This window comes from Brassica napus, chromosome C1, assembly GCF_020379485.1.
Source record: "Brassica napus cultivar Da-Ae chromosome C1, Da-Ae, whole genome shotgun sequence".
NCBI lineage: Eukaryota > Viridiplantae > Streptophyta > Magnoliopsida > Brassicales > Brassicaceae > Brassica > Brassica napus.
This window is the reverse complement of record NC_063444.1, coordinates 32440673-32512761: the sequence shown is the minus strand read 5'-3', so window position 1 is coordinate 32512761 and position 72089 is coordinate 32440673. Positions and strand designations below refer to the sequence as shown.

At 37.6% G+C, this 72089-nt stretch overlaps 4 protein-coding genes and 2 pseudogenes across 4 annotated transcripts in view; 5 read left to right on the top strand and 1 right to left on the bottom strand.

The window, feature by feature from the left end:
* LOC125579946 overlaps window positions 1-850 on the top strand; it is a 2275-nt gene extending 1425 nt beyond the window's left edge. The window contains exons 2-3 of the mRNA XM_048743858.1: window positions 1-346; window positions 417-850. The exon at window positions 1-346 is cut by the window's left edge and continues 425 nt beyond it. Coding sequence (XP_048599815.1) covers window positions 1-346; window positions 417-850 — 780 coding nt within the window. The remainder of the gene's footprint in view (window positions 347-416) is intronic.
* A 7230-nt stretch (window positions 851-8080) lies between these two features.
* Window positions 8081-9400, top strand: LOC106347059 (uncharacterized protein At2g29880-like). The gene is made up of 2 exons (XM_048743576.1): window positions 8081-8716; window positions 8805-9400. Exons 1-2 carry the CDS (start codon window positions 8378-8380, stop codon window positions 9315-9317), a joined length of 852 nt encoding a protein of 283 aa, XP_048599533.1. The 5' UTR covers window positions 8081-8377; the 3' UTR covers window positions 9318-9400.
* Window positions 9401-52606: 43206 nt separating this feature from the next.
* LOC106352508 lies at window positions 52607-55287 on the top strand (annotated as a pseudogene).
* Window positions 55288-56857: 1570 nt separating this feature from the next.
* On the bottom strand, window positions 56858-59007 carry LOC106349978 (annotated as a pseudogene).
* Window positions 59008-61523: 2516 nt separating this feature from the next.
* Window positions 61524-62413, top strand: LOC125579945 (glutathione S-transferase T3-like). Its single transcript, XM_048743857.1, has 2 exons — window positions 61524-61926; window positions 61995-62413. The coding sequence occupies exons 1-2, from the start codon at window positions 61524-61526 to the stop codon at window positions 62411-62413; spliced, it is 822 nt and encodes a 273-aa protein (XP_048599814.1).
* A 673-nt stretch (window positions 62414-63086) lies between these two features.
* On the top strand, window positions 63087-63575 carry LOC125579944. Its single transcript, XM_048743856.1, has one exon. The coding sequence runs from the start codon at window positions 63087-63089 to the stop codon at window positions 63573-63575; it is 489 nt and encodes a 162-aa protein (XP_048599813.1).
* Window positions 63576-72089: the final 8514 nt, after the last annotated feature.

Below are 72089 nucleotides of genomic sequence, written 5' to 3'. Positions count from 1 at the left end.
ATCAACACGGTGCTTAATGTTCCTGGGAAGACTAAAGATAATGCAAAGTCGAGGATGGATCTACCTGATTTGTGCAGAAGGCAAGAGTTACATATCAAAGATGATGGAAAGATGCCGGTCCCGATATTTCGGTTGTCAAAGGAAGAAAAAAAAGAATTCTTGCGATGGTTGAAGGAAGATATAAAATTTCCAGATGGGTATGCTTCAAAGTTTAGTAGATGTATAGACGAGACGAATTCGAAGCTTTCAGGCCTAAAAAGTCATGATTGCCATGTCATCATGCAACGGCTTCTCCCATTTGCGTTTAAGGAGTTACTTCCAAAAAATGTCCACATCGCAATTTCAGGTTAGTTTTTTTTTTTAATATTATAAGTTTTACTATTATTGCCTGCACTAACTCAAAATATTTTGTGTAGAAATCGCACTCTTCTTTCGGGATATCTCTTCAAAAGTACTAAAAGAAGAAGATGTCGCCATTTTAAAAGAAAACATTGCGGTGAAGCTTTGTAATTTGGAAAAGATTTTCCCACCTTCGTTTTTTGATGTTATGGAGCATCTCGTTATGCATTTGCCAGATGAAGCTGCTCTAGGTGGTCCAGTGCAATATAGATGGATGTATCTTTTCGAGAGATACATGTACCATCTGAAGAAAAAGGTTAGAAATAAGGCACATATTACAGGTTCCATTATTTCCCAATGTCTTACCGAGGAGATTTCTAGAGCTTCTGCACATCACTTTGGAAATCCAGAAGTGCCTGCTACCATTTTGCAACCTGGAGATATTCGTTTTACATATCATGATCCAGATGTGCCAAATATGTTTTACCATGAAGGTCGAGTTAGTGGTTAACGAAGCGAGTAAGATAGGTTATGTGAATTTATCATTAACATAATTTTAATTAATAGGTTAACGAAGCGAGTAAGATATATCAGTTTCCATTGTGGATGTTGGATTTCGTACAAGGCCCGAAACAAAATTATAAAGCCTGGCCGATATATTTTTCGCGAGGATACTGCTTCCACACACATAGCCATGGCCAAGATAAAAGAACCCAACATTATGGTGTCCAAGTCCGGGGTACGACAGACACTGACTATTACGGCTTGATTGAGGAGATAATGATGGTTGAGTATTCTGGTTCTGTTGGGCTTAAAGCCATGGTTTTTAAATGTAAGTGGTTTGATACAATTGTGGGTCGGGGGATTCGAAAACATAAATCGGGAATCGTTGATGTGTCTCCGCACTGGAAGTACGAGAAATATGATCCATTTATCTTATCTAGTAATTGTGATCAAGTTTGTTTCATTCCTTATCCGCGGGTTCGAGGCACATCAGGAAACGATTGGTGGGCATGTACGAAAGTTGTGCCTAGAGGGGTTCGAGAAACTTCTGAAGATGCTCTTACTGCGCTACAAGATGATACACACGACCAAGTTGTTGCACCAAGTGAAATGTTACGATTTGAAACTTATGTTGTGGAAGATGATTTAGATTATGATTCTACGCCGGTTGTTCCGCCCAATGACGAATATGTTTCTGAAGATGAGTTAGAACCGGCATGTACCGATTCTGATTCAGGGTCTGATTCAAGTTCTTAGTGTTTTATTATGATTGTATAATATCATTAAGTTCTTAATGTTTTGTAAGATATATGAATGTATAATATAATTAAGTTCTTAAAGATTTGTAAAATATATGAATGTATAATATAAGTTTTTAGTGTTTTGTAAGATATATGAATGTGCAATATAAACCCTATTTAATCTTATATTTTTTCCGGAAAACACTAAACTCTATCTATAAACTCTAATTTTTCTAATCAAAATATTAACTTTATCTAAACCTTTTATATAAAACCTAATTATTTTCTAATCAAAATCTAAACCCTATTTATAAACCTAATTAAACCTATATTTTTTTTATCAAAACGTAAACCTTACCTATAAACCCTATCTAAACCCTAATTAACCCCTAAATTTCTAAACCTTCGATTCCCTCCAAATCCCTCTAAATTTCTAAACCCAAAATTAATTCCCTCTAAAATTCTAAACCCAAATTCAATTCCCTCTAAAAATTTAAGCCCAAACCAATTTTCTATACTTAGACAAAATATCCCTAATTTCCTAAAGACAAACCTTTCTTCTCTCTCTCCCGTGTCTCGACTCTTCGAGCTCTCATCTCTCTCGATCTCTCTAATCCCTCGATCTCATCTCTCTCTTGATCTCTCTAATCCCTCGATCTCTCTTATAGCTCTCTCGTTCTCTCTCAATCTCTCGTCTTCCACGCCTAATTCCTCCGCAAACGCATCCAACAACCGTCGTCGTTCTCGCCCTCCAGGCTTGAATCTTGAAGGTAAGGTCTTGATTTCTCTTTTTATTGATTAGGGTTTCGATTTAGGATTCTCTTTCGGTTTTGATTAGGGTTTTGATTTGGGTTTCAAATTAGGGTTTAGGTTTGGGATTCGCTTTCAATTTGGGTTGCGGTTTCAGTTAGAGTTTGTATTGCAATTTCGGGTTTCAAATTAGGGTTACGATTTAGGTTTCAAATAAGGGTTTCGATTTGGGTTTAGGTTGGGTTTCAAATAAGGGTTTCGATTTGGGATTCGCTTTCAATTTGTTCTGCGGTTTAAATTTGGGTTTCTATTTGGGTTTTGAATTGGGTTTCGTTTTGGGGTTTGGTGTTGCTGTTGATTTCGAGTAGGGTTTTGATTTAGTGTTTTCTTTTCGGTTACAAGTTAGGCTTTTCAGTTTTTCAATCTTAACGCTTCTTCTGTTTCTCTTTCTGCAGATGTAAGAAACGTGAGACCGCAAATGAGAGCCGCTTCAATGCCTCCTGGTAGGACTCCTGCTTCTTCTCAACCAACAAGACCTCCTGGAGTGGTCGGCTCTTCAACTTCATCTGCGGCTCCTCCTCCTCCTCCTCCTCCAACCTATGCGACGAGAACAGAAGAGGCGCTGCTACGTGCTCCAACCCGAATTAATCAGCCACACCTCCATCCTGATAAGATCAATGGAGCATTGTGGTAAGTAAATGGGTGTTGTTACAAATCTCGTGTTATGTAATATGTACCGTGAGCTTAACCTTTAAGTATCAATTTTTACAAGCGATTAAGTCTTTATTATTTGAACAGACAAGACACTACTTTCGGTTAAGGTTTTTGTATTGTCTTTGCAGGATCGGAGTTGATCCTGAAGTCCATGAGTTTATAAGAGCAACATGGCAGGGAAACTTCTGGGGGCCGTGGCAAATCTGGTTAAAGGTTCCAGTGGAGAAGAGAACAAGTTGGTGGCACTCTTTCATTGTAAGTGATCGTGAACTTCTATTCCCAATTCTCATTTTCATTATTAATTACTCAATTCTCATTTTCATTATTAATTACTCAATGTCTTTGCTATTCTAATTACTTCTCTTTTTTTTGTAGCAACAATACTACTGGGAAGACCAATTTCATGATGAAATCTACTACAAATGGAAGCTTCAGACTCAAGTGACTATCTGCGGACGCATCAGCCAGAAAAGACAAAAGAACAAGCAGCCAAGTTACATCAGCGCTACTGACTGGGAAACAATCCTTGCGAATTGGTCCACAGCTGAAGCAAAAGCCAAGAGCCAATCAGCAGCTGAATCTCGTTGTGCTGCTCCTCCAGGGCTGAAGATGCACGTCCATGGCGCAGGACCACGCACCTTCGCAAATATTGCGTATAACATGGTCAGCTTACCATCTTGTACGAAATCCAACATCCACAATGGAAACTGATATATCTTACTCGCTTCGTTAACCTATTAATTAAAATTATGTTAATGATAAATTCACATAACCTATCTTACTCGCTTCGTTAACCACTAACTCGACCTTCATGGTAAAACATATTTGGCACATCTGGATCATGATATGTAAAACGAATATCTCCAGGTTGCAAAATGGTAGCAGGCACTTCTGGATTTCCAAAGTGATGTGCAGAAGCTCTAGAAATCTCCTCGGTAAGACATTGAGAAATAATGGAACCTGCAATATGTGCCTTATTTCTAACCTTTTTCTTCAGATGGTACATGTATCTCTCGAAAAGATACATCCATCTATATTGCACTGGACCACCTAGAGCAGCTTCATCTGGCAAATGCATAACGAGATGCTCCATAACATCAAAAAACGAAGGTGGGAAAATCTTTTCCAAATTACAAAGCTTCACCGCAATGTTTTCTTTTAAAATGGCGACATCTTCTTCTTTTAGTACTTTTGCAGAGATATCCCGAAAGAAGAGTGTGATTTCTACACAAAATATTTTGAGTTAGTGCAGGCAATAATAGTAAAACTTATAATATTACAAAAAAAACTAACCTGAAATTGCGATGTGGACATTTTTTGGAAGTAACTCCTTAAACGCAAATGGGAGAAGCCGTTGCATGATGACATGGCAATCATGAATTTTTAGGCCTGAAAGCTTCGAATTCGTCTCGTCTATACATCTACTAAACTTTGAAGCATACCCATCTGGAAATTTTATATCTTCCTTCAACCATCGCAAGAATTCTTTTTTTTTCTTCCTTTGACAACCGAAATATCGGGACCGGCATCTTTCCATCATCTTTGATATGTAACTCTTGCCTTCTGCACAAATCAGGTAGATCCATCCTCGACTTTGCATTATCTTTAGTCTTCCCAGGAACATTAAGCACCGTGTTGATAAGATTATCAAAGAAATTCTTCTCAACGTGCATGAAGTCAACGTTGTGGCGAAGAAGAAGGTTTTCCCAATACGGTAATTCCCAAAAGATACTCTTCTTCACCCAATTATGATCTTTTCCGTAGCCTTCTATGTTACTTCCAGGTTTCTCGTGTCCGTTACCTCCACATTCAACCGTTTTCTTCAGCCCAACGATTTTGTTGATTCTTTCATAGCGAATTTCTTCTCCCGTCAACCATGGTGGAGGATCATCACTTATTGTCTTCCCCCTTCAAAACGCTTGAACATTTCTCCTGTAAGGATGCTCTTTAGGTAGAAACATTCGATGACAATCAAACCAGCTGTGCTTCCTTCCATGTTTCAACCAAAATGACTTTGTATCATCGAGACAATATAGACAAGCTAAACGAGATGAGTCATCCAACCTGACATCATGCCATAAGCAGGAAATTCATTAATTGTCCACATTAATGCGGCTCGCATCGTGAATGTTTTCTTTCTCGAGATATCGTATGTTTCTGCCCCGTGACTCCATAAACTTTGCAATTCTTCAATTAGCGGCTGCAGATATATATCAATGCTCTTCTTTGGATGTCTTGGCCCGGGAACTAGGACGGATAAAAAGAAATATTCTCTTTTCATACACATCCCAGGAGGTAAGTTATACGGAGTAACAATTACTGGCCAGACCGAATGTGCTTCACCACTCATACCAACTGGGTTAAATCCATCTGTTGCTAAGCCTATATATATATTCCGACTTTCTTCAGTGAAATCAGGATATACCTTGTTAAAATGCTTCCAAGATGCTCCATCAGAAGGGTGATGCATTTCTCCTTCCGGCGACTCATGTTCTGCGTGCCATAGCATTTGTGCTGCAGTTTCTTCAAGTTGGTACAATCGCTTCAACCTCTCCGTAATAGGCATGTAAAACATTCTTTGTTTGGGCCGCTTTTTCCCCATTCCATGGTTCTGGTGATATCTATCTTTCCCGCAAAATCGACACACCACCAAATCTTTATCTTCCTTCCAAAATAACATGCAGTTATCTTCACAAACATAAATCTTCAGAACAGGAAGACCAAGCGCCTTTGTCAACTTCTTCATCTCATAATATGATTCAGGAGCTTTGTTTGGTTGTGGCAGAACATCTCTAAACGTTTGTGATATCTCATCCAAACACGACTCCGGTAAATTATGATCGGTTTTTATTTTCATTAAACGTGACGCCAAGTATAACTGAGAAATACCTTCCACACATCCTTCGTATAATGGTTCATTAGCGGCTTCGAATGCTTGAAACACGCCATCTCCATATTGCTCTTCATTGGGTGCTTCCATCACATCCTCCAATACTCCTTCCATAACATTCAGATAGTTTTCCTGGTATGGTTCTTCTTCCGTATGCAGTGTGCCTTCTCCCATAAATTGACCTCCCGTGGATGATTCGCCAACGTCATAGTAATTTTCTCCATGGCTTGACCATAAATAATAATTACTTTTGAACCCGACTCGGTAAAGATGGCGAGATACGGTTCTCGAGTCCCGTTGTTTTCGGTTTTGACATCTTGCACAAGGACATAACATGGTTTTCCCCTCAATAAAAGAAGTTTGATTGGAAGCAAATGCGATAAAAACATCAACACCTTCCTTAAACTCACGAGAAACACAATTATTGACCGGATCAAAGTGTCGATCCATCCACTCTCTCGAATAAAAATAATCAGACATTGTACTCACGATTTCAACACCAACACATTTGAAAGAAAGCGTTTTATGTTTGATATCTCACTCGTTGTTATGAGAGTGGAGTGCTTGGTTGTTTTTATATAAAACACCTTGCTACGAAATCTGCCACGAAATGCTACGAAAAATGCAACGAAAATTTTTCGTAGCTTGCTCAAAATATCTTGAATTATTTTGCCTGCACATTGTCGGACCGAGGGGACGTTGCATTCAGAAAAAAACCACGATCTTTTCTACGAAAAGGTCTCGTGGCTTATTACGTTTTGTATTTTTCTCCCGACACTTGCGCACGATGGATGATGGGACGTTTCTTTCGGTGGGTTGCTACGAATTTGCTACGATTTTGGTAACCGTAGCTACGTTTTCTTTTTTAAAATAAATTAAAACTAAACTTACGATAGAATCGAAACAATTCGTAGCTAGGTTAAACACGAAATGACACGTTAGTGAAACGTAGTAAATTGCTACGTTATTTTTAGTAGCAAAATCGTAGCAACCACTAGCTACGATTTTTGTACGTAGCACATTCGTAGCAAATTAGCTACTATTTTGTTACGATTTGCTACGTTTATGTTTTCGTAGCTAAAACGTAGCAAATCCGTAGCTTTTCTATTGCTAGCTACGATTGTACCGTAGCAACTTCGTTGCTATTTGAGTTTTTTTTACTAGTGTATACCATAGGGACAACTATGTTGTTTTTTTGTTCTCTTTTGGCAATTTCCCAGTTTAATATGCATTCTAAAATTCCAACAAAGTCATATATGAATGTCTGATTTGTAAAAAAGACAAAAAAATATTTAGTTAATATGTTCTTTTAAGAGGATGTTCAATCTTTGGTTGGAAATCTATTTTCTAGGTTTTGTGATCTTAGGAGATTTGAAATTTAATATATACTTTTGAAAATCTATGTTCTTTAAAAAATGACTTTATATAAAAAATTTTAAAATCACAGTGTTTTAAATAACACTAAGGTTTGATAAATTATTTTAAATATTAATTGAATAACATCAGATCTAAAATTTACTATACATGATTACAAATTCAAAATCTAATCACTAAAATGTTTATTTTAAGTGATTAATTCAATAACACTAAAATATTATTTTAAATGATAAATTTAATAGCATTATATTATATTTGGATTCTTCTAAAATCCATGATTGAATAACACCCTTCTAATAAACTATGATAGATTTTTAAAATACACACAAATGTATAAAGCAGATGGATAGCCGATTCCTAAAACTTCTTAAATACTAGGTCACACCGATCTAACAGTACAATCTTTCGAGAGCCCATAACCGCCGATCTATATTCCTGTTTCACTGCCAAGTTTAGATCTCTCAACTCATCATATTATCTCCGCTTTTCCTGTTTTTCTCAAAATTAACTGCTGATGATAATCATTTTATGTAACGTCTTTGGCGAAAATAGTAGTTTGATCAAAACACGTTTAGTTTTAGGTATAAAGTAAGTCAAAACCGTCTTAAAATTCTCTATCTGGTTTAATACCTCTCAATTCATGTCATTGTCTTCATCTCTTGCTTGTTTTATGAAATTAGATCATGTCCATCTTATAAAAGGGTATAGACAAAAGGAAACTCAATTTCTGGATTGTGTTTTGGTTTATGTATTAATGGTTTAATCACAAGTTTTTAATAAGTTTTATGTGGTTCGGTTTTTAGTTATCTAGTCATGAATAATTGTCTCAAGTTTGTATATGACCAATGGTACATCTTTCTCTATTTTTGTCAAACTATTCTTTCTTGAGGAATTTTATATTTTCATTTTCTTGTTTAATGAATCTTACAAGCTAGAAACAAAACCAGTTGCATCTATATGTCTGAACTAAGTGCATACCAACTTATTCGAAACACGTTTTATATTGACTTTCTTTGTTTTTCAAACACGTTAGTTATAGGTATTGGTGACTGTAACAATCATCATGATGGTAGATCAAAGACAAGGAAAAGGTGAATACATTCAGTGGAGACCAGAAGAGAGCAAATTGTTGATTGAGCTAGTAGCAAGCTGCTTCAAGGAGGGATGGGTTGATCCCAATGGAAAAATGTTCAAGAAAACCGTTGAGACAAAGATACTTTCAGTTCTTAACGAAAAATTTAATAGCAGGAAGACTTATAAGAATTTTATTAACCGAATGAAGATATTGAAGAACCAATACCGAGATTTTGTCAACCTTCTGCATTTTGATTCTAAGGTTCAATGGAATCCAATCACAAAGAAGTTCACTGCTCCTGATGAAGTGTGGACTGCTTACCTTAGAGTAAGTTTCTTTTTCCTTTTTTGTTCTACTTCTTCGTGTAGTTATTCTATTATACATTGTTGCTAACACACATCCTTGTTTCGACTAGGATTTTCCTAATCAAAGACATGTACGTAACGAGACATATGAAGAATATGAGAATATGAAGCTAGTATTTGGGGGAATGAGAAGATTTGAGAGATTACATTCTCAACCATCGAAAGTGAGAACGAACGAGATAATGAAACAAGAAGTGGATCTAACTAATGATGATGACGACGTTCATGAAATCCGTGAAACCGAAACTGATGTATTTGGTGATTCATCAGACTATGCATCCGTCAAAGACAAGAATCTTTTGGCAAAGATTTGCACAGAGCTAAGATCAGTTGAGTCGGCCACTAAACAGATGATTCACATAATGCAAGGAAGATCAATGGTTGACGAAAACAAGAAGATCAATGTTTGGGAGGCTATCAAAGAGATTCCTAATTTATCCAACCATGTCCAATACAAAGCTCTTTCCATGATTCAAAAGCTTGAAATGAGAGACATATTTGTTAGTATGTCTGTTGAAGATCGTCTTGGTTGGATTCAGTGGAATACCCAACCAAAAACTTAACTCCAAGCTACATGCATCAATTTGGTTTCTGTATTTCCATCGTTGAATATGATTAGTATTTTTTTCAATAAACTGGTTAGATTTTATTGAATGAATTTTTATTTTGCTAAAACATTTGTAGCGTTTTTATAACTATTGAAAATATTGAAAAATACTGAAAGTTAACTTAATATATTCAAAATACATAAATTATTCAAAAAGGCAGATTAAAAACTAATAAAACTACCTAAAATGGCTAAAATTATTTGAAATACCTAAAAATCCGGTATAAATAACCAATCTTCGAAATTGCACTAGGCGCGAGTCGAGCGGCGAAGGTGGGCCTAGCGAATTATAAAAAAATGGTGATTAATCGGACTCTCATACCTAGCCTGATGGTAGGTTCTAGTTAGGGAAACTCTATTTGTTCCTGTTTCGAAGATTAATCGGAAGTAATTTTAATTCATAAAAGATATTATAAATTTATAACACAAAGCTTATGCTCCAAAATATATTGAAATTTCTTTTAATACACATCTAGTTAAAAAAAAAAAAAGCTAATCTCTATACACAGGATACACCAAAAAGATATTGTCTTGATCTTAAAAAGATACAAAAAGTAAGTTCTGATCTTCAAAGATCAAGTTACCCTGTAGAAAGATGTGTTAGAAGTTATATCTTATACATTACACCTGCAAAGAAAAAGAAAAACATTCGATTTGCTCTTAGGTTGAAATTGAGAGCTCGTGATATAGAGTTTGTTCCACAAATAAAATCCCAAATTCAACTAAGTATAGTTAAAGAAAAGATCATAGCACTTTGGAATAGGAAAAAAGGGTTTGGGCTTCGTGTTGTTGTTACAAAGAAATATGGATAATTGGCCTATTGGGCCTACTCAGATCAAACAATTATACGGCGATTTTCTTATTATTCGGTCACACGCGGTGTTGTAGGAACAGGGGGTAACCCACAAATTGATAGGTGGTTCACTGGCTGGTCGATCCTAGATATGATCTAGTGATCTATATGAGCCGAATGAAGGCTGATCAAGCAAGATGTACCTGAAACGAATGCAAATGGATAAAAATGAATTAAACTAAGAACAAAACAGAGAATAAGAATATGATGGAAAGATAGAAAGGATGGTCAAAATGGTGGATGCAATGGAACTAAGTTTGCTGGTCGTATGACACTCTCAAACTAAGCCGGTGGATGGAATGGATCGATGAATACGGATTGATTCTCTCAATCAATGGACGAACAGGTTGACTTGAATCACACAAGACTCTGTGGACGTGGCTTCAGTAGCACCAAGTGAATTTTACACACCTAGAGCTAAAGAACTAACAAAGAATTCTCAACTTTGTAAACAAAACAATTTCTTATTACTTTCAAAATGATCAAGGGTGTTTTACAAAGACAAACTAATTGAGCTTTATAGGCTCGACTACTGGGACTCTCCAACAGTCATAAAATGACATAAGGAAAGAAACAAAATCGAAATAATAAACTTGGAAGCAAAGGGATTGATGGCTCCATGAAAACTAGCCGTTAGGCTGATTTGTTGCCTTTGGATAAGACTGATCTTGTATCTTGATATCTTGGAGAAATATCCACGAAACAGGAGTCTCTGGCTTATGATTAAACTCCCAAGGATCTTGGTTTCTTCTGGTTCAAGGGAATAGAGCCGTTGGTCCTTGCTCATTAAGTGGTGAAGACTTTCCTTGAATGCATATGGTGTGGCCGGATATGGAAAGTAGATGGTAAGGAGAATCCACCTGATCCTCTGGGTGCTGGTGCATCTATGGCAGTCTTATTTGTATTCTGGTTGGCTTAGAGTATCTCCTGGCTTCCATAGAAAGGTTTGGTTCGAGCCAAATTGAAGAGGTTGGCAACTTTCCATAATTGATGTCGGTTTGTCCGGTTTTGGGAAATTGACTGCATCTTGGTTTTCCCTTGACCAATTCTTCTGATTTCGGGCTTTCTGGAAAGCTAAGATATTCATCTTGAAGCCCATGATTTATTCTGGAGAAGGACGCTTCATGGTTGAGCTGAAATCCACTTCTGAGAGCTGATACTCGCTACTGGACGGGCTGGGAAACCTCCAGTTTGTAAAATCTATAACTTCTTCCTCCGTGAAGTTTTTTCTTGTAACTCAAAGCCGCAGTGATGAATGGTTGAGTTGGCCTTCTGTGAAAATTGGTTTCGTGTCAAAATTACTCCTGGTTGTTGAGATGCACTCTTTGGAAAGAACCTCTGTCGCCGGTACCTCCTAGATGGCCGGTTTGGAAGGATCGGTGAGATTCTGGTTGGACCTCGGATTTCATGACTATAACATCCCCTTCCTCTTGAAAAGGTTTCGACCTTGAAACTTTATAACCTGCACCAAGATAGAGCAAGTTAGCTTTCATCCTCTTTTGGGAGTCTAAGGTCTTACCTTGGTAGGATTTTGGTTTAGTGATGCATGGTGCATCTGGTGGTTCTTCTTTGAACAGATGGGATGGAATAATCCCTCTGGCCCGGTCTGGTATTATCTTTTCCTTGGACATATCTCCTCTAAAATCTTCAGCTTTTGTTCCTGTCATAAACTCAACATCTTTGGCAAAAGACAAGTGTGTTATGGCAGTCATGGAATAATCAACATATAAATCCGTTTGATGAATCCCAATTTCAGTAGATGGAAAATTTTCTTGCTTTTTCTCTAAGTATGATCTAAGACAAGGATTATGGTCTACATAATTTTCTAAACATCCTATTCTTTCTTCAAACTTATCTGGGCATAATAAATCAGTAGGCATAATATCCAAATCATTTATTATCAAACAAGGGATAGTTGCACTTACCTGATTTTGAAGCTTGATTGGTGCATCCAATGGCACGGCCTGTCTGTTTGTTGACTGGTCTGGGGGTTCTTCCTGAAGTAAGATGCTACTGGTCGTAGTGCCATCACTACAAGAAAACAGCAGTATTCTAACGGACATTCCGACGGAAAATGAAATCCTCGGAATATCCCGAGGAATTTCCGAGGATATTCAGAGGAAACACAAAATTTGGTTTCCTCGGAATTTCCTCGGAATATACCGACAGAATTCCGAGGAAATATTAATCCGTCGGAATATTCTTATGGAATACCGAGGAAAACTGTATTCCTCGGAAAAAAACCGACGAATTCCGAGGATATATTATAGCCGTTAGAGAGCCGTTGGGGGATTTTAAAAATTCTGAGAAAATTCCGACGAACTAGCCGTTGGCGTCGGAATTCCGTCGGAATTTCCTCGGTCTATCGGCAGGATTTCAACTATAAATACAAGCACCTCTCTTCCTCTTCATTCACTCCATATCTTCATCCTCCCTCTTACTCTCTTTACACACAAATTTGATTCATAAAAAACATGTCTTCTTCAAATTATTTTCGTTCTTGGATCGATCGACCTCATTTTGATCTGAACACGAGATTGCTTATGGAAGAATACCAACGAGGTATAACCGAATTCATGGGGTTAGTTCACCAACAACCGGAAGCAAAAACAGGTATGTTAAGATGTCCTTTCTCTAATTGTAAAAATAGAAAGGTTATTAAAGAGTGGGATGTTTGGACTCATCTATATTTGAGTGGGTTTACACGAAGTTACAAAATTTGGTATCATCATGGGGAAACTGATTATGAACATGGTAGTAGTAGCGAACCTCAGCCAGCTGTTAGATTAGAAGAACCAATTAGAACGGATGTATATTATGGTGTAGGTACTGAGCAAATGGTAAATGATCATTTTAGAGGGGAAGATTTACCCAATGCAGAAGCTAGGAGATTTTATGATATGTTGGATGCTGGAAAGCAACCATTGTACGAAGGTTGCAGAGATGGTCATTCAGCTTTATCATCTGCTACAAGATTGATGGGCATTAAAACAGATTATAATTTGGCTGAAGACTGTGTGGATGCGATTGCTGATTTTGTAAAAGGTATTCTACCCGAGAATAATGTAGCTCTTGGTTCATACTACGAGGTTCAGAAACTCGTAGCTGGTCGTGGTTTATCGTATCAGGTAATAGATGTATGCAGCGACAACTGCATCATTTATTGGAGGGCGGATGAACAGCGGGTTACATGCAAATTTTGTGGGAAGCCTCGTTATAAAGATACGAGTGGAAGAGTTTCAGTGCCATATAAAAGAATGTGGTATTTGCCTTTGACGGAAAGGTTGCAGAGGTTGTATCTGTCTGAACGCACAGCGCAACCAATGAGATGGCATGCAGAGCACTCAACAGATGGTGAGATCAGACATCCTTCAGATGCAAAAGCGTGGAAGCATTTCCAATCAAAGTATCCCGACTTTGCGTATGAGAGAAGAAATGTCTACCTTGGATTATGTACTGATGGTTTCAGCCCGTATGGCAAGAGTGGAAGACAGTATTTCTCTCGATTCTCGTTCCCGGACCAGAGCATCCTAATAGATCACTTGATGTGTTTCTTCAGCCACTAATATATGAGTTGCAACAACTATGGGCTCAAGGTGCTGAAACATACGATGTTTCGTGTAAAGAAAACTTTCAAATGCGGGCAGTACTAATGTGGACAATAAGTGATTTTCCAGCATATGGTATGTTATCTGGATGGACAACGCATGGAAGGCTATCATGTCCATATTGTCAAGATAACACTGATGCTTTCCAACTAAAACACGGAAGGAAAACGTGTTGGTTTGACTGTCACAGGAGATTCCTACCACCTGATCATCCATATCGTAGGAGTAGGATTTTGTTTACGAAGAACAAGAGGGTGTTTGACAGTCCACCTCCGGAAATTTGTGGGAAAGATTTGAAGACACAACTAAGAGATTTTGGTGCAGAAAGGACGCCAGACGTCGGTGGACATGAGCGTTTTCCAGTAGATGCTGTTGGAGACCTACATAACTGGCACAAAAAAAATATTTTCTGGGATCTGCCATACTGGGAGGATCATCTGCTAAGACATAATTTAGATGTCATGCATATTGAGAAGAACTTTTTTGACAATCTCATGAACACGATCCTTAATGTTCAAGGTAAAACAAAGGATAATTTGAAGTCAAGACTGGATTTAGTCGATATATGTGCTTGTTCAGAACTTCATGTTGATGAGAATGGTAGGGCTCCTTTTCCCATATACCGACTTGATGCAGAGGGAAAAGATGCGTTCTTTGATTGGATTTCAAACGATGTGGAATTTCCAGACGGTTACGCATCTAATTTGCGTAACTGTATCGACAGAAAGGAAGGAAAGTTTACTGGCTTGAAAAGCCACGATTGCCATGTAATGATGCAGCGCCTCCTTCCGTTTGCCTTCAAGGAACTATTACCACGAAATGTTCATGAAGCAATTGCAGGGATAAGTGGTTTCTTCCGCGATTTATGCACGAGATCAGTGACTCTTGAAGGTATTGAAAATTTGAAGACTAACATAGTCGTGATTCAGTGCAACCTTGAGAAGATATTTCCTCCCTCATTTTTTGATGTTATGGAGCATCTTGTTATTCACCTGGCAAGAGAATTGGAACTTGGTGGTCCTGTGCAGTATAGATGGATGTATCTGTATGAGCGGTATATGTTCCATTTGAAGAAGATGGTAAAAAATTTAAGTAGGGTGGAAGGTTCTATAGTCGCACAGATGATCAATGAAGAAACTTCAAACTTTGCTGAGTACTACTTTCCAGCAGAAGTTCAGACCAAAAACAGAAGACCTGGTCGGCATGATGATAGAGGCGAACGGGCAACATATCATGTTACGGTTCCAGACATTTTCACAGACGTTGGACGACTTAGCGGAAAACCAAAGGACCGTCGACTTACTGAGCAGGAGCGCAGTCATTTGCAAACATATTTGCTCACCAACTGCGAAGATGTTCTTCAATATGAGAGGTAAATAAATTAGCTTACAAATTTTTATTTTAACAAGTTGAAATTTAAATCTTAATTAATTACATTATTGTCATCATATGTACATGATTTTCATGGCAGAAAAGCGGTTCGAATATAGATATGCCACAGAGGACGAACTAGAAGAAATGAAGCAGAGAGAATTTGCTGGATGGATGTTTACTTATGTGAGTGCTTTAAACAAATTAAAATATCATTTATCACATATTTATACTAATTCACATTTATTGATATAACATATATATGTGTCACATATTTATCACATATTTATACTAATTCACATTCATTAATAGGTGTCTGCTGGTTTGGCCAGAGGTGAAACATTTGACGATTGGATACGCGAGATGGTCGTTGGACCAAACTTTGTTGTGAAGTCATATCCGAGATTTTGTACTCGAGGATATGCATTCACAACTCAGAAGAGGAGACGTTCGAGTACGACTTATGATGCTGGCGTTTGTTCTGCATCAGGAGATGATGTATACTACGGACACATACATGAGATTTTGGAAATCAAGTATCTGGGCATGGTTGGATTGCGCTGTACTGTTTTCTATTGTGATTGGCACGACAACACTCTAGATCGAGGTGTGAGAACAGATGCATTTGGTGTTACATCAGTAAATTCGAGGCGAAAGCTGCAATATTATGATCCTTTCATTCTTGCTTCTCAGGCCGATCAGGTAATTAAATGTTAATAATTCAGAATGATTCATCATCATGTGTATTAATTTAAAATTTTACTAATAAAAAATGTTACAGGTTTGTTATATCAAGTACCCCCGGGTAAGGAACAGAGATGATCCATGGGTTACTGTTACAAGACTCAACCCGAGAGGCCGAGTTCAGGGAAGTTCTGAGCTAGAAGACCCACTAAAACCAAGCACATCCGGCAACTTAAGTGCATCAGAAGATTTAGCTGGAGTTGGCCTTGTAGTCGATTTAACCGACTTCGGAGAGGAAGCCGTCGTTCACGTAGAAGATGAACCAGTGATTGGAGAGTTTCACCAAGATCCAGATTCAGATTCATCTGGTGATGATGACTCGGAAACAGACTAGCATCGACTTTTTTTTTAAAAAAAAAATAGAAATACCGAGGAAATTCCGAGGGAAGATAGGTTTTCCTCGGAATTTTCTCGGAATAGACTAGCATTTTTTTTTCATTTAAATACCGAGGAAATACCGAGGGAAGTTAGGTTTTCCTCGGTATTTCCTCGGAATACACCTTGATTTAGGGATTTGATTATAGAGTCTATTTCCTTGGAATTTCCTCGGAATATTCCGACGGAATTCCGAGGAAGATAAGGGTTTCCTCGGAATCTCCTCGGTATATTCCGAGGAAATTACGAGGAACTAGGGGTTCTTAACCGAAAAAAACGTTTTGCGGATTGAATAACACGTATATAACCTTCATTAAGTGTCTTAACCAGATTATGAAGTCAAACTTTGGTGTTTTACCCAATAACAAACACTTTTACGATTGCATGAACGAAAACCACACAACATAAGAGAAACACTTATACACTTTAATAAACGGTAAAAGGAATACATACAATTATTTTTGAAATTTTGTTATTTCATGGTTTATGATCATCTATACAAAGAATCCAGCAATGGTATGCAAATCAATTGTATAAGAAATGAAATACGGCAAAAAAATCGATGTTTTGAAACCACAAACCCTTTTTCGTCGGAATTTCCTCGGAATATTCCGATGGAATTCTGAGGAAGATAAGGGTTTCCTCGGAATTCCTTCGGAAGATTCTGAGGAAGTTGTTTCCTCGAAATTCCCTCGGAATATTCCGAGGAAATTCCGAGGAACTAAGGGTTTTTCACTGGGTAAACCAAGCCGCCAAATATTTCGCGAAAATTGAATTAATTGTTTCCGAGGAAGTTTCGACGGAAATTTTCCGTCGGACGCCTCATTTTATTAGGTCGAACCAGATCTTCTTCCCCATTTCTCTCTTCCTCTCTCTCTGCCGACCAGCTCCGCCTCACGCTCTCTCTCTCTCGCGATTCCTCTCCGACTAACGCTCTCTCTCCGCCGAATCCAGCTCCGCCTCACGCTCTCTCTCCGCCTCACGCTCTCTCTCCGCCGAATCCAGCTCCGTCTCCGCCCGAGCGCCTCCTCTCTCTCCGCCCGAGCGCCTCCTCTCTCGCCTCACGCCGACCGCCGCCTCTCCGCCTCACGCCGAGCGCCGCCTCTCCGCATCCTCCCCATTTTAATCACTTATCATGTATGAACCCTATCCCACTCTCTTAGGTTAGATTATGGAATGATATTGATAGATTTTTGTTAGGGTGAATGATAGGATTGTGTAAAATCGAGTTTGATTATGGTATTCACTTGATTTGGAATTTTTTTTTAGTTTTTATTAATTTTGTGGTTATAAAAATCTAATTGATAATTATGTATATATAATATGAAAACCTTTTTTGTATATAAAATCTATTTTTTAGTTATTAAAACTATTTGTAATTATTAAACTATTTTTTATTGATTAAAACTATTTTTTGTAATTATTAAACATTTTTAATATTATTAAAACTATTTTTTGTAATTATTAAACTATTTTTTATTTTTTAATAACTATTTTTTGTAATTATTAAACTATTTTTTATTTATTAAATCTATTTTTTGTAATTATTAAACTATTTTTTATTTATTAAAACTATTTTTTGTAATTACTAAACTATTTTTAATTTATTAAAAACTACTTTTTGTAATTATTAAACTATTTTTTATTTATTAAAACTATTTTTTGTAACTATTAAACTATTTTTAATTATGTTTTTTTAATTTATTAAAATTATTAGAACTAATTTTTAAATATGTTTTTTTTAATTTACAGGTCTACTGATGGTCAGACCCGGCCTCGACACCGTCGTGGTCGTGGTGGTACGGGGAGCCAGTCTCGGGATTCCACCCACATTCAGGATTCCGCTTCGCCCCACAGCTCCTACCATACATCTCCCTCTCCATTTCCCGCTTCTGCTCCTCTCGCTCCCGCTGCTGCTCCTCCGGGTCCTCCGGGAGTGATGAGTGTTGCGGAGTTGGTTCGACAGCCCGGTCGTGACCATCTTCCCTATCTCACTCCGTATTCACATGGACGGGGTCAAACATGGTAATTAAACGTATTTTTTTATTAAAATTTGATTCATTATTAATAATTTGTTCTTTTTATTAGGTTCAACCGATCCGGGAACGGGATCAGCGCATGGATCAACCGTATGATGTACTCGGCCCTCGACAAGGGACATCCTACTTTCACTGACTTCCCTTCCAAGAAGCAGCATCTGTGGTTTCGTCAGTTTGCGGTAACTATTCTAATTTTTTACTTATATTTTTAATCTTTAATATAAATTTTCTACTAATTCTGTTTTTTTTTCAGCAAGAAAATTCAACTGGAATTCCGATGAGACGCTCTTTATCTATCACCACTTCGTCCATAAAGTTATGGACAACTATGGGAAGCAGATCCACGAGTGGAAGAAGAAGTGGGAGATCAACAAGGTTGTTTTTAATTTATTAAACAATTTTTTAATTCATTAAACTATTTTTTAATTTATTAAACTTTTTTTTTTTATTAAAAGGTCCCAAAGTCGATAAACAACACGGTCTGGACGGAGTTGTGTGCGCATTGGGATAAGGAAGAGACGAAAGAAACTTCTTCCACCAACTCCACCAACCGCAGGAGCGACCGTAAAGGGAATGGCATCTTCAGGCATAACTTGGGTGCTCAATCTATTGCCACTCTAGGGGATCGCATGGTAAGTTCAGCCGCTTTTTCTTCAATTATTTAAGTTTTAAAATTTTATTTTTTGTGCATTTCTTGTAATTTCTAATGTTTGTTTAATTTATGTTTTTTTCAAGGCGGAAGAAAATTAAGGCGAGCCGGTTGATGATCTCGCCCTAATGAAGAGGGCGTATACCAACAAGAAGACCGGCCAGATTGATGACGGTCTTGTGAGGGAAGTGGTCACCCTGGTCCAAACTCAGGTGCAAGTCGAAGTGTCTCAGCTTCAAACCGAGGATGACGATTCGACGGCTTCCACCAACTTGTCCCGATTTCGAATCAACGAAATTGTTGAATCGGTAAGTTCTTTTTTTAAAGTTCAATTCATTTAAATCTTGATTTTTATTTTATTATCTTTTTATATTATTTAAATTTGGCTATTTTCTATTTCAGTCGGTTCCAAAGAAGAAGGGACGTTTGGTCGGTTTGGGTCGTCGCACCCGGTCGGTTCCTTCTTCTTCTGCACCACCGCCCTTTATTGATCCAGAAGTACTTACGGCTCAGTTGAAGGACAAAGATGATCGCATATCTTTGTTGGAGACCCAGATGGCGGCTCAGCAGGCGGGGTATGAGGCACAAAAGAGGCTGAACCAGCAAATGATGGAGATGATGCAGAGGATGTACCCGAACGAGGTGTTCCCGAACGTGGAAGACCCGTAGTTTTTTTTTTTTTCAAAAACTCGGAATGTTTAATTTTTATTTGTACCAACTTTGAATATTATCTAATATGTTTTTTTCTATTTTAATTTTAATTTTATATTTTTGAATTTAAATTTCAAAAATTTTATTTATTTAAAAAAATTATTTATTTTTGAAATTCCGAGGAAATGAACCCTCGAAAATTTCCGACGAATGTTTCCTCGGAATATTCCGAGGGACACATTCCTCGGAATATACCGACGGACACGTTCCTCGGAATTTTCCGAGGGCTCCTTTCCTCGGAATTTACCGATGAAGATTCCGAGGAACGTTTCGTCGGAACTTCCGAGGAACGTTTCGTCGGAACTTCCGAGGACTGTACCATCGGAAAATCCATCGAAATATCCCGATGAAGTTCTCCCTCGGTATATTCCGAGGACCTTTCCGACGAACTGGTGGTCCTCGGAGTTTCCTCGGAAATTCATTTCCTCGGAATTCCGTCAGAAATTTCCGAGGGATTTCCGAGGAAAAATGAATTTCCGAGGAATTTTTTCCGAGGACTTGTTTCGTCGGTATGTCGTCGGAATAACGTTATTCCGATGACATACCGACGAATTTTTCCCTCGGTATGCCGCTGTTTTCTTGTATCTAGTGCATCTTCTCCAGAGAGGTGTTTAAGCAAAGATGGCTCCTTTGGTGGTGCCTTCTTAACCTTTCGGTTTGGCCTTGTTGCCAATATCAGCCACCTTGGTTCAGGATTAGTGTAGACCCGTATCTGATTCCAGATCTCATCTCCAGCTCCTTTCACATATTCTTCATACAAGAGCTCCTTCATTTCTTCCCATGTAGCCTCTGGTTCATCATGGTCAAGTCGCCACTAAGCATCTCGCTCCCACTGCCTAAAGGCATCTTCAGTGAGAGTGTCTTCAGCAATGGCTGTCTTCTCCTCTTCATGGACTTTATTAGAATCAAACCAATGTCCCATATCTTTCTCCCAACACAAGTATGCTTCTGGTCCTTGATGATGGCCTGCAAAGTGGATGTATCCAGGCTGATCATCATATCTTCCGGCTTCGTTTAAGGGATCTTCTTCTTCAGCAATGTCTTGTTGAGGATCTGGTCTGTCTCCATAGTCTTCTACACTTATTTGGGAACTTGTTTCGCCTTGGGGATCATCTTCTTGATCAGAATAATAACACCATGCTCTCTCTTCAGCATTAAAATCTTCTTCATTTTCTGTTTCACCAGATTGGGAACATGCTTCTCCTCCATCAACATCTTCAGTTTTAGAGAAATGTTCGTCATGCTCATTGGTCTCTTCTAAACTAATTTCAGAATCAGCTTCCTCTTGCCATGAGTCTTCCTGGTCAGCTTCAGGATCATTACGTTCTATCTCTTCTCCATGGCATTCATCTCCTTCATTGAAACTGATATTTGATTCAGTTTCTCCCTCATACTCTCCTTGGTGGCTGGTATCTTCATGTGAGTAGTCAGGTGGTTCTGGCTCAGGATATGCTTCACCAGGTTCGTCTCCATACTCTGAAATAGAGTAGTTGTTGGGAAAATTATCGGATAATAATTTCTTTGAGAGGTTGAGATGGAATGTGGACGGTTAGTGTTTAAGATAACCTTCTTATTTTTGGGAAAGAGATTTTCACTAAGGCTTGTGTTTGGAGATTTCTTAAAGACTCTTAGAACTCTTTATGAAATGTTTTCTCCCTATTGCTTTGCTTGATGTGGGATGATTACAAATGGTGCTAAGCACCCCTATTTATACTAGTTAGTGGAGACTACAAGTTAGTTCTACTCACTTCATCTTCTACACACTTCATCTTCTACACACTTCCTTTTTCTACACACTTCTTCATCTTTCTCCATTTTTCTTTAGATATTTCTTCTTCTTGGGCTTCTTGGTTATGGATCATAATTTTGGGTTTTGGGCTAATGGAGGAAAAAACCAACAAATCTCCCCCTTTCCGACTTAGCCCGAAACCGTTGTCATGCCGGTGCCTTTGCAGCAATCTTCAAACTTCTTAATCGGTAATACCTTGGTCATAAAGTCTGACCAGTTTTCGTCGGTGTGTACCTTTGTGAGATGTATGAGCTTCTCTTCCAGAACTTCTCGGATCCAGTGATGTCGGATATCGATGTGCTTTGAGCGAGAGTGAAACGTTGGATTTTTTGCTAAGTGAATAGCACTTTGGTTGTCACATAGCATGTTGTACTTTTCTTGCTTTACTCCCAACTCAAGCAAGAAGTTCTTCATCCATAGCATCTCCTTGCACGCTTCTGTTGCTGCAATGTACTCCGCTTCAGTAGTGGATAAGGCAACACACTTTTGTAGCTTCGATTGCCAAGAAACAGCTCCCCCTGCAAAGGTAGTCACGAATCCTGATGTCGATTTCCTTGAATCTTTATCACCAGCCCAATCTGCATCGGTGTAACCGTTCAACTCCAATTTTTCATTTTCAAAACATAAACACTTCTTCGTTGTGCCTCGTAGATAGCGTAGGATCCACTTAACTCCTTTCCAATGTTCTTTTCCTGGATTGGCGAGAAAACGACTCACAACTCCTACAGCAAAGGCAATGTCGGGTCTGGTGCACACCATAGCATACATGAGACTGCCCACTGCTGATGCATATGGGGTAGTCTTCATTTCCTCTTTATCCTTCTCGCTTGTTGGACTTTGCTTCGAACTTAGCTTGAAATGTCCACCAAGTGGAGTGCTCACCGGCTTTGCTTTGTGCATGTTGAATCTCTCCAACACCCTTTCAACATATCATTCTTGGGACAACCATAAAAGCTTCTTTGGTCTATCCCGAGTGATCTTCATTCCAAGAATCTGTCTCGCTTGCCCCAGATCTTTCATCGCAAAACACCTTCCCAAATCTTTCTTCAATGCAGCTATCTTGTTGCGATCTTGGCCCATAATTAACATATCGTCAACATAGAGCAATAATATGAGAAAGTCGCCGCTTTCATACCTCTTTATGAAAACGCAGTGATCATTCTTGGTTTTCTTAAAGTTATGATCCACCATGAAAGAGTCAAACTTCTTGTACCATTGTCTTGGGGCTTGCTTGAGGCCGTAAAGACTTTTCTTTAATCGGCAAACCAAGTCTTCTTTTCCTGGAATCTTGAATCCTTCAGGTTGCTCCATATAGATCTCCTCCTCGAGTTCACCATGTAGAAAGGCCGTCTTGACATCGAGTTGTTCAATCTCCAAGTCTAGAACTGCTGCTAGACCAAGAACCACTCGGATAGAGGACATCTTCACCACTGGAGAGAATATTTCTTCAAAATCTATGCCTTTCTTCTGGTTGAATCCTTTCACAACCAAACGAGCTTTGTATCTTGGATTTGAGCTTCTCTCTTCATACTTCAACCTGTACACCCACTTGTTCTTCGAGGCTCTCTTTCCTTTTGGTAGCTTCATCAGCTCATAAGTGTGATTATCATGCAAGGATTGCATTTCATCTTGCATAGCTTCAACCCACTCATCTCTATGGGTGTCTCCTATGGCCTCCTCATAGCTTTGAGGCTCCCCCTCATCTGTAAGATTAACGTACTCATCTCGATATTATCTTACAGATGGTCTTGTCTTTCTTCCAGACCTTCTTGGCTCATGTTCTTCCTCTGGCTCCACTTGAACTTCTTCTTCACCTTCATCACCATTCAGATCCATGATAGGATCCCCTTCGCCATCATCTCCAATCACTTGTTCATGATCGTGAGGCTTATGAGAATCTTCATTCCTTACAACCCTTAGCTTTGGTTTCTTTGATTTGTTGATGTCTTCGATTGTTTGATCTTCGAAGAAAGCAACATCTCTGCTACGGATAATTTTTCTGTTAACCGGATCCCAAAGCCGATAGCCGAAATCTTCTCTTGGTGACCCAAGATAGATGCACTCTTTAGTCTTGGAGTCTAGCTTGGCTCGTTCATCCTAGGTATATGGACGAACGCTCTGCAACCGAACACCTTCAAATGGTTGTAAGAGACCTTCTTACCCGACCAAACTTCCTCCGGGACATCGCCTTCCAAAGGAACTGATGGTGTAAGATTTATGACGTCCACTGCAGTCTTTATGGCTTCTCCCCAAAATGGCTTGGGTAGTTTAGCGTGAGAGAGCATGCACCGAACTCTTTCTGTGATCGTTCGATTCATTCTTTCTGCTAGCCCGTTCAATTATGGCGTCTTTGGTGGTGTCTTCTCCATTCTGATTCCATGAGCTTTGAAAAACACTTCAAAGGGACCTCGGTACTCTCCACCATTGTCAGATCGAACACACTTGAGTTTTTGACCCGTACTTCGCTCTGCTTGGGCTACAAATTCCTTGAAAGCATCAAGAACTTGATCTTTTGACTTCAAAAGGTATACCCATACCTTCCTTGAATGGTCATCAATAAAGGTGACGAAATATGATGCCCCTCCATTGGATTTCTCGGACATGGAGCATACGTCAGTATGCACAAGATCAAGAATATGTTTTCTTCTCATAGACGTAGATGATCTTCGGAAAGCGACCCTATGTTGTTTTCTGGCTAAGCAATCATGACATGGTGAGAGAGAAATACCTTTCATATCAGGAAGAAGTTTCTTGCGAGAAAGTATATTTAAACCTTTCTCACTCATATGCCCGAGTCTTCGGTGCCATATATCGATGTCATCACTTGCGACATTTACTTCTTCCTTGCAAAGCTTGGCCTTGTGTTACATATAAAGAGCCTTCTTTTCTTCCTCGAGCCATGATCAAACTCCCCTTGGTTAGCTTCCATTTTCCACTGCCAAAGTGGCTATCCAAACCGTCATCATCAAGCTTCCCGGTTGATATGAGATTGAGTCGCATGTCGGGAACATGTCTCACATCCTTGAGAACTATCTTACACCCTGTGTTTGATGTAAGAATAACATCCCCCTTTCCAACAATCTTGCTTCTTCCTTGATTTCCCATTTGAACATTACCAAAGTCACCACTTTGGTAGGTTGTGAAAAAGCTTCCATGGGGGGTGACGTGAAAAGAAGCACCAGAATCAACGATCCATGAGCTATCATCTGAGCTAAGATTACATTCTCCAACGAGATATAATTCTTCACTCTGGTCTTCCAAAATGGTGGTAGTCTTGTCTTCATGCTTCTTTGTAGGATTGAGCCGGTCTGGTTTGATATTACCTGCTTGTTTGTCTTTCTTAAAAAACCGACATTCCGACTTCATGTGACCCGGTTTGCCACAGTAATAGCAAGTAACTCTCGGACGTGACTTAGATCTTCCTCGAGATTGGTCTCGTCCTCTGCTTCTGTTTTGACCACGAGTCTCTTCTCTACCACGTCTATCAACAATGTTAGCTTCTGAATAAGAACTCGAACCTCGCTCCTTCCTGCGAACTTCTTCGTTTAGAAGGCTGTCAGTGACGGTGTCCATGGTAAGCTTTCCCTCCGGTGCTGAATTGCTTAGAGTGACAACTAGTGTGTCCCAACTCTCCGGTAGTGAACTAAGGAGTAAAAGGGCTTGCATTTTGTCTTCAACCTTCATATCAACTTTGTTAAGCTGATTTACAATGCCCTTGAAATTGTTCAAGTGCTCCATCATGCTCTGGCCATCCTTGTACTCCAACTTTACCAACCGTCGAACAAGAAGAGCTTTGTTTTGAGGTGTTTTCTTTTGAATCATGGATTCAAGTTTTGTCCATAATTCAAAAGCATTTGTGTAGGTAGAGACATGTTCAAAGAGAGATCGATCGACATACTTACGTATTACGGCAACCGCCTTTCTATTAAGAATCTCCCATGCTTTATCATCCTTTCCTTCCGGCTTATCCTTCATGATGATGGGCTCATGCAAATCCTTACAATAAAGGTGATCTTCCATCATCGGTTTCCAATAAGAGAAGTTGTCCGTCGTGAGCTTGAACATGTCACCTTCAACGGTAACGGTTGCCTCCATCTTCACTTCTTCAAAGATAACGGTAACCTTGCTCTGATACCAGCTGTTGGGAAAGATAGCGGATAATAATTTCTTTGAGAGGTTGAGATGGAATGTGGACGGTTAGTGTTTAAGATAACCTTCTTATTTTTGGGAAAGAGATTTTCACTAAGGCTTGTGTTTGGAGATTTCTTAAAGACTTTTAGAACTCTTTATGAAATGTTTTCTCTCTATTGCTTTGCTTGATGTGGGATGATTACAAATGGTGCTAAGCACCCCTATTTATACTAGTAAGTGGAGCCTACAAGTTAGTTCTACACACTTCATCTTCTACACACTTCCTTTTTCTACACACTTCTTCATCTTTCTCCATTTTTTTTAGATATTTCTTCTTCTTGGGCTTCTTGGTTATGGATCATAATTTTGGGTTTTGGGCTAATGGAGGAAAAAACCAACAGTAGTCATCATCAGAACATGACCCATCACAGCCATCCTCTTCACTGGACCATGCTTGGTCGGTTTCATCAAGATCTGAGCCTTGGATTGAATCATACGAGTTTTCATCTTCTGAGTAATTTCCCATGGCGTCTCTTCTTTTCTTACTGGTACCTTGCACAAAGAGAAACAAGGAGAATCAATGCGTGCCTTAACAAAAGAAAGAAAGAAGAAAAAGCAAAATCGAAAACTTGATTATTTATATATATATATATTTTTGAAAATACGAAAAACAAATGGAAAATTAACTATTTTTTTTATAATGAAATCACGAAATCTATAAAATAAAACAAAGGAAATAAATATTTATTTTGGTTTTCAATTTAAAAAGAATCAAAACAAGAATTTAAAACAGATTTTATGCTTGATGCAAGTAAACCGAATAAGAAAGTGGAGCTATGCAAGTAAATGCAAACGGATATGTGTTTTTTTTTTTTGAGTTTTCTAAATGAAATAATATGGAATGAGACTATTACTAGTCTGAAATCTTTTTTTTTTGATTTGGTATGCAATGCAAAATAGAAAAGAGAACAACCTAAATGCAGATTTGTTTTTTTTTTGAAATGAATGCACGAATCTAAAAATGGCAAGTGGAGCTGGGGAATGAATGCAAACAAGCTAATGAAAAAAATTTGAATCCTAGATGATCTACACAAAAATAAACTTGTCTTCCCTTTTTATATTTTCTGAGTTTATGAATGCAACAAGAACACAAAAATGCAAAAACAGTTTCTTATGGAGTTTTCGATTTATAAAATGCAAGCAAATGAAATATGATGCAAGGATAGATATCACCTGATTCAGGAACTTCAGCTCTGATACTAAAATTTTGTAGGCACAGAGGGGGGGGGGGGGGGGGGGGGGGGGGGTAACCCACAAATTGATAGGTGGTTCGCTGGCTGGTCGATCCTAGATATGATCTAGTGATCTATATGAGCCGAATGAAGGCTGATCAAGCAAGATATACCTGAAAAGAATGCAAATGGATTAAAATGAATTAAGCTAAGTACAAAACAGAGAATAAGAATATGATGGAAAGATAGAAATGATGGTCAAAATGGTGGATACAATGGAGCTAAGCTTGCTGGTCGTATGACACTCTCAAACTAAGCCGGTGGATGGAATGGACCGATGGATAGGGATTGATTCTCTCAATCAATGGACGAACAGGTTGACATCACACAAGACTCTCTGGACGTGGTTTCAGTAACACCAAGTGAATCACACACCTAGAGCTAAAGAACTAACAAAGAATTCTCAACTTTGTAAACAAAACAATTACTTTCAAAATGATCAAGAGTGTTTTACAAAGACAAACTAATTGAGATTTATAGGCTCGACTACTGGGACTCTCTAACAGTCATAAAATGACATAAAGAAAGAAAGAAAATCAAAATAATAAACTTGGAAGCAAAGGGATTGATGGCTCCATGAAAACTAGCCGTTAGGCTGATTTGTTGCCTTTGGATAAGACTGATCTTGTATCTTGATATCTTGGAGAAATATCCATGAAATAGGAGTCTCTGGCTTCTGATTAAACTCCTAAGGATCTTCGTTTCTTCTGGTTCAAGGGAATTAGCCGTTGGTCCTTGCTCATTAAGTGGTGAAGACTTTCCTTGAATGCATATGGTGTGGCCGGATATGGAAAGTAGATGGTAAGGAGAATCCGCCTGATCCTCTGGGTGCTGGTGCATTAATGGAAGTCTTCCTTGTCTTCTCGTTGTCTTAGAGTGTCTCCTGGCTTCCATAGAAAGGTTTGGTTCGAGCCAAATTGAAGAGGTTGGTAACTTTCCATAATTGATGTCGGTTTGGTCGGTTTTGGAAAATTGACTGCATCTTTGTTTTCCCTTGACCAATTCTTCTGATTTCGGGCTTTCTGGAAATCTAAGACATTCATCTTGAAGCCCATGATTGATTCTGGAGAAGGACGCTTTATGGTTGGGCTGAAATCCACTTATGAGAGCTGATACTCGCTACTGGACGGGCTGGGAAACCTCCAGTTTGTAAAATCCATAATTTCTTCCTCCGTGAAGTTTTTCTTGTAACTCCAAGCCTCAGTGATGAATGGTTGAGTTGGCCTTCTGTGAAAATTGGTTTCATGCCAAAATTCCTCCTGGTTGTTGAGATGCACTCTTTGGAATGAACCTCTGTCGCCGGTACCTCCTAGATGGCCGGTTTGGAAGGATCAGTGAGATTCTGGTTGGACCTCGGATTTCATGACTATAACACGCGGGAATAACTCGTTGACCGCCTAGACTGGCCGAATTGGGTGTTTTCGCCACGACAAGGTAACGTCTAGCGAATACTCGGCCGAGTAATCAGCAACTCGGCCGGGTTTTTGAACATGGAAAAGTAACTAACAAAGTCTCCAAAATACTCTAAAATATTTTAATAACCTTAAGTTATATATAAGAGATTAAAAAAGTGTAATTAACTTTGGATATTGTTTGATATGTTTAGTGTTTCAGCTAGCGGGTTTGGGAAGTGGTGCAGAGAAATCTTACGGACCAGCTACACTACAAGAAAATTTGTGATTCCCAACAAATATGTACGTCTAGAATGGTATTATCAACCAGTTTCCGACGAATACAATTTTTCGAAAAAAAAATCATGTCAGGATTTATCTAGACACACCCATGAATTCTCGACGGATCCCCAATGAAACCTTCCTTCGTAATTCATCGATGAAATTTTTTTTTGACGAATCAGAGTGTTGGGAAAATTTTCAATGACCATGGTCCATCAGGAAATATTGTCGACGACCATTTTTCTATCGGAATCTAGTAATGATGATGACCCTCGCCCAATGGTAATAATTAAATGACCGTGGTCCGCCAAAAATATTTTCTACGACTTAGCTTTCATCAGGAAATTTGCTGACGAAAGGATTTTCAAAATAAAGTCTCTTTAAAGTTTTGTCAAAATTAATATTTAGAATTAACTAATTTATAAAGATGAAATTAATTAAATTTCATAACTAAAATTGTAAAAACAGGAGAAACACTATATCCTATTGGTTAAGGTTTAAAGGATTCTACATCCAGGTCTGGGGTTCGAATCCCAGACTATGCAATTTCTTGCATATTGCACATTATAGAAGATCCATGTTTCAATTCCCATAGAAAACAATTTATTAAACAATTATGCAGAATACAAAAAAAATGCTTACAAAAGATCTTCAACATGGTGTAAGTAAATCCGGTCATGCGTGGATCTTCATAGGACGGCTCTTATGATGCAGTTAGACGTAGATTCTCATAAGACAAGTAGTATTGTCGGTTGTTGAATCGTCTATGTAATTTTTCTCATAATTGTAATATCTTAATAAATCAACCTTAAAAAAAAACTGTAGATACATAAAATAATGATGAAACCAATGGATGACCCCCTATAGCCTTGGACCTTTCAATGTCACTGACGCTGCAGATGATTGATGAGATAAAGCAGTTGTTGCAGTTTAGCGGAACAGATGATATCAGCAACATAGTCAATGATTTGGCGGTGAAATAGGGTCGTAAGAAAGGCAGAACAACCGTAGGCATTCCTGCTTCTATTGCTGCGTTGACAAAGAGAAAGAGTCAGAAACGGAAGCGAAAGAGATGAGATGATAAGTGATTGTGTAGATCACTTGTTTTTGGTCATTTGGATCACCGGAAGAGTTTTGGGTAGCCTACTCTTTCCGTATCACTTAACTTTAAATGGTGTTTTAAAAGAAAATTTTGTTTCATTTTAAATGATTTTTTTAAGTTTCCATGTAAAAAGTAAATGCAATTTTATGTTTTTGATTATTTGTATTCTGTAGTACGATTTTTATTGGTTGAATTATATGTACTTATTGTTGTTTTTATAAAAACGAGACAGATTGAATAAAATTTTGTAATTTCTTAATCGGTACGCAAAAACCTTAAAACCCACTTATTTTGATACATAGAGAGAGTAATACTTTGATAGGTTCTGACACCAACCACTGGTGTCACTTTGTTTTTTTTTCCTTGTGTTGTGCAAGTGTAAATCTTTCTCTCACTTGATACCTATCATACATACCTAATTTACCTTTGTAATTTAACAAACTCAAATTACTCGAACGATAAGAAATATTCATGTCGTAATTTCCGTTAATAAAACTGAACTTCTCAGACCTAAAGTCGAAGCAAACTATCATAGAGGTTCGGCTGGGCGCAGATCTGATATACAAAACACCATTTATGCATATATCACCAATCACCATGTATTCCAAAGTTCTCCTCAGAACTGAATTTGCTTTCGATCCTTCTCCATAAACGTTTTCCAGTTTCTAGTGTCAAAACATGATGAGTATTGGAGGTGGTCTTACACAACATTTTGAACTGTCTGCCAATTGGATCATAGCCAAAATAAAACATTTCAGTCTTCGTGGGATTGCTCTTAGGCTCTTTCACTTTGGGTAAGTTTTTTTTCTTTTAGAGGTACTTTGGGTAAGTTTAGGAACTCTCCCGTCACTGGGTTGCAAATCACATGCACCTTTCTTCTCCATTTAGATGTAAGAAATACTAATCCACATACCGGAGTATGGTAACCACTTACCGGGTGGCTACAACAGAAGAGTTCTCATTTGGATTTTGAGACTGAGCTGTAGTGATAAGATCATGGCCAAAATGGGACAGGGATATGACACGTTGGTTCATGTATTTGTGGGAAGTCTCCCACTTGTTCAACATGTTCTCTAGTTGTTTAGTTGGAAGTTATATAGTTGATACTTTTATTTGTGTATTTAAGTAAGAAGAGAAAATTGTAGTAACTTGTGTTTTGTTTTATTAGTTTGTTTTTCACAAACTCTCTTAGCTTTGAGGAGGGGCCTTAATTGGCATCAAAGCAACTTGTGTTCTAAAGTATCAAAGGGGTGATTAGGTTCACTCCTAATAATTGGTATCAGAGCACTTCTATCATGCGGCTTCGCTTCACCGATTTGATCCGGACCACTTAACTGTGGTATCAAGTCAAAACACATTCCACCAAAAAAAAAAATCTTGTTGTGATCTATGTTATGGGAATCAATGGAGAGTGCATTGAAGATTTAAAGACCACCCTCCTCAGCAAAGTGCATGATGAGATCCGAAAGATGAAGATTGATATGATGAAGCAATTCATCAATCTTGGAGAAACCATAAACCATCTAGCGGAGATAGTAAGAGAGATGAAAGCTGGTGATGGAAGAGTCAATGGTGGTACTGCATCTCAACCAGATACACAGATCATGAAGTTTGCAGCGAATCTGCAGGTTCCGGAAGAAACCATGGAGCTGTACGACCGAATCTATGGAGCTCCTACCTTTGATGTCTATGATGACGAAGAGCCAAGCTGCGATGTCTACGGTGATGCGGCTCTGATCTTTGACATGTATGGTGTTGAAGACCGTTTCTAGGCTTTAAGTATTTTGAAAAATATATTAACGCCATGGATTCAAAGATCGCTGAAGACATCTGTTGGTTCAGTTGTGTTATGGATAACTCAAGCTTTGCTCCTTTACCAAGGAACAATGAGTTATTCAAAGAATTCATTGATGTGTCCCATATTAAAGCTGCTATCACACGGCTTTGGATCCGAAGTGTTGCACACAAAACATATGGGCTTTCCATTTCTTCTCCAACGCATTCAATCCACAGCCATGAACTACTGACCGCAATACCAAAGAAGCTCAACGAAACAAATCCAGTTTCTGGTAAACCACCACCATTACGTGACAAGAACCTTGAGGACAAGGTTCTTTGGAGGGTGGAGTATTGATAAGATCATGGCCTACAATGGGATAGGGATAACTACAAGAAAACATAAGTTTAACGACGGCGGTTTTCCTCGTGAGTTCGTCGTAAAAGAGGGTTTACGAGGAATTAGCGAGGAAATGGGTTTCGTCGTTATACGTTCGTTGTAACGCGTATTTCCTCGCTAATTCATCGTAAAATAGCGAGGAAATCATTTCGTCGTAAAGAAGAAGAAAACAAATCGTCGTAAAGACCACGTAGATAGTCCACGTAAGAATGTCGCTAGCGTTCCTCGTAAATACCACGAAAGCATTTCCTCGTAAACGACACGTACATATCTCGAAAGTATTTCCTTGTAAAATTCACGTAATTACCTTGAAATTCATTCCTCGTAATTTTCACGTAAATACAATGAAAGACTTTCCTCGTAAAATATTCGTTTAACATTTCTCGTGATTTCCTCGTAAATGTTCAACGTAAATAAGTCGTAGATTAGCTACGAATCTGCTTCGTTTTATTATTTAACAAAGTTAAAAATATAATTAAAAAATATTTAATTTATTAATAAAATTAAAATTTAAAAAATAAACAAATACGCAAATATTTTATATATAAATAAGTTTTGAATTTATAATACAACCACAACAAAAAAAAGAAAAACTAATAGTCGTGCATTGCCCGGAGGAATTCATCACTCCTCCTGTGTACATCCTCCTCGGCATGTGTATCGTCGGATGGTCCCTCGCCTGGAATGGAATTTTGTCGTCGCATGTTCCTCAACATGGTCTCCCATTCCAGATTTGTGGCCGCTATAAAGTCTAAGAAGCCCTCGAGTCCACCCACACGAGCTGTGAACGCAGCTTTTGTCGAGGACAACTCGTTACGCAGCTGAGTGACTTCATCATCCCGTCGCTGACCATAAGACGATGTCGCTCCCGGAACATCGTTGACGGAACCAATCCCCAACGTCCGTCCCTTTTTTTAGGGACAACCTTAAAAACAAAAAATAAATATTGTTAGTAAAAATTTAAAGCTAAATAAAATGAATAATAAAAAATTAAAATTTTAGAAAATTTGTCTCCTCGTAAATCTTATCCACTTCAAGTGTGGATAAGGTGACGGGTAATCCATCAGTAGACTGCTGGGTCAGCTGGGTCTGGCGGTCTTCAACCCGAGCAACCACGTCGTTGTAGATTTTCTCGGACTTGCCATCTACAAATACGCCCGCCTTGTTCTTGTGGGTCCTCTCGTAAAGTTCCATAAGAGACAGGAGCTGTCCCATCTCTTTGGCCTAAAAAACATTTTAAAAAGTTAGAATAAAATTAAATATATATATTAAAAAATTTATTTAATAAAATATTTAATTACCATTTCCATACGGACACCGGCGTGGGATTTTTGACCCGTAGTGTGAAGCATAGGCCCGTTCCCGTGCTCATCGACCGTGTTACGAGAGTTAGAGCAAGACTGAGCAATTCTAATGGAATCAGGAAGACGCCAATAACGGATGAGACCATCCCACACATCCGTGGTGAGCTCAGCGGGTTTGCCAAGCTCATACCCCTTCACGATCCAGTCACCCTTCCAGTTGGAGACCGTGTCCAACAAGCGAACTTTCGCCTTCGCGTTAAACGCTTTCCTCACCTTCTCAGTGACCCCCAAGGCCCAATGATATTTTTGTTGTGGAAAAAATTAAATAAATAATTAGTTTTTAAAAAGAAATATATATAAATCATGAAAAAATTAAAGTACATATAATTAATTAATAAAAACTTACAGCGTAAATTTTGAACCACGTCTTTCTGACGTAGTGAGACGTCTTACGCCAGTTCGGATGTGTCATGGAGAAGTAACCTTTGATCGTGTCGGTTACGTCCGATGCAAGACATCCGTCAACCCCAAACCTGGAAAAAACCAAATTTAAAATATAAATTATTTTTTAATGTTATAAAAGAATTTTAAACGAATTACAAAAAAATAATGTAACATACCACAAAGTTCCGTCCGGTCGGTCGGGGTCGATGACTGGTAAACCTTCTCTGCCTGGCAGACGGAGAATGTCCTCTACAGTGTACTGCGAGTAAGGAGCACTCGGAGGCACCATCAAATCGGGATGAATCTCGGCGGGCATCGGAGGTGCCATCGGAGGAGGCACAGGAGGAGGCATCGTCGGATGAGCCATCTGGGAAGGCACATGAGGAGCCGATGGTGCACTAGAAGAAGGAGACCCAGAGACTCTCTGAGTGTACTGAGTCTCGGGGACAGTCTCCTGACCCGAAGAACCGGGAGCTGAAGAAGACGGGTCTAAACGACTACCCGGCTCACCGAACATCTCTCTGTAATGGGCAGTAAGTCTTCCTTTTCGAACCTGGGAAAAAAATTTAATTTTTAAAATTAACATCAACAGTATATTTCCCAACATTATCCACCTAATCAACACTAAATAACATAAAATCCGTAAACCTATTAAATTCCCTATACTAACCACCTAATCTATCATAAACTAACCAAATTAGATAGGAATTAGAGAGGCTTACCATTGCTACGAAATGGAGAGGAGGTGGAGAGGAAGTAGAGAGGAAAGAAAGAGTGAGCGCTCGGGGGTATATATAAGAGTACATATCGTCGCAAATTCCTCGTAAGATTACGACGAAATAGCTAGCAATTACAAAGGCCCGTGTTTTATGGTACGAGGAAATAGCGAGGAATTACAAAGGCCTGTGTTTTTACATACGAGGTACTAACGACAATTTTGCTTACGTGGAATTGACGAGCCGCGCTTTCCTGTAAATATACCCACAACTCTAATTCTCAAACCACACACAAACTCCCAAATCACACCCTATCTCAAATCACACTCCTCAGCAAAATCCTATTCAAATTATAAATATTTGTTAAAAAAAGGAAAAGAAGAAGATATTAGAATTCATGTGGGCGAGGCTTACGTATTATAATTGCTGGAAGTCTTGCCACATGTGAATCTGGTTTCTTTCTCCTTTTTTTTTTTTTCTAGTTTTTACACTACGAGGTATTTACGACGATTCCGTCCTACGTGGTGTCTACGACGATTACATCATACGTGGTGTTTACGACGATTCCGTCCTACGTGGTGCTTATGACGATTCCGTCCTACGTGGATTTAACGGGGATCGCTTTCTTTATATTTTGTTACATCGTTATTTTCTCGTACTCTTACGAGTCCTTTACGACGATTCTGTCTTACGTGGAATTAACAAGGCCAGCGTCGTAAGTTCGACGTCGCTTTACAAGGAATTAACGAGTAATATGTTTAAATCCCTAAAATCCGAAACCCCAAATCCCAAACCCCATATTCCTTATTTTCTACTTCATATATTCCAAACTCCATCTTTATTTCCTTTCCGAACCACAATTTCCACATTACCTTATTCATAAAACAAACTCCCACATCTTATTCATTAAACACCCTACACAAAATCAAATACATCAATCGGATACATCGACATTCTCGTCATCACTAGAAACATCATCATTTTTATTAAACTCGTCTTCAACAGCTTCGTCTGTGGCATCATCGGTAAGATCTTCGTACTCGTGATTATGCGGATCAATGAGAAGGATGTCATCAATTTCTTGTTCAGGTTCCTCGACTTCATTTATCTGTTCTTCTTGCAATGGTGGTTCTTCTCCACTGATGATTCGTCCTCGAGGTATAACTTTGATCACTGCTAACCAATTTATACCCGAATCTCTCATCCGAGGGTATGGAAGGAAGCTAACTTGGTATGCTTGTGAAGCTAAGATGAAAGGCTCGACGGGGTCGAACACCTCTGTTGACGACGGGGTCGAACCATTCACATTTGAAGATGACGCATTTCAGCTTCAGTATCCCTGGAAATTCGACTTCAATAATTTCCTTCAAGATCCCGTAGAAATTTGTTTCCCCTTTCACACATATTCCATAGTTACTGGTCGCCCGCTGTCTACCATACTCATATGTGTGAATAGTATAGCCTCGTGTGAAATACATCTGTGATGTGGTGACCTTTACAAGTGGAGATTGAATTACTTTGTGTAACCACTTAGGATATTCTGCATCGTCGTCATAATCAACCTGCAAAAAAAAAGAGAATGTTGAAATACAGATCATGTATGAAAAAAGAGTTTGAGTTAACACCTGATTCCGCAACCACTTAATGAAGTGTTGATCTTTCCTTTTCTCTACGTCACTTGTGGATATACCAGGAAATGTTTCTTTGACTTGAGAAACAAATAGGCTGTAAAATCACATTTTATAGGAATAAATCTCTCGCAATTATATAATTAATTATACTTATATGTGTTTCGAAGTGTCCATATATGTTACCTTTCAAAATAACGCATCAATGGATCCTCGCAATTAAGTAGAATATAGGTGTGTGCACTATGAGTGTCTTGTTCACTCGACCACCAATCCTCTTTAGACTTCCCACCGAGTCGCCCAATCTGGCTAAAGATGTCTGGAACACCAGCAACTGCATATGTTGGCGTAACACCACCATCATCATATATTCTTGGAGCTCTTCTCCGGGTACGTACTTTTGACGCAAAGTAGTACGATGTGAAGTGAGAAACTTCTTCCGTCAAACTTCCAGCAATTTAAGAACCTTCAACTTTGGCGAGGTTCTTTGCTTTTCCCTTCAAATATTTCATGGCTCGCTCATACTGATACATCCATCCGTAATGTATAGGTCCACGAAGCAATGCCTCATATCGGGGGTGGACAGCTAGATGCTCCATGACGTCAAAAAATCTGGGAGGAAATATCTTCTCCAAGTTGCACAATAAGATGGGAATGTTCTCCTGAAGCTGTTCCACAACTTCTTCTTTAAGAGTGCGTGTGCTCAGATCCCTGAAAAATGCTCCAATGCCTTTTATATTCAAAAAAAAATTAAACACATTGTTAGTCATATATTATTTTGCAAATTAGACCATTATAAAATTATTGTGATATAATACACTACGTACCTGCAAGTGATTCATGTACGTTTGTTGGAAGTAGCTCCGCAAATGCAAAGGGCAGTAGTCGTTGTATAAAGACATGACAATCATGACTCTTCATCCCGGAGAACTTTTGACCCTTTTCAACACATCTAGAGAGATTCGAAACGTACCCATCGGGGAACTTCACTTCTGATGCCACCCAGTTGAACAACACCGACTTTTTTCTGAAGATAATCTGAATATCGGAACGGGAACTTGTCCATTGCTTTTAATATGTAACTCGCTTCTTGAGCAAATATCCGGCAAGTCCAACCTCGATTTTATGTTGTCTTTTGTCTTCCCTGGGACATTCAATATTGTATTCATGATGTTCTCAAAGAAATATTTCTCTATATGCATCACATCGAGGTTGTGGCGCAGAAGAAGATCCTTCCAATATAGAAACTCCCAAAATATACTCTTCTTGTGCCAGTTGTGATGAACACCGTAAGAATCAGGCATATTACGAGGGACATGCCAATTACCACCCCAACGAATTGTTTCGTTAGCTCCGTAGTAGTCGATTTGCGCTTCAATTTGTTCTCCAGTTAGATATGGAGGAGGAGTGTCTCTCACAACCTTTTTGTGCCTAAACAAATTCTTGTTTCTTCGGTAAGGATGACCAATGGGAAGAAATCGACGGTGACAATCAAACCTACTTGTCTTCCTACCTTTGTTCAGTTGAAACGCATTTTTCATTCCATTAAAATATGGACAAGCTAATCTCCCATGAGTAGTCCATCCAGACAACATCCCATAGGCAGGAAAATCACTTATGGTCCACAAAAGCATCGCTCGCATCGTAAAATTCGTCTTCGTTGAACAGTCATACGTCCTCACCCCTGTTGACCACAAATCCTTCAACTCTTTTATCAGTGGTTGTAGGAAAACATCCAGGGACCTTTTTGGATGGTTCGGACCAGGTATTAATATGGTCAAGAATAGCAACTCTCGTTGCATGCTCATCTCCGGTGGCAGGTTGTATGGTGTAAGAAAGACTGGCCACAATGAATATTGTCTCCCTGACATTCCGAACGGATTAAATCCATCTGTGCATAGTCCGAGATACACATTCCGGCTATTGCTAGCGAGATCCGGATGTACTTTGTTGAAATGTTTCCAGGCTCTTGCATCTGATGGATGAGTCATCTCACCATCCGTCTGAGTATACTCGGCATGCCATCTCATCTTTCCAGCAGTCTGCTCTGATTGATACAATCTTTTCAATCTGTCTGTAATTGGTAGGTACCATATCCTTTGGTACGGTATCCTATTATGTCCCCGTCCTTGCGGCTTGAATCGTGGCTTCTTGCAGAATCGACATTCTTCTAGCTTCTCATCATCTCCCCAATAGATCATGCAGTTGTCGATGTAAACATCTATCATCTCCGAAGGCAACCCAAGACTATAAACCAGTTTCTGAATCTCATAATAAGAATCAGCAGACACATTGTCTTCCGGCAAATACTTTTTAAACAAGTCCGTCTATTCGTTCATGCAACTTTCAGGTAGATTGTGATCAGTTTTAATATTCATCATTCTAGCAGCCAACGACAATTTAGAGAGACCTTCTCTGCAACCACTGTAAAGTGGTTGATTTGCTGTGTTTAACATTTCGTAAAACTTTTTTGCATCTATATTAGGTTCTTCATCTTCATCATGAGCTACGAATGCATCAGCTACCATATCATGAACCCTATCATAATCTACCATCTCCTCCTGATGGTAACTATGTTCATTATGCAAATGATGATCAACCGGTTCTTTTTCCTGAAAATTGTTATTACTACTACTAGCTTCATTCTGATCATAATTAAAACCTTCTCCATGTTGAAACCAGATATAGTAATTTGGCGTGAAACCTCTGTTTATTAAATGCTTCCAAACATTTTCACGGTTTGCCAGTTTTGAATTGTTGCATTTCCGACAAGGACAGAACATCTTACCACTTTCTTGGGCGAGCGGTGTTGAATCTGCTTGATGCATAAATGTCTCCAGCCCAGCAAGGTATTCTTTCGTCACTCTCCCGTTAGCATATCTATGCATATACATCCACTTCCGCAACTCGTAAATAGTCCCGGAGCCAGCCATTTTTTTTCTTTCACATTTTTTGTTGTTGGTGTGTTTAAAATGATGTTCAAACATCCATATTTATAGGAAATTTCGAATCTGGTAGTCGTAATTTTCCTATGAATTTACGACAAAAATTAATTAGGTGGGAAAAAAAACGTGTAACACCTACAAAGTTGGTGGATTCAAAATTTCCTCGCTAAATACACGTAAATTATTTCCTCGTAAATAACACGCGAAGTTTACGTCATATTTACAAGGAAATAGTATTTCCTCGTAAAAGGCACGTCAATTTACATCGATTTTACGACGAAATGCTTTTGTCGTTACTTTACGAGGAAATAACGATGACACTATTTTTCCACGTAAATTTACGAGGATTCTTTTTCCTCGTTAAGTTTCCTCGTTAAGCTTGTGTTTTCTTGTAGTGAATATGGCACGTTGGCTCATGTATTAGTGGGAAGTCTCCCACTTGTTCAACATGTTCTCTAGTTGCTTAGTTGGAAGTTATTTAGTTGATACTTTTATTTGTGTATTTAAGAAACGAGTTGTCTCATGGAATGAAGAAGAGAAAATTGTAGTAACTTGTGTTTTGTTTTATTAGTTTGTTTTTCACAAACTCTCTTAGCTTTGAAAAGAGGCCTTAATTGGCATAAAAGCAATTTGTGTTCTAAGGTATCAAAGGGGTGATTAGGTTCACTCCCGAACACGTAGAGTAGAAAAATAACTTGTCATCATCATAAGAATCTATGGCAAAAAAGAGCCTTGGACGAGTGAAAGACTCGGTCAGAAACAACTCTTTGAATTCAGGAAGACGAAGTATGGATGCCCAAACTTTTGCTACACAGCGAAACCTAGCTGTAGACTTTCCTGGGACTAAAGAGAATATGGCGATAAGTATATCCACTGGGATTGGGTCTGAAGAATCTCTTCGAAGATTGTGTTCCATGTGTGGAGAACTGATGATCCAGCTGTTTCATGGCAGATTTTACAAACCCTAGAAACGCGTCAACTCGCGTCAACTTCAGTAGGAACAAAACGCAGACATCGTCTCTTTCTTCTTTTCTGGATTTCTAAATATGCTCATAAAGAAGAACCTTATATGGGCTAAATCTGGCCCAAGATATGTATATGCGACAATCCTAAATGGGCTCTACTGAAAATGAATGACAATGAAGACCCAAGAAAAACATAGCATCGGATATCATCAGCTGTAGGCTAGGCCTGGACTTTCGGATATCCGCTCGGGTTTGGATCGGGTCTTTCAGATTTCGCGGTTCTTTCGATTTTCCTATCTAGAAACTCAATCGGGTATATACAAATTCCGGGTCGGGTTCGGGTGGATTCGGTTTTAGAACCGTAAAATAACCAAATACTCAATGTACTTGAACTTATTGTGGTTACACTTACCCGAAGTAACTGTTCGGTTCCAAATATTAACCGATATAACCAATAAAAAGTAATTGAAACGAATACTTGAACATAAGAATTCCATTTCAAAAAGGGGCAAACCATCGACTAACATCAACAGAAAAAGAACAATCCACTAACAACAAAAATCTAGTTCTCAAGATCACGTTCTCCATTGCTCTCATAGTTAAATCACTTTAATTCAATCTTGGTGTGTTGCTTGATATCATGATCTGAAATAATTTAAAAACTAAACATGGAGCAAGTTGCAAACAAAAAACATAGATAGCAAACATAGATTAACAAGTTATAAAAATACATAGATAATCAAACATGTCACCACTTATACTCTTCGCATGCTATGAACTGTTTGCAGGTTTGAAGATGTTTATGCAGGTTGGAAGTACCAAATTTAGGCAGATAAGCAAAAGTCTTCTTGCAATAGTGACATATACATTTGTTTTGGTTGTCTTCGGTTCTTGCGTAGTTCTCCAACTAGCTCCGTGAGCTACGTATCATCTAACAAAGAACATTAACTTGAATCAGAAACATGAAATTAGACATCATATGAAAGCTAAAGAACAAGCGACTGATAGAAAACTGAAATTAGGGTTTCAGATTGCAAACCTTAGGATCGACTTCTTGAGTTCTTGTTGTGAATAGAGAAAGAACTGAATCGAATGGTTTTTAATTTATAGAGAATCGCAAACTAAGGTTTCGGTTTGGATTGTGGAACTCGAGAGACGACAAAGGACCGAAGGTTAAGAGACCAAAGAACAAAGGTTATAGAGCTTTTAGGTTTTGGAAATAACATTAATAATGAGAGAAACACATAGGGAGACAGGACGCCATTCAAAGCTTCGGGTAATAGTTGGTACTCAATTGGATACCAGTTATTAACCGACCGAAACCCGACCCAAGGTGAGGTCAAAACCCAATCGAGTATTTTGACATAACCGAATACATCCGAACCCGGGTTTTTCGGGTCGGATTGGGTCGGGTCCTCGGGTCCGGCTAATGTACACAATATAAATGACTGGATATTACCCATATGGAAGAATTTTAACGATGTAATAACTTTTTTTTTTAACATTACAGTTTAACATGAGCCAAAAGTAATGAATATTATGGCGGACAAGCTTGCACGTGATATTCGAAATTTACCTTCAGCTATGGTGTATGTTAATTATGTACCACCGATTTGCTATTCGAATCTGGGTCTTTTTAATGTAGAATAAACTATATTGTTGTCTAAAAAGCTCATATGAATGTATCACAATATCCAGTTTTAAGGTTACTAGAGGTGAGACTGAAGTCTATGCCAGTAAATTTTGTTACCCTTAAGTGCATCTATAACTGCTCACATTAAAATAGAAGAAATCAAATCCATATAGATCAAAGTTATAGTACAATTCTTCGATAGTATAGTAAAGCTACGACAAAACAGTTGTATTAAAATGGTTTAATGCATACATGAGACTATATACAATGGTGTAAAAGATTCAACACCCTCTATTCTAGTTTTTACACTCTGCATGATCTTCTCTTTTTTCCACCTAACAATTCAATAGCCATCCATTTTTTTTGTTTAATAAAATTCAACACCCTAGCCCATCTTTTTATATTAATAAAAATTCTCAATTAGTTTAATTTAAATCTTTTTTAAAAAATATTAATTATATTTTTACGAATAATATAAATAGAAAATATGCATAGTCATTAGATATTTTTTCTTAAAATAGTTAAGGATATAATCAAGATTTTAAGAGTAGAATTATAGAAAATTATAAGTTTTTTTTATCCAAATCAAATGAAATAAGTCTTTATTTATAGAGTAGAAAAAATTACGAATTTTGATATATATAAAAAATAAATTAAAAAATTAATTTAATTATAAATAATTATAGTTGAATAATTGAGATAAACAAAATTCCATACATTGTCCAATAGAAAAGAAACACATGTCAAAAGTGGGCTCTACTTTTTGGTTATTCAACAGTTGAAAAAATTCAACCTGTTGAATCCCACCCAGCATTCAACATCCACATTCCTTTTGCATTTATTGTTTTCAACCTTGAAAATAATCTTTCGAGAGCCTCATTGTACATGGTCTAATAACAAAAATATACTTAATGTATCTACAGTAGTGTAGTAAGTCTCTTTTTTTCTCTCCCGACTCTCTCTAAAAGACGAACCTCAAGGTGATCTCCGGTGCACCGGCATTGGGCCTCTCAGGCCGTCGCCAGCTTCTTCTCGCTTTCCCTCCTCTCGTTTTCTCTCTATTTTGTCTCCTCTCATCCTTGTCGGCATCGATATGTTCTGAATCTCTGATGGAAGCCTTCCGCCGTAGCCCTAGATCTTCCTTGGGAGATTTAGATCCATCGTTCTGAGGTCCCCCCCTCTGGTTATTTAATGTCGCAGGCTGGGCAAGAGGCAGAGTCGGATTTTAGGGTTTTTAACAATAGCTGATCTACTTTTTCTTTTCAAGTGTGTATGTTGCGGCTTTGTCCGTCGTGGAGAAGAGCGTTAGGTCTCTATGGGTTGTGACTTGGTGTCTTGTCTCGGCCTCCGGTGTTCTCTTGTGCTCAAAGGAGACTTCAGTTTTACCGACTGTGTGTGCTCAGTCATCCTAGTGGTCGTGTGGCTGCGGATTGCCTGATATTCCTGGTGTGTAGCTCCTGAGCAGCGGTGATGCGCCTCAGATCGTACAACCCATGCTCCTTACCGCCATGGACCAGACTGGTTCGGATGAACCTGGACAGTAGGCAAAGGGTCATCTTGACCATATCGCATGGGAAATGGAGTCTTTGACTATCTTTAATACCAGATCGCATGGAAAATGGAGTCTTTGACTATCTTTAATAGTTTCAGTCAATCTTTATATTTCCTAGGCATGTTTTTCCTAAATATCCTTATGTCTTTCTTTGACTCATTGTAGTATAAATATGTAACACATCTCATGGAATAAAATTATCCATTTTCCCCTTTATTTTGTGAGTTTATCTCCTTTGTTCTTTGTAGAACACTTATTGTTTCTTAGTGAGGTTATCTCCAAGTAAACATTCTCTTTTTCGTTGGACTTGTGCGTCATATCAAGCAACGTTTAGAAACCCTTCTTTTGTTGGACTTGTGCGTCATATCAAGCAACAACTGAAGTCTTGTAGTATCAAGAGACTTTCCGCCCCTCTTGTGTCACCATTCAATCCATCAGTTCTCCCTTTTGGCGAGTTCATATCCCCTTAGTCCAGCTGAGTGATCCTTTCCCTAATTTAGAGCGTATCAAGTGGTATCAGAGCCACTCAACCAGTACTATCTATTCATCTTCTCATCTATCCATCTATCCTTCATCTTTTCAACAACATGTCATTCAAAAGGCAGAATGATACAATCACTGTTCAAGAATTTATAAGTGAATTTAAGAAGATGATCAAGGCTAAGTTTGCTCCGATCCACAAAAGAAATGATCAGTTGGAGACACGACAAAAGCGATCTGTGCCTAGCCATGAAAAACCAGAATCAAGGAGGCTAGCAGCGGAAGACTGGTTTGTAGATCCAAAAACCCAGGCTCAAGGTTCACGTTTTTGTCACTAGGAGACCATTGAGCTATGATCTTGGTCCAATCTTTGATGAGGAGGAAGAGCAACTCGATAATCCGACGCAAGATTCACTTTTTGTCACTAGGAGACCATTGAGCTATGATCTTGGTCCAATCTTTGATGAGGAGGCACATCTAGAAATAATTGAGCAATCAGATCCTAAGGAGACTAAAGTAGCTGCCAAAGAAGAACTGTTTCAGATTTCAACCAGAACCCATTTCGATGATATTTTCAAAAGGTATTCTTATTAGTCACGACCGGATCCATACATCCTTTGTTTTGAGACATTGAAGGAAGTAGAATATGGGGAGAAGAAGCTTTGAGCATCTCTGGGAAAATCAAACATGGAAGAGGGAAGGGTTGTGAGTTCGGTTCTTAACTCACAAGTGCAATCAAAGATAACTGAAGCTGTTGATTTTGTCTTTGGAGAATCATCTTTCTGGAATCCAGCCTCCAAAGCAAAGACTCTGTTGTTTGAAGAATTGAAGCCATTTATTGGAACAAAATTTCAGTATAAGTTTCTGGATGTTGGTTGCAGCAAAAACATCCGGGATGACCTGCAGTATTTGGAGATATGGTCATTTCATCCCAAAGAGTTTGATTCTAGAAACGGAACTCAAAGAAACCATCACATGATTGAAAAAGTAAGAGATGGACGTGGAGTGACCAAACTAAAGTTACTAGCACAAGTACAATGGCTGCATAAAGGTGGTAATGTGAACTTGATCTCTATTCCACCCATGTTTCCTTTTGATCCAGGAGAGTCAGATTTGTGGACAAATCCTTTTGAAGAGGAAGGGAATGATGTGCCTCAGACCGCACAACCCACGTCCTGCTCCTTATCGCCATGGACCAGACTGGTTCGGATGAACCTGGACAGTAGGCAAAGGGTCATCTTGACCAGATCGCATGGGAAATGGAGTCTTTGACTATCTTTAATACCAGATAGCATGGGAAATGGAGTCTTTGACTATCTTTAATATTTTCAGTCAATCTTTATATTTCCTACGCATGTTTTTCCTCAATATCTTTATGTCTTTCCTTGACTCATTCTAGTATAAATATGTAACACATCTCATGGAATACAATAATCGATTTCCCCTTTATTTTTGTGAGTTTATCTCCTTTGTTCTTTGTAGAACACTTCTTGTTTCTTGGTGAGGTTATCTCTAAGTAAACATTCTCTATTTCGTTGGACTTGTACGTCATATCAAGCAACGTTTAGAAACCCTTTTTTGTTGGACTTGTGCGTCATATCAAGCAACAACTGAAGTCTGGTCATATCAAGAGACTTTCCGCCCCTCATAATAAAATTATTCTATTTTCTTTCAAATTTTGAGTCTCTACTCTTTGTTCTTTGCTTAGAACTTTTCTAGTTTTCTTGGTGTGGTTAGCTCCAAGCAAACTCCTCTTGTCCGTTTGTCTTGTGAGTCATATCAAGCAACGGTTCGAGATTGCCTCTTTTTGGACCGGTGCGTCACATCCAGCAACAAACTGGTTCGGTAATATCAAAGGCCTTTCCGCAACCTTTGTGCGACCCATCATTCCATCAGTTCTTATGCTGTGCCCCAGATCTTAGACCCGAGCCATGATGATGTAACCATGGTCAGGCTAGAAGCTAACTTGTAAAAGGAAGGTCTTAGTGAGTGGATGCAACCCCGGGGATGCATCTCTGCCGTTTCCACACCTATGGAAGGAACTAAGTGGAAGCAACGATCAATTGGCCTTGAAGATATCATGGAGCTAGACACACATGAACACTTTGGACGAGCTGAACGCGCGAAGTGACACTTACTTGGGCGAGCTGGTCGAGCTGAATCAAAGTGACACTTACATATCTTAGTTGGATGAGCTGAGTGAGCTAAGAGACACTGAAGCGGGAGCTAGTTTAGCTGCTGGGCGAAATGGGCCTTGTTCAGCCCAATGAAAAGTTCATAAAAAGTGTAATATGGGTTTGCTTCTTTCCAAATTTGACCAGCCCTTTCCTCAGTCCAAATTTGCTTCAACTTCTCGGTTCTACAAAAGTCTTTAGTCTTAGTCTTTGTTTGTGTTTTCTAAGTTTCTTGGTTTCCACAATTTCTTTATGTGTTTCTTTGACTCAAACTAGTATAAATATATAATCACATCCAAGGAATAAAGCAGATTTCGTTTTCCCATTTTGTTGAGAGTTTTTCTCCTTTGTTCTTTGTAGAACACTTTCTTGTTTCTAAACAGCCTCTAATTCGTTGGACCTGTGCGTCATATCAGGCAACGTTTAAAAATCCTTCTTTTGGTGGACTTGTGAGGCATATCAAGCACCAACTGAAGTCTGGTAGTATCATTGGGCCATCCGCAACCCATTGTGTCACCATTCATCCCATCAGTTTTCCTTCCTTACGGATCGAGTCCATATCTTTCCGATCCGGTCGAGTGTTTGTTCCTTAGGGTTCTTCAAGTGGTATCAGAGCCACTCTCCGGTATTGTCTATTTCATTCCATTTTCTCATCTTCCATCCTCTTATTAAAATTTCTTTTTCTACCTTTCTTGAATCCGGGTCCCTCATTACCATCCACCATATATAAAAAAAAAGAAAGAAAAAGAAAGATCTACGATTTAAAAAAAAAAGATTTAAAGTTTGATTTGTGGATTGGTGGTGGAAGAGAAAGCCTGCTGGCTGAAGAGAAATCCAGCCTTTGAAGTGGTCACAACGAATTTAAAAAAAAATCAAAATCTCTTATCTTTCTATCTTAAGAAAATTCCTTTGTTTACTTGGAGATTCCATTGGGTTACTTTGATTTGTTCTCTTAGAACATTGAGAAAAGACTCTTGAGTGACCATCAAATTTCCGAGATAAACATGTGTGTGGATGAGGATAAACACTAGAGAGTGAGAGGATTTGTTATCTGTTAACCTTTTGTGTTGAGAAATTTTCAGGATAAGATGATCGATCTTCAAAAGAAGTATACTCTACGGGTTTGATGTCCAGGAGTTTTGTGACAACTTTGAGAAGGAGATGTTGAAATCCCTCAATGACGTCAGCCAGATCCATAAGAAAATCACATCCACGCATGCACCTGTAGCTGAGCCATCATTATTCATCAGTGAAATCCAAAGGTAAATTTGAAAACAACCTTGAAGATCTAAATTTTTTTTCAGATTCTTTACCAATTTTTGATGAATATGATGAAGAGCTGTTGGAAAGTTTGATCCTTTGTGAGGATGAATGTGATTTTCCTTCTCTAAAATCTGATTTTATGTTTGATGATGAAGAGACTTATGGACTAACTTGTTTTGAACCGGAGCATCAGAGTAGTCTTGTTCTAGTTTCACAGGATTTTGAGGAAAAGCCATTCGACTACCCACATCAAGGACCGTTTCTTGGCATTAGGATACCTTTGGATGATGATCCAGGTTCCATCTTTGATGAAGAAGACGAACTTGGTCCAATCTTTGATGAGGAAGCACCAAGAAAGACATCCATCAACATGGAGAAACATCTTTGCTTTGATCCCGACACAACTCCTACGCCTTTGACCATATACATTCAAGAGCACTGTGAGAAGCTTGATTTGATTAATTCTCTGCCTGAAATGTTTGTTAGGATCAGTTCTCAACTTGTGAAACATTTTGGTTTTGACAAAGTAAAAGAATTTTGTGTTTCAAACTCAGTTTTTGAAAACATGACTAACTTTTTTAAGTTGATTGAACCTGATAGACTCTTTGATCAATAACATTTTAAAAATGGAGATAACATCCACTTTGATCTTGTTTTGAGTTTTGATCAGTTTTTGAAACATAGGAAAGGTTTTGATCACCTTGAAGAGTCCTTAGAGCTTGATTTGCAACAGTCTGTTTTATGTGCTAGAAAATCGTTTGACTCATTTTTCTTCAGAGAAAATAGTTTTAATCTGAATTTTTATAGACATGAACTGATCACTGGTGATTTGTTTGCATCCACATGTGCCTTGGATGAACTCACGCGTAGGAAGTTGCTGGAACATAAATCACTTACAGCAGAAACCGAGTTTGTTCATGAATCAGTTTTGAAACCTGCTGTTCTGAAATTGAAAGATCTTGGTTTATTTTGAGATTATTGCTTGAGAATTGTGTTGCAATACATTCTTTGAAAAACATAGTGAGCCTTTGATAAGTGATTCTCAATCTGAACTTACTCTTTTGTGTTCTGATTTTGAGAAGGGTAGACACGTTTTGAAAATGTTCAATGTTATTTTGTGCCTTGATACTATTCTGATCTGTAATGCTTACTTTGATGTAAATTTTGAAAGGCTGAAACGTGTGCTACATGTTATTTGGAAAGAGACTTTGATTTCTGATTTGAAAAAGTACATGTCTTGCACATATGATCCTGGTATTCTAGTTTCTGTTTTGAGTGTCCAGGATAAACAGGTTCAGTATCAAAAAAGTGTAAGGAACAAAAGCATATACCATGCTTATCATCTTGAGGTTTGGAGATGCATGTACTCAAGGAAAATGGCATCAAAACTCCAAGGAAATTTCTTTCCAAACTTTTCTTTCACTAAATTTTACATGTTTTTAAAATTCTATTTGTCTGATTCATTTCCTTTTGATACAAGTAAAATGGATATGAGGACAAATCCTTTTGAAGAGGGAGAGAATGATGTGCCCCAGACGTAGATCCGAGCCATGATGATGTAACCATGGTCGAGCCAGAAGCTAACATGCAAAAGGAAGGACTTAGTGAGTGGATACAACCCCGTGGATGCATCTCTGTGATTGCCACACCTATGGAAAGAACTAAGTGGAAGCAACGATCAATTGGCCTTGAAGATATCATGGATATAGACACACATGAACACTTTGGACGAGCTGAACGCGCGAAGTGACACTTACTTGGGCGAACTGAATCCAAGTGACACTTACATATCTGAACTGGATGAGCTGAGTGAGCTAAGTGACACTACTTTGGAGCTGAGTGAGCTAAGAGACACTGAAGAGAGAGCTAGTTTAGCTGCTGGGTGAAATGAGCCTTGTTCAGCCCAAGGAAAAGTTCATAAAAAGTGCAATATGGGTTTGTTTCTTTCCAAGTTCGACCAGCCCTTTCCTCAGTCCATTTCAAGCCCATTCTCATCAAGAATACCAAGAGGGAGTCAACAAATAATTCATGGTCGTGGCTTGCCAAGAGTTCTTCAAAGACTAGTCAAAATTCAACTTCTCGGTTCTACAAAAGTCTTTAGTCTTAGTCTTTGTTTGTGTTTTCTAAGTTTCTAGTTTTACACAATTTCTTCATGTCTTTTTTTTACTCAAACTAGTATAAATATGTAATCACATCCAAGGAATAAAGCAGATTTGATTTTTCCATTTTGTTGAGAGTTTTTCTCCTTTGTTCTTTGTAGAACACTTTCTTGTTTCTTGGTGAGGTTATCTCTGAGTAAACAGCGTCTAATTCGTTGGACCTGTGCGTCATATCAGACAACGTTTAGAAATCCTTCTTTTCGTGGACGTGTGAGTCATATAAAGCACCAACTGAAGTCTGGTAGTATCAATGGGCCTTCCGCAACCCATTGTGTCACCATTCATCCCATCATTTCTCCTTCCTTACGGATCGAGTCCATATCTTTCCAATCCGGTCGAGTGTTCATTCCTTAGGGTTCTTCAAGAGACATTTTAATAAGACGATGGAAGATGAGAAAATGGAATGAAATAGACAATACCGGAAGAGTAGCTCTGATTCCATTTTCTTTCAACTTTTGAGTCTCTACTCTTTGTTTTTTTCTTAGAACTTTTCTCGTTTTCTTGGTGTGGTTAGCTCCAAGCAAACTCCTCTTTTTCGTTGGTCTTGTGAGTCATATCAAGCAACGTTTTGAGATTGCCTCATTGTTGGACCGGTGCGTCACATCCGGCAACAAACTGGGTCGGGAATATCAAAGGCCCTTCCGTAACCTTTGTGCGACCCATCATTCCATCAGTTCTCCTTCGGAGTTCATATCATATCCAATCCGGTCGAGTGATCCTTTTATAAGGCGTATCATGTGGTATCAGAGCCACTCTGAGGTTTGGAGTTCTTCACAGCCAGCCATTCGTAACTCTTCATCTTCTAAGAGATCATCTGTGTCTTTTGGACTACTAAAGAGAAACCATGAAGAGATGCCAACCATTCTTAACTCTTCAGATTTTAGGAGATAAACTGTGTCTTTTGGACTACTGATCAGCCATGAAGAGAAGGCAGGGCGCAAAGTACAAGAAGAAAAGTTGCGAGAATGGAGGTACAACAAACGCACAGCCGAGATGAGAGCACAATCTGAGCGTGACCAAGAGAAGGAAGCCAAGAAGTCACGACCAGAGAGAGACAAATGGAAGAAACCACTCAGCAAAGAAGAGACTCCATCAACCAGAACTGAAGAGAAGAGGAATAAAGGTTTTGAGAAATGGCTGGAGAGTTTCAAGGCTAGGATTCATCAAAGTATCACAAACCCACGTCCATGTTCAGTTTTAGAAGAAGATCAGGAGGCCAAAGATATCGAACCGGAGCTATCAACTGTTTATGTCCGAGCAGAAGCTAAGGACTATCTCGGTCCAATCTTTGATGAAGAGGAAGAGCCATTCGGACGATGGACGATGGATGATGATCTTGATCCCATCTTTGATGAGAAAGACGATCACTTGGACGATGATCTTGGTCCCATCTTTGATGAGGAAGACGATCACTTGGACGATGATTCTGGTCCAATCTTTGATGAGGAGAAAGAACCAGAGGCTGCAAGTGTACTCCTGGCTGTCCAAACAGTGGCTGAAGACGTGGTTGATAGTGGACCAGAAGCTGATAATGAAAAAGATCTCACAACCGCTTATGCTTCAGGTGATATTCTCGGTTCTTTTTCATGTGATAAACTGGTTCAGCCATTCGTTTGCAAGGAATACGACCCAGTGAAGCTACTAAGGCATGAAGAGGGTCTGCAACACTTCATATTTGAGCCAGGAGAAGAGACACGTGATCAAAGAAACAATAACCAGTCCTTGGCGAAAAAGATAGCAAAAGTGGAGCAGAAGAATGTCGGTTCATTCATCCTAGAAGGTCCGGATTTGAGGACAAATCCTTTTAAAGGAGGAGGGGATGATGCGACCCAAATCATCAGTTATGTCTCAACGAGGAGCTTAAGGTACGAACCAGCTAAGCAACTGATCATAGCTTGGCTTAATGGGCATTTTATGGGCCTTATCGGTTTGATCCATGAAGTTCTAGACCGAGAGAAGCTAATGGGCTTGATGCAGAACGTCAATGTCTCATGCTCAATAAGAAATCGGTATTTGGATTTGTCCAAGAAAAGTCCACCAAGAAAATACAAGCCATGGTCGTATAATATATCAATCTGACGGCAATTCCGAGATCTTCAACCATGCAAAAGGACGGAACCAGTCGAAGAGTTCTGCGACCAAAAGTTTCAATATTCGGTCAGCAGTCTTGGTCTTTGGTCAAGTCAATGTTCCTAGTCAAGTCTTTATGGTTTTAAGAGCTTTATAGTTTCTAGGATTGACTAGAATATTTATTTCTTCCACAGCCTATTATATAACGGCTTGCTATTTTATTTTTTTAATCATTCAACTTTTTAATAAAAACCTTTCCTTTTAACTTGGTGAATCATTTGTTCTTCATCCAACATCTTATCTTCTGAGTCGTCGGAGTGTGTCATATCTTCGGGCTTAGAAGTTGGTAGTATCAAGAGACTTTCCGCACCTCTTGTGTCACCTTTCGATCCACATCCCTTGATCGTTTGTGCTTTCTAGCTCATCCGGTGCAAGGCCTGTTCTTTCTTCAATGGCAGACCCATCATCCTCCTCGGCGGGTACTCTCCTTTTACCCGAATCACTCTCTTTCTCTATCGAGTTATGTTTAGGTCATTACGCGATTATTTCTGAGCTGTTCCTCACTCTATTTGTTGTCTCCTATCCGACTCTCCAGCGGGTGTAGCGGCGAAGCACAAAACAGACCCGGGTAGGGTTCTCCTTGTCGGGCCAGGGCTTCGTTTGGATCTTTGATTAGGTCAGTCGGGTTCCCACAGCGAAGAGACCTGGTGGGAAATTGGTCCTCCCAGTGCTTAGAAGACCATTGGTCCTTTTGAGCAGGTTAATCTCCATATTTTTTGCAAGATTTGAAGACTTGATCTAGATGTTGTCTACATCGCAGTCCGTCTTTTCCCGAGTGGTTGGTCTCTTAGTGGTCTTGCGGGTCCATGCGACTTCTCATCCTCGGCCGTTGGACTCTAGTGGATGGTTAGAGCTTCATTATCATTGGAGAGCATAAAATTTACGAAATCGTCAAACACCAGCTACTCCGCGATGTCACGAGAATGCCGATAGCCGATAAACGAGGTAAATGCCATCCTCTTGTGGTTACCATTAAAGGTTGAGAACAAAGGTTGAGAACTGTGTTTGATATTTTGAGGATTACGAAGCGGAACCCGCTGGTGTGGTGGTTGAGCGAAGCTAGTTAGGTTTAGCTTTATTTGGATGGTTGAATCAAGCTTGTAATCGACATTTGAATTCCCAATTTCGAATTGATAAATAATGTAAATTATTAAAAGAATATACTTAATGAAATCTATAATTATATTATAGTTTCAATAATACTTCTTGTAAATCACATACTAACTAAATATTGTTTCTATATTATATTTTTATATTAGATGAATACATGCATTCTAAATTTCCAATAAAAACATATGTGAATGTGTGATTTGTAAAATAGATAAAACAATAAGTAACTGATATGATCTTTAAGAAGATGTTCAGTCATTAATTTTAAAATCTAGTTTTTTTAAGGTTTTATGATCTTAACAGATTTGAAATTTAATATTATTTATAAATGACTTAATGTACAAAAATTAAAATCACATAGTTTTAAATAACAATAAATTTTAATAAATGATTTGAAATATTAATTGAATAAAATCAGATTTAAAAATTTATGATACATGATTACAAATATAAAATCTAATAACAATAATTCATTTTTACCAATATAAATCTAATAGTAATAAAATATTATTATAAATGATTAATTTAATAACATTATATCTGGATTTCAGTTCTTTTAAAATGCATGATTGAATAACACCCTTGTAATAAACACTGAAAGATTTCAAAATACACAGAAATGTATAAAGCAGATAGATAGCCGATTCCTAAGATCTTCTTAAATACTACGGCACACCGAGAATAACAGTACGATATTTTCAGAACCCATAACCGCCGATCTATGTTCCTGTTTCACTTCCAGGTTTAGATCTCTCAACTCATCATATTATATCTGCTTTTCCTGATTTTTTTTTTCAAAAATGAACTGCTCATGATAATCATTTTATGTAACGTCTTGGCGAAAATAGTAGTTTGATCAAAACACGTTTAGTTTTAGGTATATAAAGTAGATGAAAACCTTGTTAAATTAGATCATGTTCATCTTATAAAAAAGGTACAGACAAAAGCAACTTTAATTTCTTGATTGTGTTTTGGTGTCTGTATTAGTGGTTTCGTCGCAAGTTATATTGTGATGTTTTTAGCTATCTAGTTATGAATAATTGTCTCAAGTTTGTATATGATCAATGGTACGTCTTTTTCTACTTTCTTCAAACTATTCTGCTTTATTGAGGAATTTATATTTTCAGTTTCTGGTTTAATGGGCAAAAATCTTACAAGATATAACCAAAACCAGTTACATCTGTCTGAACTAAGTGAACTCCAACTTATTCTAGACACTTGTGTTTTAGTTTTAGGTATCAGTGACTGTAACAATCATCTTGATGGTAAATCAAAGACAAGGAAAAGGTGAATACATTCAATGGAGACCAGAAGAGAGCAAATTGCTGATTGAGCTAGTAGCAAGTTGCTTCAAGGAGGGATGGGCTGATCCCAATGGAAAAATGTTCAAGAAAACCGTTGAGACAAAGATACTTTCAGTTCTTAACGACAAATTTAATAGCCGGAAGACTTATAAGAATTTTAACAACTGAATGAAGATCTTGAAGAACCAATACCGAGATTTTGTCAATCTTCTGCATTTTGATTCTAAGGTTCAATGGAATCCAATCACAAAGAAGTTCACGGCTCCTGATGAAGTGTGGAATGCTTACCTTAGAGTAAGTTTCTTTTTCCTTTTTTTTTGTTCTACTTCTTCGTGTAGTTATTCTATTTTACATTGTTGATAACACGCATCCTTGTTTTGACTAGGATTTTCCTAATCAAAGGCATATGCGAAACGAGAAATATGAAGAATATGAGAATATGAAGCTAGTATTTGGGGGAATGAGGAGACTTGCGAGATCACATTCTCAACCATGCGAAGTGAGAAAGAACGAGATACTGAAACAAGAAGTGGATCTTACTAATGATGATGACGAAGATGACGAGGTTCATGAAATTCGTGAAACCGAAACTGATGTTTGGTGATTCATCAGACTATGCATCAGTTAAGGACAATGATCTTTTGGCAAAGATTTGCACAGAACTAAGATCAGTTGAGTCAGCCACTAAACAGATGATGATTCACATAATGCAAGGAAGATCAATGGTTGAGGAAAACAAGAAGATCAATGTTTGGGAGGCTATCAAAGAGATTCCTAATTTGTCCAACCATGTCCAATACAAAGCTCTTTCCATGATTCAAAAGCTTGAAATGAGAGACATATTTGTTAGTATGTCTGTTGAAGATCGTCTTGGTTGGATTCAGTGGAACACGCAACGAAAGACTTAACTCCAAGCTACATGCATCAATTTGGTTTCCGTAGTTTCCATCGTTGAATATGATTAGTATTTGTTTTTAATAAACAGGTCAGATTTTATTGAATGAACTAGATTTTATATTCACACTACGCGCTAATCTATTCTAATTGTCTTGCTCTTTTATAATAATTTTTAAATCCAAAACGTAATGAATTTATTAAATTTTAATTTTGAAAAAAAATAAATATAATGTGTTATTATTATTGTAATTTATGTTTGTTGGTAAAAGTGTACTCTTTAAATTATTATATTTAACTATTTCTTTATTTGTATTTCTAAATGTATAAAATGAAATTTATATGTATTTATATAATTTATAAAATTATAGATTTTATATACTATATTATTTTTAATGCATATAAGATGTTGGAACACTACTGTTAGTATTTGTATTATACTCTTTAGCCATATCTTTTGATTCATACAAAAAAACTATATCTTTATTTAAATGACGTAAGAACTAATTTTTTTAGTATTCAGGTTATAGTCTTAGTATCAAAATAAATATTTTATGAACCTTAGTTAATATTAAATACTTATTATTAAAAATAAATAAATATTTAGTGAATTGAAGTAATGGTAATTAACATTTTATTTATCAGGATAAAATTGTTTTTTGGAAATATTTTTAAAAGATAATCATTTGTTCTTATTGTCTAAGTAGTATGCTTTCTTTTTCAAGATGTAAGATGTTTCTAAGAATTTTTTATATTTTAATACTGTTTTTTTTAATTTTTAGGTAATTTCAACTTTTGAAAAGTTTTTAACCAAATTTTAGGTATTTTCGAGTTAGGTACAGTTAAATATATTTTGTAACTCAATAGTATTATTGTTTATATTTCTTATTCGAAATTATTAATATATTCTGATTTTTAATACATTTTACTTTGCTATAAATTTTTATTACTTACTAAAATATTTTCGAGTTAGGTATAATAAAATAACAATATGAAATAATCAAATAGATAATCTCGTTCAAAATATGTTTTTTCTTTAACTTGTATATTTTGCTATAATATATTTTTAAAATTTATTTATTTATATTATAGAAAATAATTGTGTTTAAGATAATTTATATTTACATGTTGTGTTTAAAAAATATCTTTAACATATTATTTTAGTATTTTTCGGGATTTATATGTAAAACCATTATTTTGTTTAAATAATATAGTCCTATTATTTTAGTAAATTTTATACATAGTAGCACTTATCATATTATTTTGATAAGTTTTATTGATATAAGATATTTTTGGATGTTATGATATCAAGTTTTCTTTTTATTTTTGATTAATATTTGAAAATATTAGATTGTTTTAATTTTTACAACATATACAATTAGTTTTTTCGTGGTGCATTTCAAAAAGTTATTCTTTATCATCTATGATTTTATATTTTCTAAAATTTGAAATATTATCATTTTGAGTTTCAATATTTATTTTCAAAATTTTATATATTTTTTTAAGAAAACATTGAAAAATTACACAACCTGAGTTTGGAAGATAATATGAATTTTGTATTTGTTTTTGTTAGGACATTAATACATTATTTTATAAAAAATATTTGATTTTTTTGCAATATTTTCTATAATTTTCTCAACAAGGTTTTTTTAATTAAAAAGCCATAATTATAACTTAATGTGTCATTAATATTTTAAATGAATTACTAAAATTTCATAATTTTATAATAACAAATTTTTAAATAGTATATGAACTAAATGTTATTATATACTGTTATATTTTTATATATAACCATTTTAAACAATTTATTATTGAGTGCCTAAAAATAAATAAAAGGATAATATATAGTTGTAGATATAAAAGTTTAGCCTATGTTAATAAATTTATTTTTGTATAAAATATTATATAGTTTACAAATTTTAACCCATTTTAATGATGAGTGCTAATTTATTTAAATAAAACAATTTAAAAAATAAAATTTGTTAATTTACTTATTTAATTTAATTTGTCATATTTAATTTATATAACACTTCTATTTTTATATAATACAGAATATAGTTATACAATTTATAAAAAAATACTATATAATTTTATTTTCTTGTTTTATAATAAAAGTTTAGTTAACATTGATTTATAACTATATTATATTACTAATTATGAAGTTAATTAATATTTTATTTTATAAATATATTTAAATTTTTAAATATAATCTTGTTAGATTATTTCTCAACAGATTTTTTATAATTACAAAAAAATTAAGTCAAATTTATTGTTGGTTTATTATTAATGTAAATAATCAAATATGTCATATAAACTAATTCTTTAAGTGATTTTATTATGACTTGTTAATGGTAGATAAAAAATATGACCCTAAAGTGGAGTATATTAGATTCCTAAAAGTAACACCCAAATCCCTAAAAGTAACAATCAAATCCCTAAAAGTAGTCACCTATCAATTTACTACAATACAATATAACAATGTACTTAGGCGCTAGTCGAGTTTTCTCAGGGGTGTCCGGATTACCTAGATTATCAAAATATATAACAATGTAATAACAAATTAAACAATTTACATGATTTGAAACTAAGACTATATACAATAGATTCAACACACAACACCCTCCACATCATCTTCTCTTTCTTCCACATCAGTTTCTCTCTCTTCCACTTAATAATTCAACACCCACTCATTTTCTATACTCTACAATGGTTTGTTTAATAAAATTCAACACCCTATCTTACCATTTTTATTTTCCATATTTTTGTTTTGTTTTACATATTTTATTTTGTAGTTACATATTAATAATAATTATTAGTTTAAATTAAATTACAATATTTAAAAGCTATATAAATGATTAATTAATTTATGTTTAATTTTATAATTTCAATAAAAATATCAATTATTAAATAAAAAAAAATATAAAGAGGTATTAATAAAAAATAGAATTACAAAAACTTAAAATTCAATACAATACATTAATAAGCATACAACACAAATAATAAAACACACATAGCATAATTAGTACAATAAACTTAACTCACAAACTTAGAAATATTTCTAACCACAGAACATTCTGAATTTTTGGCATATGTGTTTGACTAGATCTACTTGCAATTCGTGATGCACGTTTGAATCACGCAACTCAGAACTAGCACGAACGTGATTTGCAAATGCAGGTAACACTTCGGTAAATGGTTGTGGAGCATTAGATACATTTGCCTCCTCAGGTTGATCATAATCAGTCCAGTGTTGAGCATATGTATCTCGTTCATCCTCAACAATCATATTATGCAATATGATACTCGACCTCATTATGATAGCCAAATCAGAAATTTCCCACAAGCGAGCTGGTTCGCGAATGATTTTAAATCAAGCCTGCAACACTCCGAATGCACGTTCAATGTCCTTCCGACATCCCTCCTGAACTGGTGCAAATAACTTGTCCAGTTCACTTTGAGAAAGCCTAATCGATTTGACGAAAGTAGGATAAGAAGGATAAATACCGTCAGCTAGATAGTATGCCATATTGTAAGGTCGTTGGTTCGCGAAGAAGTTAACTCTTGGAGTATTTCCTTGTTCAACAGCATTGAACACTGGTGAACGATCTAGAACGTTTATATCGTTCAATGTGCCTGGACATCCAAAAAATGCATGCCAGATCCATAGATCATGGGTTGCAACCGCTTCAAGAATAGCAGTGGTAGTTCCCTTAACTCCCCGAATATATTGTCCTTCCCAAGCTTTAGGACAATTTTTTCATTCCCAGTGCATGCAATCAATACTCCCAATCATCCCCGGGAACCCTAGCATTTCACTAACATGCAAAATTCTTTGCAGGTCAACTTCAGTTGGGGCTCTGAGATACACTTGCTCGTACATTTGTATGATTCCCTTGCAGAACCTACGCAAGCACTCCAAAGCTGTTGTGCCTCCAATTTTGATGTATTCATCAACCGCGTCGGCCGCCATACCATATGCTAACATTCGCATGGCTGTGGTACATTTCGCTAATGGAGATATACCTTCTTTATTAGCTGCGTCATATCGTTGAGTGTTGTAATCGTCACTTCTTGATAGGTCCCCTACGATTCGGAGAAAAACATGTTTTCGCATCCGAAATCGTCGACGAAACATTGCATCGTCATATGTAGGTTTATTGGAAAAGTAGTCGTCAATCAATCTTTGATTTGCCGCTGCATGATCTCTCTTGTGGTATCTTCTCTTGCTACGAGATGGATAGTCTTCATCTATTTTCTTTCGACGCTCCCTAAACTGGTTGAGAATATACCTTTCTTCAATTTCAGATTGTTTTTTGTAAGCTTCAATATCAAAAAGAAGTTCTGATGGATCCATATCAAAAGGAATTTCTGATGGATCCATTGTGGTATTGGTACATCAATGAAAGAATGAGTCCATATTTATAAGACAATGAAACCGTTGGATCATGTTGAGTGGTTGGAGAATAAGATTCTTACATTAAAGATAAAGTCACGGGCACTTGACAGTATTATTAAATCACATTGAGTGGCTAGAAGATAAGATTGATGAAAAAGTCACGGGCACTTAAAAGCATAATTGAATCATGTTGAGTGGTTGCAAGATAAGGCTATGCTATTTAAAGCCGAAATTTACGGATAACATTGATGGAAAAGTCACGGGCACTGAACAACATTATTGAATCATGTTGAGTGGTTGCAAGATAAGGTTATGTCATTTAAAGCCGAAATTGATGGATAACATTGATGGAAAAGTCACGGACACTGAACAACAGTATTGAATCATGTTGAGTGGTTGCAAGATAAGGTTATGCCATTTTTAAAGTCACGGGTGCTTTAAAATCATGTTGAGTGATTGGAGGATAAGATTTTATATTATTAAAGCATAACAAGACAATATATTATTAAAGCATCAACTGACAACAACATTATTAAAGGAGAGAATGACAAAAAAATGTTATGAAGGCGTGGAATGCCATGACACAGACAAGCATATAGTGGTATGATGCAGATAAGCATGGACGTGGTATGATGCAGACAACCACTTTTGACCACAAATAATTTCCAAATAATTCATCGCTCAATTATTGGAACATCTCTTTGCTCTTGTCATTGAGATGTTCCTTTTCACTTAGCTTCAGCCACATTTTCATCTTCTTAGCCCGAGTTTTTTCTTTCATCAATTGGTTTGCCTCATCTTGCCTTCTTGTCTTTGGATTGCCTCTTTTCGCCTTTGGTTTGCCTCCTCTTGCAACATGGCTAGTTTTTCTAAGCGTTCAAACTCTTGAGCCTTGATTTGTTTGAATTCATTAAAATCTTCATTGACCACTTCCAAGGCTACGCCCTTGCACTTCCAAGGCTACGCCCTTGCACTTCCAAGGCTACGTCCTTGCCTTTCTTTTTAGGTTTTTTCTTTGCTGCATCCCTTCCCATTGGACGAGTAGTGGATCATACAGAGTTGGAGTCACTAGCATCACTATTGTGGGCTCTCTTACATCCACTGCTTTTAGAGCCACTATTCCCTCCAACTTGACTACCAACGTGGTTGATCACAGACAGCGATCCATTCTTTCATTAAATTGAAATTTCCGGTACCACCACCTGAATAGATTTCTTGCGCTTTCGCCAATACATCTTGCTCCGACCATCCACTTTGTTGCATACGCTTAGCGTTATCGTAAGCGCCAATCCATTTTGATAATTTTTGGTTCATGTAGTTGTAAGACCATGATTATAGGGAGTGCTCAATGCCGGTGCTTAGCATAATTTTGATTAAAAAAAGAAAAAAATAAGTGTAAAGCGAAGCGGCGACGCTTAATTGAGCGCCAGAAGCGACGACGCTTAGGGACACGCATCATAACGTCTCGACTCTATCTCTCTCATCTCTTTCTCTCTTTCATGTTCTTTCTCTCCTCTCTATCGCTCTCACGAAAGGAAGAAGGTCAATCGCTCCATCTCTCTCATCTCTTTCTCTCCCGCCGGATGATTCAATCGGCGATTCCGCCTCTTCTTCTTGATCTCTTTTCGATGATGACACCATCGGCGTCTCTCTCGGTGGCTCCGCCTCAAGGTCGTGAAATCTCGTCGAAGACTCCGAATCTCTTTGTTGATCTCTCGTCGACGATGAATCATTGGACGTGTCGCTCGGTTCCTCTACTCGAAGCCTCCGCCTCTCTATCTAGATCGTCGACTCCAATTCCAAATCCTTCATGCATCTCTTAATCGAAAGGTAAGTCAACGATTTGTTTTTAATTTTTAGTTATGAATCCTTCATGCATGTCTTAGATTTGTCTTAGATTGTGCTTGTTCTAATTTGTTTTGAATTTTTTTTGTGTTGTTATCGGTCTGTTGATTCAATCTCTTGTATTTGTTTAAACTTCGTGAAGAATTTATATGTGATCTCTGATTGTTTGGATTTTTTTTTCTGACTTTGCGAGATGGTGATCGTTGAAGACACATGAAGCTTCCTAAAACAAGAGAACTACAATCGCAACAGAGGTAAATCATATTCCTTTGATCTTTTCAATTGATTGAAAGTGTGATAAAGGTTCTGTGAATAGATTGGTAGGTCGTTGTTGAGTAATGGTTCGCTTTGAGGTTAATTTCGAATTGTAATCGCTATGAATGTGTGTTAGATTAGTTTGTAATAAATGATTGTGTTAGAAATGGTTCTCATAGAGATGATTGCGTATCTGTTCTGAATTGATTCCTTTGTAATAAATGGTTATGTTAGCGTTAGTGAATGGTTGCTAATAAATGGTTAGATAAAAATGGAGTTGAAGTATTATGAATGTGTGTTAGATATATGTCACCTCATTTTGGTTGGGTGTGTTATTAAAGACAAAGTTTTTCTTCCTCTCTTCTATAAATTGTTTCTTCTTCTCTTCTTCTCTTCCATCTATCTAAAAACAGAGTTATTGTCTTCCTCTCTTCTTTTAATCAACCTCGGGTATGGATTCTCATCCATATAGGCAAACGCCAAAGTTTGTTGAACTGCTTACCAGTCAACAAAACATTGTCTTTGGTTTGTCTGAAGATAGTCTCAACCTATCTTCATCACAAGTCCCTCTTTTTGGCTCCCAACCGAGTGAAGATTCCAACTTTGGCGACAGCACTCCTGCAGGGCGTCGAGAAAGGAGGAAATGGACGCCAGGAGATGACGTTCTGCTCATCAGCTCGTGGCTTAATACAAGCAAAGACCCTGTGGTCTCGAATGAGAAAAAATCCGGGGCTTTCTGGAAAAGGGTCGCAGCATACTTCGCCGCAAGCCCCAAGGTACAAGGCTATGAAGTCAGAGAGGCGACCCAGTGCAAGAACCATTGGCAGAAGATCAATGATCTAGTCAACAAGTTTTGTGGGCTTACGAATCTGCGAGTAGAGAGAGAAGTAGCGGTCAAAATGAGAATGATATTCTCAAACTAGCTCATGAGATATTCTTCAACAACCACCAAAACAAATTCAACCTTGAGCATGCTTGGAAGGAGCTTCGAAACGATCAGAAATGGTGTGAGCTTTATACTTGCAAAGCCGGTGGAAGCGGAAAGAGGAGGAAGCTTGATGATGGTGCGCATTCCTCAACCTCTCATGCGTTTGAAACCATGAATGATGAAGCTGATGAAGTAGCCACTCGTCCCCCGGGTGTCAAGGCATCAAAGGGGCTTGCTAAGAATAAGGCAGAGACTGAGTATCAGAGGATGTGGAACATCAAGAAGGAGGATATGACTATGAGGGACAGGCTTTTGAAGATGAAGCTGCTGGATAACCTATTGGCAAAAACAGAACCGTTAGCTGAGGATGAGGCAGCACTGAAGTCGAAGCTCATAACTGAATTGCTGTCTTAATCTAAGTTTATGCATTTAAGTTAATGTTTTCTAAGTCTAATTAGTTTAAGATCAAGTCTAAGTTGTTGTTCTCTTGTTGGATTTAAAAACTCTCTGTTTTCTTGAACTGAATATGTATGTTGTTGTTGTCTTGTTATGGATGATATAAGAACTCTCTGTTGTTTCAATGATTATTATGGCTGATCTGTGCTTGTGTTTTATTTGATCATAACACTCTCTTTGTTTTATTTGATCATAACACTCACTTTTGTATCTTCTTTATGTCAGGTCTTGGCTGATATGTGTCTTCTCTCTGCTTGTGTCACGGACGAGCTGTCATTGAGCGTGGAAGACTGTCTTCTGTCTGCTTGTGTCACGGATTAGAGTCTCTTGTCTCTTTTTTTTTGGTCTTCAATGTATTATTTTGTCACGAGGTCTTCAATGTTGTATATAATTGTTGTATCACAAAATTACATTTCTACAACACCATCTCTTCTCTCTTCTAGTTTGTGGAAACAATATCATCACCGCAAACTCTACAACACAAACAATCTCATCATCTCTCATATATTCACCATCTCTCTTTTATTCATTCTCAACACCAATCTCACGCAAACACTACAACACCCATCTCTACTTTATTCACCATCTCTCTTTTTATTCACGAAGTAATCAATTTTTTTTTCCAACGAAAATGGCATCTTCCTCCCATAACACTTTTGAGGGAGTAGATGATGATAGTTTTGATCAATATTTTGATCAATATCATGATCAACATTTTGATCAATCTTTCGAGAATTTGACCACTGCTTCGGGTGATCAAGGAGAAGAAAGGAAAAGAAGGAAAAAACGAATTCATATTGAAAGAAATCGTGAAGAAGGCAATGTCCGTTTATGGAACGATTATTTCAGTGAAACTCCAACTTATCCTGATAATCTTTTCCGACGACGATTTAGAATGAACATGCCATTGTTCATGCGTATCGTTCTTCGACTCTCAAATGAAGTTGATTTCTTTCGACAAAGGAAAGATGCTCTCGGAAGGGCTAGTCTCTCTCCCCTTCAAAAGTGTACCGCGGCCATTCGTCTCTTGGCATATGGTAGTGCGGCTGATACAGTTGACGAATATCTCCGACTCGGTGAAACTACTACTCGGTCATGTTTGGAACATTTTGTGGAATGAATAATTAATTTATTCGGCGAGGAGTATCTAAGAAGACCAACACCGACAAATCTTCAAAGTCTACTTTATATTGGTGAACAACGTGGATTTCTCGGGATGATAGGAAGCATTGATTGTATGCATTGGGAGTGGAAGAATTGTCCCACCGCTTGGAAAGGTCAATATTCACGTGGTTCGGAAAAACCAACAATCGTTTTGGAGGCGGTTGCTTCGTATGATCTATGGATATGGCATGCGTTTTTTGGACCTCCATGTACCTTAAATGATATTAATGTTCTTGATCGCTCACCTGTTTTTGATGACATAATAGAAGGTAAAGCTCCGCCAGTCACTTTTTCTGTCAATGGAAGAGAGTATCATTTGGCTTACTTTCTCATAGACGGTATTTACCCGAAATGGGCAACTTTTATCCAATCTATACCATTACCACAAGGGCCAAAAGCGGCTTTATTTTCTCAACATCAAGAGGCTGTCCGAAAAGATGTCGAGCGTGCTTTTGGAGTCTTGCAAGCTCGCTTTGCCATTGTCAAAAAACCGGCACTTTTTTGGGATAAAGTCAAAATTGAAAATATTATGAGAGCATGTATCATACTCCATAATATGATAGTAGAAGACGAACGAGATGGATATACTCAATATCATGTTTCAGAGTTCCAACAAGGAGAACTCCCCGGAAGTTCACATGTCGATCTCGATTATTCTACAGAGGTGCCTACAAATATCGCCAATATGATTGGTGTTCGAACTAGAATTCGTGATAGACAAATGCATCAACAACTCAAACATGATTTGGTTGAACATTTATGGACTAAATTTGGACGTGATGAAGACAACAATTGAGTTCAGAATGTTTCTTTCAAATTAGTCGGCTCGTTTATGGATGTTAATCCTTGTTTTTTATTAATATTTTATTATGTTTAATTTTAATTTTATCTTTAAAAAAAAAATTAAGCACCCCTAATTAAGATCACTCCATTGCAGGACACATCTTAATGAAAGCTTAACTAAAGTGCTTAGGTCCAATCAAAGTTCAATTAATTAATTAAATACTCATTAAGCAACCTATATGAGATTTATGGTTAATGGTGCTCTAATGATTTCTGCATGAAACTCCACTACGCAGAGGATCAAATGAGCAATGCTCATTTCAATACTCAGCAATTTGCCCCAAAATGATTCACTTTTCTGGTTTCTGCCAACAACGCTGTTTGTTCCATATTTGATCCACCCACTCAATAGCACCAAATTTTGCTTAGTTGTCCATTTGACGTCTTCTCAGGTAGCAGGGGTTGAACTGTCTGCACCAAGAGTTGCTTCATTAACCCCACTTATACCACCAAGAGTAATTTGTGTAGAAAACTCGGGAAATTTAGTTGCTCATTCAAAGCAATTTCCTTATCCATTGGAGTAGAAGAATAAGTGGGTGGTTGAGATGAATATGACATCGGCGAACCGTAATATGGATGATAGTTTGGAACAGCTGACGGCGTGAAAAAACTTGGTGGAAAACCATAATTTGGTATGTTTTGGGGTTGGTTGGGGTTAGGAAACGGATTTTGGAATGGATGGTTGTTGGGATTCGGATAGTTAAAAGGGTTGTTCGAAGGGTTTTGGATATTATTAGAAGAGTTTTGGTTGCGATCCATTTTTTCAAAGAAGATAGAAAATATAGAAACGAGAGTTATGAGAGGGTAAAGATGATTTTTTTTTTCTCTGTCCAAACCTAATGAAACAAGTCTCTATTTATAGAATATGAAAAATGATAAATTTTGATATAATTTTTGTTAAAAATAAATATTTTAATATACAATAATTGAATCAAATAATGTAAGAGAGAAAAAAAAGAAAAAAACTAAAACACAGTCAATCAAAGAAAAGTCTTCATAACCACTTTCTCTTTGGACAATGGAACTACGCCACATCGGACTGTCTCTCTCCTTCTCAACGGTTTAATTTTTTCAGCTAGTTGTGTGCCAGAACATTTTAAACGCATGATTAAACACACCACTACACCTGGTCAACTGTTGAATTAATATTTTCAATAGGCCACTGCACTTGGTCTAAGTAAGAAACCAAATGGGGAAGAAGATATGATTCAATGTAACGTATTAAGAAAATTCGATGGACATTCCTTGGGATTTCGTGGAAATATTTTTACTTTTGGCGGTCAAATGGAAGTTTTGGCCTTGCTTTTCCCGGGTATATTTCATTTGGGAAAATTGGAAATACACAACCAAAAAACTAGTAGATTGTCCCTATGCCATAATATGAACAAGAAGTTGTCCACTTAGCATAATTTTTTATATAAACCGAGTTAAGTCCCTAATCTAAGTCTAAAACGTTTTTTGTAAAATTAATAGTTAAAAAAAATTTAAAAGTAAAAAAAAAAATAACAGATAGTAAATAAACAAAACGGGATAATTCCATATCGTGACTTAGAACCCTAATTTCGCCTTCTCCTTTGGCGATAGAGAACAAAAGACGATTTCAAGTCATCGGCGTGTCAGAGCTCGCCGTTGCCGGTGCTCCTTCTGCCCGCTAGGTCTCCGGTGGTGTTCTTCTTCTTCTTCTTAATCGCAGTCTCAGAGACCACGTCTCACTTTGCATCTCATTCTCAAGTAACTCGCCGAACACCACTGAAGCTCGTACCTCACCGATAACTGAAGCTCGTGCCTCTCCGATCTGGAATATACTCTCTCAGCTCTATTTCAAGCAAACCAATCGATACTTTTCAGGTTTGTTTGTGAATTTTTTTTTTTGCATGTCTTTGTATCTTTTACTTGAGTCTTTTTTTAATCATAGTTTGAGTGTCATAGGTTTCGATTTTAGTTTTTTTGAATGATTTAGGCTTCTATCTTATCAAAGTTGCTTACTTTTTTGATTGTTAGTTTGTGGCAACCGATCTCTTGTACCTGTAGTTGTTTCTCGTGACATTGAGGGAGAATGGATTCGTATTTGATTGGGTATTGACATCTATAAAGCATGTAAAGTATGTGGCTTGCATTTTTGTATGTCTTAGGTGATTTTGTTTGATTTGTTTTCACTAGTATGTCTGTCTTTGGACGATTGTTTTATGATTAAAAGTAGCATGAATATTGACTGTTGTGATTGTATTTGTTTCCTTTTGCATTGTTCTCAGACACCTCGAGCTTTTCAGGTTTGTATAAGATCTTGTGACTTGATTTTCATGTCTTTCTTTTTAAAATTTTCGTGTTTCATTATCATAGTTTGGGCTTGATATGTATCGACTTTAGTTGAGATAGTTAGTGTTAATGATTTAGGTGTCTATGTTATCAAAGTTTAATTCTTTTGATGTTTTTGAACGCTAAGTAAAGTTTCATACTTTTTTTTGTTTGTCAACGCTTAAGTATTATGAACTTGTATTATGATGACTTTTTTTTTATGAGTACTGACTGTGGTGATTGTATTTGTTTTATTTTTCACAGGTATGACGATGGATCAGTTGCCAAAAACCCTATTTAAAGAGGGAACGGAAACACAAGTTGAGAAAGTCAACAACACTTGTCGAACTTCCATACTTAAGAAGGTGGAGAAGTATGTTGAAGCAGAGTACAAGGAAGTGTTGGGTGATCCTCTATTTGCTCAGGTTATGGCCATTTATGTGTACAAGCTTAAGTATTCGGGGAGAGTGATCCACAGCTTCGTTTGTAAGCAGCTTCTGACTGCAAAGCGCCATGAGTTGTGGTTTCATTTTGCTAGGAGGGCTCTCAGATTTTCAGTGCAAGAATTCCTTGCGATCACTGGTCTGAAATATAAAGACGACGACCCTTACTTGGATTTTGATAACTGGAGAGGTGATAAAGGGTTTTGGAGTAAGTTGCTGCAGAGAAAGGAAAAATTAGCCTACAGCAAATCAGGAAGGTGCATCTGAAATCTTGTAATACATGGTCTCATGTTGATAGGCTAAGGATGGTGTATTTGTGTGTGATTGCTGGTCTGGTTATGGCGAAGGGTGAGAAGGTGTGCATCCCACACAAGTACATCAAGCTGGTGATGGATTTCGATAAGATGAGAAAATTTCTGTGGGGTCTTCACTCTTTTGATGCACTTGTGACTTCCATTACCGAAGCTAGGGATAAAGTGAAGACGCATAACAGTTATGCCATAGATAGATTCTCGTATGCACTTCAAATTTGATTGATGGAGGCTATTCCAGACATCGGATCTCTTTTGGGTGAGAAGCTCAGAGAAGGTGTCACTAGCATGAGATGCAGAAATTGGAAAGGATCTGCTAAGGTTTCCTATGAGGATATTATTAGCATTGAGTCTGATTTTGCATCCACTGTAAGTTCTGATTCCTTTAATTAATGTGATTGCATTTCATGATTCTTAATGTTTGTGTTTAACTTTTTTACTTTGTTTTTTCGTAGGGAGTTGTGTTTCCATACATCTCTTCAACTGGAAATGGCAATATCATTGTTGATGCTGGGTTTGAACGAGACGATGAGATGAATGACGAAAGGGTCGATCTGATCATTGACATGTACAGAAAGAAGTATGACTGGAGTAAGCATGTTTGAGGTTATCAGGAAACTGTACAACCATATGCGTACAATTCTGAGGAAGATGGTTCAAAGGAAGAAGAGGCTGGAGAAACAAGTGACTGTAGAATGGAAGAAGAAATAGAAACCGCCCATGTGTCTCCTGCAAAGAAGAGAAAGAACCATTATCAGGATATTGGAGCCGAGTCAAGGAAGAAGAGGTTACTTTGCCAAAGATCAACCGACAAATACAGAGATCTTGAAGAGGGAATGAAGTCCTATATCCAGGGTATGTTTAAGTCTTCTTTTACTGCCTTAGGACTTGAGGTACGCGACTTAATTGAAGACCGGTTTACCAAATTAGAGCAGACGATCCTTTCATCTCAGACTCAGATTGGTGTTCCGGCTTATACTCAGACTCATGGTGCTGCTCCGGCTTATACTCCTACTCCTGCTCCTCCTACGACATCTACTCAAGCTCATGGTGCTGCTCCGGCTTATACTCCTACTCCTGCTGCTGCTACTACATCTACTCAAGCTCATGGTGCTGCTCCGGCTTATACTCCTACTCTTGCTGCTGCTACGACATCGACTCAAGCTCCTACTCCTACTCCGGCGTCTACTCACGCTAGTGCTCCTGCTCCTACTACTTCCCGCAGTCGAGCTTCACGCAATAAAGCTCTGGTTTCTTCTGACACTGGTGGTCCTGCAAATGCTGCTAAGACAAGGTCTCAGACAAAGGTAAACAAGCAATAGATCTTTTCTCATGTGTTCGGTTACTGTTCATGCGGTTTGTAATATTAATGTAAGGATGATGTTTTGTTAGATGTTTGTAATATTGATGTAAGGATGATGGTTTGTTTGCGGTTTGTAATTTTTTGAAGTAAGGATGATGTACTGAAATTGCATGTATTTGATGTTGTCATATATATGTTTTGAAAGTATTAATGTCATGTTTTGTGGTTTATAACCAGGATCCAGATTTGTCTGATGTGTTCGGCAGCTTATTTGACACTTTAGATGTCAATTTAGGGACCCAAGAGCACTTACAAAAGACAATGGGCAACCTTACACAAGAGTCGCATGTTAGAGTCGCATGTTAACGGGTTTGATCCATCTCAAGAGAAGCAATCCGAAGAACCTTTTGCTTTCACTACGCCAATGACTTCTTTCCGGCCAGAGATCTTCAACTGACCATTCTTGAATGATATAGATGATCCAGAAGTCCGTTGGAAAGACAGCGACTACGAATTGGTTTTTGTTCCAGAAGACAAATGTTCCAAACTAAGTGAATGGATCCTCAAGTCCAAGTAAGTAATATTTGTATTGTTTTACTCTTTTTCTCTATTCTCCTCATAAACATTCACACTACTGCTTTCTCTTTACAGAGTACTTCAGATTGGGCCATCTAATTTTGATGCAGAGTTAGCTTCGCGTATAATGGGGCCTAATGAATGGTTGAAGAACTATGTGAGTTTAGCTCAAAATTATTTTGCAGATTGAATTTTGTTGTTGGTTCTCATTCCTTAAAAATTGTATTGTCTTTTTCAGGACATGGACGCCATGATGTATTTGTTTCGGGAAAAAATCTCATTGCGTCGGTGGAAGCCAAACCGAGTAGCATTTATGAACTGTATGTTCAGTAATCAGATCATCACGGCCTACGGCAAGTTTGATGGGAACAAGAGAGGGTACAAAGTCGACAACAACCTTCTCGAGTATGGAAGAGGTGAGCTTCCATATCATGGAAGCACAGGTTCAGTTTGGAGTGTTGATGTCGATCGTCTCTACATCCCTATTTGTGTCAACCAAATCCATTGGATCTCTATGTGCGTCAATCTTGTGAACCGGACTGTAGAGGTCTTCGATTGTGGGGGTAAGAAGAACAACAGGGCCGTGGAAGCATTCGCCGTCCTCATTCCACGAATTGCCAAGGCTGTCCAGTCGTCAGATAAGAAGAAAGATTTCAATGTCAAACAGTATACTGTTTCATATGTCCCGATGCGCGCCCTAAACAAGAGTGGTAATTATTATGGTGCTTATTCGTTGAGGTTCATAGAGTGCCATCTACTTGGTTTAGATTTCTCTTTGGTGAATGACGAGAACATCCAAGAAGCCCGACTCAAGATAGCGTTTGATCTTTGGGAAGCAGCAAATGATGAGGCCTTGCAGTATCGAATGTCCACATTTAAGCCTCCAAAGCGTGCTCCGGAGAAAACGGTTGAACTCTTTTGAGTTCATGATTGTTGTCTTTGATAGTTTGTGGTTTATCATTTCAATTCATGCACTACTGTTATTGTTTTGAAACTGATCTACTATTTCAGTTCATGATAATTGTTTATGTTTCGAAACTGATATATTAAGTGATTTAGGGTGTAGGGTTTGAACCCTATCTAATTTATTTGAGTTCATGATTAATTGTTGTTAGTTGTTATTATAATTTACATTTTAAATAAGAATGAGTTGAAACCCCTAAATTCAATACGGTTCAAACCCCCAAATTCGATGTTGAACCCCTAAATTCGATTTGGTTCAAACCCTATGCCCTAAATCATGTTAGAGGGTGTAGTATTTAACAAGAGTAAATAAGAATTTTGTGTTTAACAATTTATAATATAGTATGTAACATGACGATTTTAATTGATTACTAAGATATGTTTTACAGATTAGTATTTTCAAATTTTGTCTTCATATAGTTCTCAGATGTCGATTTTAGTGCATTAGAGTGTAGTGTTTTAGCAGCCAATATAAGTGTTATAAAGTATAACCCAATTACGGTTTATACCCACTAGGCCCACCCGAAAATGTTTAAAACCCGACCCTAAACCCGGATCCACACAACCCCAAACACGTGATTTTCTTTTCATTTGTCGAAACTTAAGAAAGTAAAGTAGAGAGAAAAGGGGATTAGGGTTCTTTCTCTGCGAATCCTGGGACTCTACCAACGAAATCACAATGACCAGTTCGTCAACATCTTCTACTCGTTTTCCTCGAATCTCTACTCATGGTGTGCCTACAAGATGTTGGTGTGGCGAGGGCATAACCACGTTTGGTTCATCGACGGCGGAGAATAGGTATCGACCATTCTACCGATGAAAAATCGCAAGAGATGTAAGTCCCTGTTTCGATTTTGTGTTGCAGATTAAACCATACTATATCACTTAGATTTACAGTTCAAAATACAATACTGACTGATTTTTGTTTCTTTTGCGATAGAGAAAAAATGAGAATCATCTATTTGAATGGATTGATGAAGCTTTGACTGAGGAGATTTGGATGGTGGATGTGAAACATGAGAGGGTTGCTCAAGGGATTACGATGTTTGAAGAAAGGGTTATGGAAAAGGTGAAGTCCGAGATGGTTAGAGTTGAACATGAGATGTCCGAAAAGCTTAAAGAGAAGGTAGACTTGGAGTTTGCTAGAGTTGCACAGGAGATGAAACAAAAGCTAAAGATAGCGACGGTGGCTATGGTAGTTGTAGGAGCAATCGTAGGAATTTGGACTTCTCTTACTGTCTGAGCAATTTCTAGTGATCGGTTGCTTGTTGTCTGAGTTTGATGGGTTCATAATCTTTTAAGTTTTCAGTATTGTTTCCATTATGATCGACTAATATACACTCCATGGATTCTTGTTTACAAACATTGGCTTTATAATCAGCTTCAGTTCACAATCTATTACTTATTGTTTGATTTTTGTATTTCAAAGCTAGCTTCAATTTACAGTATAATGATTAAAGAGTAAAAGTTGCAGAGAAACCTATTGATCAGCTTCAGTTTACAACTTATTGTCAAAAAGATAACATTGCAGAAAATCAAGGAATGATTGCATAAAATCAAGTAAACCAAATCAAAGAACAAGAAAATCCAGAAACAAGTAAACCAAGCAAATCGGGTAACCAACACCATAATGAAAAACAAGAAAATCCAAAACAAAGACATGTCTAAATGGCTCTGTCACACGTAGCCCTGTTATGATTCTCTTCGCCACATCGACTGCACTTGCGCCTCTTTTT

Bases quoted from the DNA above. Each gene is read 5' to 3' on its own strand.
- LOC106347059 (XM_048743576.1), top strand. From the start codon at position 8,378: ATGATGGTAGATCAAAGACAAGGAAAAGGTGAATACATTCAGTGGAGA. The intron at 8,717-8,804 runs GTAAGTTTCTTT...TGTTTCGACTAG, and splicing joins TGTGGACTGCTTACCTTAGA to GATTTTCCTAATCAAAGACA.
- LOC125579944 (XM_048743856.1), top strand. From the start codon at position 63,087: ATGGCATCTTCCTCCCATAACACTTTTGAGGGAGTAGATGATGATAGT.
- LOC125579945 (XM_048743857.1), top strand. From the start codon at position 61,524: ATGGATTCTCATCCATATAGGCAAACGCCAAAGTTTGTTGAACTGCTT. The intron at 61,927-61,994 runs GTGGGCTTACGA...TTCTCAAACTAG, and splicing joins TGATCTAGTCAACAAGTTTT to CTCATGAGATATTCTTCAAC.